We start from the raw sequence: 62,064 nt of genomic DNA, 5'->3' as shown, positions 1-62,064 counted from the left end.
AATCAACTACGGAGGTAATTACTTGCATTGCTTGTTTTGATCCAAATGACTCATTTTCTCAATTTGATATTGGTAAGATACTCTACCTTGTTGAACTTTATCCAGAGGATTTTTCGTTAAATGATCGTATAGTACTTGAGAATCAGCTTCAGACTTACATTGTACGAAATGAATTTTCTATGATTCAAGATTTGGTAAGTGTTTCTAAGAAGAAGGTTGAAACTGGAAAACATGGAGTTTTTACATTGGTATGTCGGTTGATTGAGTTAGCATTGGTTTTACTTGTGACAACTACTTCTGTTGAAAGGGTCTTTTCTACCGTAAAAATTATCAAGACTGATTTACGTAATAGAATGGGTGATGAGTGGATGAACGACAGTTTGATAGTATACACCAAGAAGGAGAATTTTGCCACAATTAAAAATGAACAAATTTCACAACATTTTTAACAAATGAACATCTAAATAACTCAATTGTCTCCATTTATTTATACGTTTAGTAGTAGTTGAATTGTAAAAAGATAAATATTTTATTAGTATCAGCATTATTTTGTATCTTTATTATTATCATTATTATTTATACTTTTATTTTTATTTTATTTTTAGGAAAAAATACTTTTATTTTTGATATAAGTGTTGCATAGTAAAAAGAAATTATACTTGATAAATTTTAAAGCACCCATTGAAATCTGACTCTAAATTCACCACTAACTCCACTTGATTATAAACAAGTTTCTCAAGATTCAAAGTGAATAAAAAGATGAACTAAATGCACTTGAATTGAAATAAACATGAGAAATAACTAAATTACCAAAAGACATGAAAGTTATTGGTTACAAATGGGTCTATATATGCAAACTTAATTCTGATAATACTTTAAACAAATGCAAAGCTCGTATAGATGCAAAAAGTTGTAATAAAAATGATGGTATCGATTTTCATCATTGTTTTGCACTAGTAGCTAAGAGTGCGACTATAAGATTCTTAATTATCTTAGCAGCCTCAAATAGACGGATCTTGAATCACGTTAACATAAATAATGTATATGCAATGAGTTAGTATATAATTAAAAAAAAATAATTTCGTTGACTCAAAATTAATTTAAAATTATAAATTATGAGTAAAGTATGAGTGTCTACAAACATTATATAGTCTATTTATACCATTTAAGATTTATTTTAAAATATTCGAAGTTTAATTAAATTGAAACACGACGAATACAACATCGTTCCCAATTTAATTGTCTATTTTAATCCCGAACAATTAACCTATATATAAATTTTATAATTTTGTTGGTTAAATTATTTTAAAATAAAAAATGTATAATAATAAAACCATTAAAATTGATAATTTCATCTAAAATTAAATAAATAATTATTATTATTATCAAATAAAATTTTCATTAGTGAAAATTGCATAATAGTTTCTAGAATGTTGGAATTGTAAACCTAAAACCCCTTGCAAACCCTTTCTTCACTATCCGCTCTCTAGCAATGGCCCTCTGCAAATCCTCTCTCTTCACTCATCTGAAAGCCTTCACAAGGCCTTGTCAATGCTTCCGCCGTCGATTCCCTCCTTCTTTTGTATCTCTCCGTTTACTTTCATTCGCCACACCAGAAGAAGCGGCCGCTGAGCGTCGTCGTCGTAAGCGCCGTCTGCGCATCGAGCCACCTCTGAGTCCCAATCGTCCCCAGCCTCAGCAACAACCTCGTGCTCCTCAACAAAACCCTAATGCCCCCAAGATTCCAGAAAACGTCTCTGTTCTCACAGGGAAACGCCTCGATCTTCACAACAAGATTCTAACCCTGATCCGTGAGAATGATCTTGAAGAGGCGGCACTGTATACTCGCCATTCTGTTTACTCCAATTGTCGGCCGACCATATTCACATGTAATGCAGTCATGGCTGCTCAGCTCCGACAATCTAAATATGCCGACTTGCTTTCGCTTCATCGGTTCATTACTCAGGCTGGAATTGCAGCCAATGTTGTTACCTACAATCTCTTGATGAGTGCTTATATGGATTGCCGCAAAACAGATACAGCCATGGAACATTACAAGCAGATGACCAATGATGCCCCTTTTAATCCTTCTCCGACCACTTACAGAATACTGATTAAGGGTCTTGTTGATAACAATAAAGTTGAAAGGGCAATGGATCTTAAAGACGAGATGTTAGCTAAGGGTTTGGATTCTGATCCCCTTGTTTACAGCTATTTGATGTCGGGTCAGGCTAAAAACTCGAATGTGGATGCAATCTTCTCCCTTTATGAAGAACTGAAGGAGAAACTAGGTGATTCCGTTACAGATGGAGTTGTTTACGGCAGCTTGATGAAAGGCTATTTCATGAAGAATATGGAAGACGAGGCTATGGAATGCTATTCAACCGCTGTTGGAGAAACCTCCAATGTCAAAATGAGCGCTGTTGCATTCAACAATGTGTTGGATGCGCTCTGCAAGAATGGTAAGTTCGACATTGCACTGAACGTGTTTGATAAAATGCTCAGGGAGCATGAACCACCAAAGAGGCTAACTGTGAATCTAGGTAGCTTCAATGTAATGGTGGATGGCTACTGCTCAGAAAGAAGATTTAAGGAAGCAATCGAGGTTTTCATTAACATGGGTGACAAACGATGCAGGCCTGACACTTTATCGTACAATAACTTGATCGAACATCTCTGTGGCAACAATATGTTGGTAGAGGCGGAGGAGCTGTACAAGGGTATGAGCGAAAAGGGGGTAAATCCAGACGAGGTTACTTTCGTTTTGCTGATGGATACCTGTTTTAAGGAGAATCGACCTGACGATGCTGCTGGGTATTTCAGAACTATGGTTGATTCTAAGCTGAGGCCGAATTTAGCAGTCTACAACAGGCTGATTGATGGGTTGGTTAAAGTTGGTAAAATAGATGAAGCCAAATCGTTCTACGATTTGATGGCTGGGAAGTTGAAAATGGATGACAGCAGTTATGAGTTCTTGATGAAGGCTATGTTTAATGCTGGGAAGTCGGATGAGGTTCTTGAGATGGTTGGAGGGATTCTGAGAGATGAAGGAGTTGATATAAGCGATGAACTGAGATCGTTTATTGAAGGAGAATTGAAGGAAGGTGGTAAAGATGAGCATGCTTTAGGGAAGATGATAGAGGAGGTTGAAAGAGAGAAGGCTGAAGCTGCAGCTATGGAGGTAGAAGCAGCTGAGAAAGCCAAGGCTAGTGCTAGAGCTGCGGTTGCTTCGTTATTACCTTCAAAATTATTCGGGAAAAAGGAAGGCGAGGAGGAGGAGAATATTGAGAAAACTAGTAGTGATGATGAGACAGAGACAACAAAGGAGGATATTGTTGGAGAAATTTCAGATTCCACTAAAGGTTAAACATGTTTTGTATGATATTATCTCTAATTAATGTGTCTTTAACTTGTTGAGAATTATTTGAAGACAGATTCTTATTTTCATTACTATAATGATTTTGATGTTATTTTGCTAATAATATGATTTTGATGTTCAAATGTGAGGTTGATTGATATATAGGTATTGGGGAAAAGCATGCAAAATAAAAAAAAAACATATTGAGATTGAGTTGTTTCCCATAATTCATTAAAGACAATAAACATTTTATTGTGTTTTGTGGTGTTCTTCAGGAATACAATAATATTGTTTTTGTAATAATCTCAAGTGTATTGCCTCAGGAAATGAGTTTTTGGGTTGTAGATGAATTACTGTTTGATGTGACGTTTACTGTATTTTGGGTTTGAAAATGAGTTTGTGGGTTGGAGATGGTCTCAGTAGATGAATGTTGTATCCCTCTTTTAGGAGGGTTTGAAGGATTAAGTGTGATATATTTGAACTTGTAAGATTTCATTTTCTTTTTTAATCTTTTATAAAACGAAAAAAAGAAAGAAAGATAATGCATGTATACTGAGTATTTTGTTCTTGAATATGTTTTTATTTGGCATAACACCGAAATCCAATGAAAATGTCACTTAAACTTTGAAATGGACACAATAATGCATCACAAATTCATATGATCAATTCAACTGCCAATGAAACTGGATTTTACATAAATAAATATTTTCAGGATTGATTAGTTAATTTTGTAACCTATGATTAATCTAATTATAAATAAAATATTAATAAGATATTTTATTTAAAATAAATAAATAAATATTAGAATTTCAATTATGTCTGGAGAAATATAATAATACATTTATTTGAACTTTAGGATAATTACAATTTCAATGCTCTAACAAACATAATAATTAAAATAAATTTCAATTCTCTTATGATTTTGGTTGTGTTTTCAAATTGGTTCAAACCTAAATTGCAATATCATAACCCAAGTTGATCAATGGGTTTGGTGTGTTTAAGCAAATATGGTTTTAGCCTTATAAAATTAAGGTTGGTTTATTTTGTAAATCATCGTTACCTCCTCTAAATGACCTTATTTGAAATTCGTTTTCCAAGTAATATACTCTTTTTCATTTATTTTAAAACTGACTTACTGTATTATTCAAATTTATTTAATTATTTATTTTAATTTTAACACTTATAACTTATTATTAAATATATTATAAATTTAATAATTTATATTATATATATATTTTAATTTAATTATTTATATTTTAATTATTATTTTTTATAAATTTGATTATATATTTTTTAATATTACTATTTAAATTATTATTTTTATAAATTTAAATATTTATATTATATATATATATTTACATTTAAATTAATTTTTTATATAATAATAAATATTCATTTTATCATCTTCATAAATAATTAATAAATACTAACAAATTTAAAATATTTTAATCATAACAATAATTTAATAATACATAAAAATAATAATAATAATAATAATAATTACAACTTGACTATGCCTTTTTAATAAAAAAAAAAAAAGTTAGACTTTACTATAATAATATTTTTTTTTTTTAAATAGAATTTTTATTTAGTAAGTATTTATGAAAATGATTAAGTAAATGTTTATTATTATATTACTATATGAACATTTTGACTTATGTTTTGATTTTTGTTTTTAATGATTAATTTCGTTAGTGTTTTTACTTTGTTTTTGTAAAGTTTTGATTTTAAAATGTTTTTGTTGTTATGTTTTAACGGTTCTGATTTATATTATATTGTTATTTCTCTTTTATATAAATGAATAAAAAATAATAATTTAAATGTGTATATATATATATATATAATTAAATTTATAAAAATAATAATTTAAATATATAATCAAATTTTATAATATAATAATAATAATTTAAATAAAAATATTAAATATATTAAAAATGTAAATAATCAAATTTATAAAAATAATAATTTAAATATATAAAATTTTAAATTTAAGATATATTTAATAATGAGTCAATAGGAGTTCATATAAAAAAAAATAAAAAATAATTTGTACAGTCAACTTTGAGAATAAATAAACAAAATATAATATTTTAGGAAAATAAATTTTAAATGTAGGTCATTTTGGAACTAACCCTCCTCCAACATCATGAAACTCTCTGACTACTTAAAGTGAATTTATGTAAAATAGTTTGTGAAATTACCATAGAGATATTATTTCTTTTTCAAGGGAGTTGGTCCTTTTAACACATTTTGCCCAGCTCTCTAAAACCAGGATCATAGCCTTTGAAAGTTATTTGTGAGATTTCTAAATGGGCATAAATTATCCAATCAATCAAGTCATTCAAATCATGATCTAAAACACCATTTAATTATAAAAATAAAACATCATAATATATATTTGTAGATTATTTCAAGCAAACTTCAACAAAAAATTCATTTTACCTTAATAACTTAATTTTCAATACCCACATCAATCAAGGTTATTTGAAAATAACCCCAACTCAACAGCAAACACGCATTTTCCGCAGCAAAATAACATTATCATTCTCAAATTAAGCTTACAACAACATTAAGTAAGGATATAATATGATAGGATTACGATGAAACAACAAACAAACAATCAAACATTTGTTGATCAAGTATAGAGATTAGGTATACAAACAACAGATGAAGCAGCAGCAGCATCGGAAGGATTATGGTGGTGGTGTTGTTCTTTCCATATCCGTCCTGTAACTCTAAGCTTGAGCTCTTTCCTATCCCCGCCAGAGAAGAAGAGTGCCATGTTTCGTTGTATGATGAGACCGTCATGGCTGTCTCTCACCTTCTTATGGCTGTCTCTTGTGCTCCTCGGGGTCCCTTCCCATACCAGTTTCCTGCCATTCCCACCAACCTCAAGGCTGTAACTATAGTTTCGAGCCTCTGACTCGTCTCCCATGAACCGCAGAAATGCCATGTATACTGGAGCCATGCCAAGCTGGAATGCTTCGAAATGTAGGCAGAAGTATTGACCAAAACAATTGAAAACCTATCAAAAACACCAGTTTACACAACCAAAGAGTCAAGCTTTTCATTAAGACATGTTTGATCAAGGGTTATTTAAATAAGCAAGTGGTTATTTACAAATAACCTTTCTTTGATGTGGAATTTATAAATTAGGTTAATTGGGTAAAAAGACATTAGCTAGGGCTAAGAAAAATATACAGGGTATATTGGTTGATGATGTAATTGATGAGAAAAGATCGTTGATTTGATAGTGGGTTATTTAAAATTAATACCAAATAACCTACATCAAACAAGGTTTAAAGGAAGATAAAATTCAAATAGAAGAAAGAAGGAAAGATATTGGAATGGAATGTGAACATACTACACACAAATGAATCATCTCATCAGAAGATATGACACTTGATGGATCCATATGCAAATCTTAGTGCATATGAAAACCGTTCTTCTACTAGAGTCTTATTCACATGATGAGGTGCGTTTCTTGATTGTTGGTTTTACTTTGTCATTTCCTTTTGTGACTGTTGCCAGGTGAAGGGTAGTGTCAATGTTTTTTTTTTCTTTGGCCTTGTTTGCTCTAGGCTTATTTGAATAACCAATTGGTTGATTCCAAATAACCTTGTTTTGATGAAAAGACAATAGATGTATAAATATATAATGAAAAATAATAGTATAACGTAATTTGTTGATGATTTGGATAATATTGTAGATTGGACAAAAACTGGCAAGGTATTCGAATCTAGAAAACACTTGAGATCAACATGATGTTATTGTAGGTTTACTGCAGGGTTCTTCAATGAATATTTCTTATGCCATACAAAATTAACATGACCCACAATAAAACAAGTGATAATCTTATCTCGATAGCAAAAAATAGGTTTGTAGCTACTTACAGTTAGCATCCAGGTGGCATTCTCGACTTGACGGGGGTTGGATTTAACATAACGATGATTGAATGTGCATCCAGTGTGCATATCCACCTTGTGATCATGGCTTAAATGTGTAACCAGATAAGGTATGTCTCCAGTAACAGAGCAATCAGAACCAGCATAAGGGCAATTATAAGGTCTGAAGTTGCAAACTGATTCGTGCTTGAGTTTAGTGTAGTAAGGAAATATTTCCGGGCATCCTAATGAACAGTACCTGCAAGGAAGCTCAAGTGCTTCCGCTACTTTCTCGAGAGCAAGACAACGAATATCACCTAGTTCTTGTCTACAAGTAGGGCATCGATTGTGTACTCTTGTTTTACAGGTTGAACAAAGCGTATGTCCATTATGACACTGCATACAAATCAAATTCAATCATGATCTATTCAAGCGTCCACGATCCATAAATACCAAGGAGATTGAAACTTGAAAGATGAATTTTGCTTCAATAAGCAGAGAGAGAGACAAGACCTGATGAATTGGAGGATACATAGAACTGGTGCAGACCGGACACTCGAGCAATTCGTGGACGCTAGTGGCAGGGGCGGCGACATTGTTGCGAGGCTTAGTAGAGAACTGACTAACGTGAAGGCTTGGTGGATGGTGAGAAGGAATCTCTTCATCTTCCATGGCGTACGATTCACACTCGATACTCTCCTCCACCTCCATTTTACTATCTATCTAGCCGTAATTCTTTACTTCCACCAAAAATTCCAGTTGTTTCCACCAAAATTCGTTTACTGATTCAGGAACTGGTGAATATGATTACGCTGAAAGATGAACAAACTGAAATGAAAATGAAACGAACAAACAAGGGTAGGAGGTACGGATGATGATGAATTGATGAATCAAAACGAAAGAGGAGGAGGAGGAGAAGAAGAAGAGAGAAACCCTTTATTTCCAAAAGTAAGGTTCTTTGCTTCCTTCTCTCACTGCTGCTCGATTCCCCCAATTGCATTTCTTTTTCTTCATCCCAATTTATTATTATTATTATTTTTTTGACAAGTATTATAATATCTTACAAATCTAAGCAAATTGTAACTATTTCTACTAAAATATATTTAGAAAATCTACACAATCTTTTAAGAATAATTGTCAGCAAAATATAATTGTGATTTTTTTTATGTAATTATACAAAAAAAAAAAATTAATAATAATTAATTCGAATAAAAACAAATAAGAAGACATTTTTTTTTATTATGTTTCATAGGATACTATGATTTTCCATATCTCGATGTACAAATTAACCTTAAAAGCATAATTTTGAAACTTGGCCCGACTTGTCGGTGAACCGGTCGTCAAACCGAGTTGGGTTGATGAAAAAATTGGAAATGCAATCAACCCATTTAAACTCGGTCAACCCGCAGGTTGGACCGGAAATTCGACAGTCCGGGTTAACCCAACGGATTTATCCTATTTTTTTTTTAAAAAAAACACTTATTTTATTTCTCACTATCACTCTCTTAGTTCTCCTCTCCCCGTTTTTTTAACTCCCATTAGGTTTACCTATTTCTAGTTTCATGTGGATAAATTACCGATTTCTAATTCTATACACTGAGAATGACACTCTTTCATTCACTTCAATTTGCATCTACTACATGAATCGGCTGATTCCACTTCTATCAGACTAAAAAATGATCTAAGGTGGCATTGTAAGTCATGACTTAATTTTTTTTCTTGTATTACTTATTAGTTTATCAATAGTATAAGTTACTAAAATTTCATTTTATAAATTTTTGTTGTAGATGCAAATTTTGAGATTGTAAACTTGGATGAACTAGATACCGGAGAAGAAGATGAAGGGAACAATATTGATGTTCCTATTGAAGGCAATGAAGTGACTGCTGATGTTGGTGATGATTTTGGTGTGACTGATTTTGGTGAATGATGTGAGCATTTTGCGAATAATTAGTAGTTAATATTTATTTTAATTATGTTAATCCATGACTTAATAGATTGTGTTTATTTTAATTGTGTTATCCGCAATATAGACAATGAACATATTATAATTGCGAAACAATATTTTAAATTTTGATCTCTATTTTGACTATTATTGTATTAACAATTTGATGGATTTTTTCTATTTTTGTATTATTTTATTATTATATGAAACTCACTAGTTGAACTAGTAACCTAGTTCCTTCACTGGGTTGATGACCAGGTCGGGCTTCAAAATTATGCTTAAAAGTGTATTCAATATGTTTTATTGGCTACTTTAATTTTAAAATATAATTAGAGTCTACTAAGGGTTTATTTGGGCTTTAATTCATCTCGAAAAAATAGACATTACCTTTAATTATATATTTTTAATTTAATTCACTATTTACATTTTTAGTTAAAAAAAAAATGGCAAAAATATTAAGTTGTTTCGAAGTAGAGATCGTTCTTTGAACGAGCGTGTGAGTCATAGCGCTAAGACTCTTTCCCACACATAACCAAACACCGAATCTAAAAGAATTTCTAAAAACATTTCTTTTATAATTTCTAATAAGAGTAAATTAGGTGGAGACTTTTTTGAGTCAAGATCATCTTTTGAGGATATAGTTCGAACAAACGAGACTTACCATTGAAATATCTAACTCCCAGCATGTGGGAATCGAGAAGAAGGTTAAGTATGGAGCTGAAACATGTCTCGAACGAATCACTCAGGATGAGACAAATTTTTAAAACGCGTTACAATGTTATAACGATGTTAATTTTTTTAAAGTTTTTATTTATTATAACCCTCAGAAAACCCTTGTTCTGAAAAAAAACACGAGATTCTAGAAATTTCAATCTCGATTTGCGTGTTATGAATCTTTTAAATAAAATATTATTTTAAAAGACTTATAAAACCAGTCTTAACAGTTTGCAATTAATTATAATAATAATTATGTTTTGATCAAATTTCAAATAATCTTTTAGATTTTAAATAATCATATAAAAATTTGATTAAAGAAATATTTATTTAAATTAATTAAAAATAACTAATTTAAAAGATTATTTATTTGATAAAGAGTCGACAATTGATTTTTAGTTTAAAATAAAAAAAAGCATACGTGTATAAACATATTTTTAACTAAGAGTTTCGTTTTGGTTCGTAATTTGGTGATACTCGGAAAAAGGCTTTCGCGCCACATCCTCTGTACATGTTTATAAAACGGTCTCTTCTTTGTAAAATCTTAGTTTTTGGAAAATTAGTTGTATAACGTTTTATTTTAACCAATTAGTCTTCTGATCTTAAACATGCACATGTTTTGTGTATTTATTATTGTAGCAACAATATTTAAATATTGACACATATAGTTGATGACGATGATTGAAGAGGGATGTACTTGAAGAATATCAATTTTAAAAGACATTAGGGTTTAAAAATAAATCCCCAAACATACCCTTATCAAAATATTTTTTATGAAACTATTTTAAAAATATTTTGAAATTATTTTCTATTTTTTTAGATTTTCAGAAAATTGTTTGGGTTTCAAAATTATAAAAATAATTTTGAAAATTAAAAAGTGGAACCAAACATACCTTAGGACCGATGCTTTAGATCTTAGGTGCGATTTTCATCGGTCGGGGCTAAAACCCTAGGTCCTAGGTTGGAACCCCTCAGTCGGGGTTTGGGATCCTCAGTCGATGTGCTAGATTCCTCAATCGGATGTGGATGTTCCTCGGTTAATTGACTTAGTTTGCTAATTGTGTTTATATCGGTTCGGGATATACATTATTTCGGTCAATTGATCGCATGGATCGACACTTGGTTAGTTTGACTATATCACTACACACCTCGTCTAACTTTGGATTGTACATGAATACACATCTTGACTTAGTTTGCTTATTGTGTTTATATCAGTTTGGGATATACATCGTTCAGGTCAATCGATCGCATGGATCGACACCTAGTTAGTTCCACTATATCACTACACACCTCGCCTAGCCTTTGGATTGTACGAAAGTACACATCTTGACTTAGTTTGCTGATTGCGTTTTATTTTTCTTATGGATATACATCGTTCTGGTCAATCGATCGCATGGATTGACACCTGATTATTTCGACTATATCACCACACCTCTCCTAGTCTTTGGATTGTACGTAAGTACACATCTTGACTTAGTTTGCTGAATGTGTTTTATTTCTCTTTGGGATATACATCGTTTCAGTCAAACGATCGCATGGATCGACACCTGGTTATTTTGACTATATCACTACACACATCGCCTAGTCTTTGGATTGTATGTGAGTACACATCTTGACTTAGTTTACTGATTGTGTTCTTATTACTCTTCTCATTGAGCAATAAAATTTAATAATCTTTTTAATCACAACCCTTCTTATTGATTATGTTTGTGTCGCTTCTCTCATGGAGCGACAAATCATTTAATGATTATTCTAATAACAAATCTTCTTAGTGATTACGATTTAAGAATCGCTCCTCAGTTTAGAGAAATACTTTAATATAAATTTAAGAACATCGCTCTTCTGTTTTGAGAAATGTTCAATTTAAGTATCGCTACTGAGTTTAGAGAAATATTTGATTATGATTTTTAAGAATATCACTCTTCTATTTAGAGAAATGTTCAATTTAAGTATCGCTTATTAGTTTAGCGAAATACTTGAATATGATTTTTAAGAACATCGCTCTTATGTTTAGCGAAATGTTCAATTTAAGTATCGCTCCTTAGTTTAGAGAAATACTTGATTATAATTTTTAAGAACATCGTTCTTCTATTTAGCGAAGTGTTCAATTTAAGTATCGCTCCTTAGTTTAGTGAAAAACTTGAATATGATTTTTAAGAACATCGCTATTTTGTTTAGCCAAAAATTTAATTTAACTATCGCTCATCAGTTTATAGAAATACTTGATTATAATTTTTAAGAACATCGTTATTCTGTAAGTGAAATGTTCAATTTAAGTATCGCTCCACATTTTAACGAAATACTTGAATATGATTTTTAAGAACATTGCTCTTCTGTTTAGCGAAATTTTCAATTTATGTATCGTTCCTCAATTTAGTGAAATACATTAATATAATTTTTAAGAACATCGTTCTTCTGTTAAGAGAAATGTTTAATTAAGTATCGCTCCATAGTTTAGAAAAATACTTGAATATAATTTTTAAGAACATCGCTCTTTTGTTTAGCAAAATGTTCATTTTAAGTATCACCCCTTAGTTTAGAAAAATACTTGAATATAACTTTTAAGAACATCACTCTTCTGTTTAGCGAGAAAATTAATTATTCTAATCACAACTCTAATTAGTGGTTATGTTTGTCTCGCTCCTCTCATTGAGAGAGAAATTATTTAATCACAACTCTGCTTAGTGATTATATTCGAAATCAGACTCCCTTAATTTTCAGGGTACTAACGTCTTCTTCATAGGTCTTGGAATACTTTCAAGAATCGGTTCCGTATTTTTTTCCTTGGAGTTAGTCGAGAAACCACATGTAACCAATGTTCTTCGAGTTTCATGATATCGTTTTAGGTACTTGTCTTTTACCGTGACGTTTCTCCCTAAGTTTCTTCGAGGAATTTATTCGCTCGAATGCTTAAACTTTCAACCTTGCATCATGAGGTTGAGTCTCGCTTCTAAAACTCAAAGGTCAGCGTGCTTCAAATTCTAAGGTCTTTGGGCTCTTTTTATACTCAATGTATATTTAATAGAATCGTACATTCTTGTTCTTGTATTGACAATTAGACAATAGTCTATATAAACAACGAATGATGATTTCAATATCTCAACCTCTATGAGTATTATTCTATTTTCTTCGGCCTCTTTTCTTGATGACCGGGGTGTATCTGATAGACTTAAACACTTTGTTCTTACTTGACAATTAGAGAAATTCTAAATGAACAACAATATTGTATTTCATATCTCAACCCACATAGTCTTAATTGACTTGATTCTTTTACTTGAGGTCTTAGATCTTTGCACTTGACCTCTACTTGAGACAAGACATCACCTCCGTTGATGACATGGTTCCGATTTTGGGGTTGAGGTAAATCCGTTTGTGAAGCGCCTCACTCGGATCCCACCAGTTACATCAGCTCGTCAAGAGACATCTATTGGAGAGAAACGTCTTTTTTTGCATCTCTACTTATTTCTTGTTCTCGCTCATCAGTTTGCTTGAAACTAGTAAGGTTCAAGGGTCTAACTCGTTTTTATCTTCCAAAAATGCCCCTAGTATTGATATAGGAGTTTGATTGTTTTTGGATAGATTTATGATCACAAGTTCTTGTTGGCTTGAACTTTACGGGGATGTATTTTGTCCCAGCTCAAGAGTTGGCTTACTAGGAATTTTATTTTATTTGGACCAAACTCATGACAAACTGCCTACGTATTCTCATAAAAAGAAAAATTAGGTCCGAACGTAGTTTCAAAATTGTATCACAGATATATCATGATTTCATATTTTGTTAAGGATGGTTTCTTAAGTTTTTGTTGGAATGACAATTGACCTAAGTTGTGAAAATTTCTTAAGTGTCTATTGGAGTGGAAATTGACTAAAGTTGTGAAAGGTTCTTAAGTGTCTACTGGAGTGGCAATTGACTTAATATGGGGAAATTTCTAAGTGTCTGTTGGAGTGGAAATTGACTTAAGGTTGGGAATGTTTCTTAAGTGGCTGCTAGAGTGACAATTGACTTTAGCTGGGGAAATTTCTTAAATGTCTGCTGGAATGACAATTGACTTAAAGTTGGGGATGTGATGATTTATTTTCATCTTTTCAAAAATACCCCTAGTGTTGACATAAAGGTTTGATTATTTTTTATTTATTAAGAATAAACTCTTAACAAACTGTATACGTATTCTCATAAAAGGAGAAATCAGGGCCAAACGTAGTTCTGAAATTGTATCACGGATAGATCGTGATTCCACATTTCGTTTGGGATCAGCAAATGTGCTTGCTGGGGAATTAATTATCAGGCGTTCAGTCTCTTATGTGAACCATTAGGGATTGTTTTTATCACTTAGGTATGCTGAGGATTTGTTTTTATTTTTATTTTTTACGGACCAAACCCATGATAGACTACCTAAGTATTCTCATAAAAGGAGAAATTAGGCCAAACGTAGTTCAGTTCTTGTGAAGTTAAGAACTGCTTGGGGGATGAGAATTTTTTTTAATTATTTTTATTTTAATAAAAATGCCCCTAGTATTGACATAGGGTTTTTATGTTTTTTAATTAGTGGGACCACACCCATGACATGCTACATATGCACTCTCATAATAAAGAGAGATCAGGTCCGAACGTAGTTTGTAACTTGTGAGTTATGAACTTTAGGATTTAGTGAATGGATTTCATCACTCATACTTTAGACGAAGTATCTTTTGAGCATGTTGACGTTGAAGGGTGTTGAGAGTTCTTCTCCATCCAAGATGGTCAATCGCATGGTGCCACCTGAAAATACCTTCTTGACGAGGTAGAGTCCTTCCCATGGTGTTTGGAATTTCCCTCTAAGGTCTAGTATATGTATGTTCTTCCTTTAGAACTAGATCGCCTTCTTGAATGTTCCTAGGTTTCACCTCTTATTGAAAGCTTTGGTCATTCGTCTCTAATATGCTTGCGTGTGATAAAATGCGTCTAACCTCTTGTCTTCCATAAGGGCTAGTTGATTATACTATGACTTACACCAATCTTCTTCCACTGTTTGTGTTTCGAGTAGAACTCTTAGAGTAGGGACTTCGATTTCGATAGGTTGCACTACAGTCCCGGAGGGCGTATGACAGATTCTCGTGCCAATCCTTGTACGTCTGAGTTATCTTCTTGATGATGGTGATGATGTTCTTGTTGGTTGCTTTTACTACACCATTCTTTTAAGGACGCTAAGGTGAGGACTTGTGGTGTTCAATCTTGTATCCATCTAGTACTTTGAGTACTTCTCCTAGGAAGTGTCCACCATTTTCTAAGATCAAGGCTTAAGGAACCCCGTAGCGTACAATGATGTTGTTGCGTATGAACTTGGAAACATGTGAGGACTTGAGCACCTAATATGATTGAGCTTCGACCCACTTTGTGAAATAGTCGATAACTATAAGGATGAACTCGTTTCTATTTGAAGCATGAGGATAGATCTTCTCGATGATATCTAATCCCCATGTTAAGAATGACCATGGTGAGGTCATGTTGTACACTAAAGATGCTGGAGTGTGCTTCAAGTTCGCATTAAATTTTGACTTAGTCTTTTTTTTATAATCTTCTAATGTTGAACTTAATCTCTTCGACTTTTCACATTTTTGTATAATTCCAAGTGGATAACATGAGCGCCTAAGAATCTATATGCAAGAATACGTAAAATATAAACACATAAGTTTGAAGCTTTGTGACGTGAATTTGTTGCTCGACAAGACGAGACGAGGAAACAGCTTGGAAAAATTGGCTTTTTGAATTTTTATCTAAAGTTGACGTGTCTTAAGAGAAGAGCTTGTCCGTCAACAAGGAAAGTCCTTAGACCGTCGATGCAAGTGGGGCTCCTCAATTTGGACGTTTCCCATCACTACTATTTCAAAATCCCTCATTTTTAAGAGTAGGAGATATTTGAAAAGAAGAGAGGGTCAATCCAAGGTTTTTCTTAACTCACAAAAATCGCACAAAAGCCTTTTTGACTTGGGTTGAGGGTGTCATCCACATTAACTACCCTTAGCACATAAAATATAGATGTGTGAGCTTCATCCAACAATGTATATATAATCACACACCTCCACATTGGAGCTCTAAGTGTCATGCAAATAGTCAAACAATGTTATCATGGAGTATGAATTAAAGCGTAAGAAAATTTAAATACTTGGCCGAAATTACTTTTTGAGCTAAACGTAGAATGTCCCCAGTAGAGTCGCTAGAAAACTGTGATCGATTTTTAAAATCTTTTTAAATCGACGCGTTTCAAAAATCTGGGACGCTTCTTTAAAAGTTAATTTTGAAAATGTAAGTGAGGGTAATTAATTTTAAGGTTAATAAAAATTTAAAGTTAAAAACCGAGGCTTTATATACGACTTCATAACTTACTTTCCCGTAGAATTTGAGAGAGATTGAGAGTTTTAAATGGGAAGTCGTCATAGACCTTATTTAGATTTTTCAATATTAATTAACCTCACGACTAAAGAGTCGCTACCTAATTTTAAAAATTAGGAAATTAAGAGAGTGAGTTCGGCGTTTGGTTACGTGTGGGAAAGAATTTTTTAGACGCTATGTCCCACAATGCCCCTAAGGTCTCTACTAGTTAATTTTAGTCGTTTTCCAAATTTCTTATGCTTTACGATTTAAAATTTTTCATTTTTAACATTAAAAGTTTTTTATGAGATAAAAAACAATGAATGAAATAGACAAAGACAAAACTTAAAAAAGAGCCTAGACAAATAATCCACAAATAAGGTTTTCCTAAAATAAATCAAGACTAAGCACAGATCCACATTTAATTGGCTTAAGTCTAATTTTTTTTAAGAATCTTTGTTAAAATGAACAATAAATATTGTGAAGGCTCTATTTATATTTCTTTTGGGTTTTATAAAAAACAAATTGAGTTCAAAATAACTCATAAAAAAATTCCTAAGTCTATGTTAGGGCTAGTTTCAATTTTTAGTTAAGTGTTTGATTTAAAAAAAAAAATCATTCTCACATAGGATGAAACATGCCACAAACTTATCTTAAAAAAACAAAGTGTCAACAAAACAAACTTAAGTCTAAATATCAGAAAATAAAAAATAATAATAAAAATGGACCGCGACTAAGCCTCCACGGTCGAAGAATTAGCCCTCTGTCAAGAATCGGACCCAGCTCGGTCGGATACAGCCTGTGTTGGTCCTCGGTCAGCAGAAGCAGTCCACGGTCACCAGGTGCAGCCAGCGTCGGTCCTGGACTCGTTCTTCCGCTCGTATGCACCGCTACAGCAGCAGGTCTGCTGCTCCTAATTTTCGACTTAGATAAAAACTTGACAGCAATGTTAATAATATATAAATAAACAAATGTATAAATTAAAACCGTAGATCTAACATCTAAAAAGATAAAATAAAATCATATAAAAAAATCAGATTGTATATTTTTTTTTTATTTTTAGTGTTAGATTTTAGGTTGATTCTTCAAATGACCAGTTAAGGGCCAATTTTTTTTATTGTTCAATTATATTACATACATGCATATCTAAAAGATCACACACAAAGTAAAAAAAATCAAATAATACATAATTTAAAGCATGCAATATTTTTTTATACTTTGTTTTTTTGTACTTTCTATTTTTTTTTTTAAAATTTAAATATGTTACACTATGTACAAAAAAAAAAAAAAAATCTTAAACGTTATATCAAAACATAAAAAAGGAATCATGCATGGAAGTGAATGTAAAAAGAAAAATTCAAATTAAAATTCAAAAATAATGTGCAAAGGATCTTAAATTGGGGCTGCTCCTTTTCTTTTCCTAGAGGAATTTGTAAAGTCAATAATTTGGCAGCCTGCCTAGGGGAACTTAGAGGTGAAAAAAATCTGACCTCTTCTTGCAATGTGTTCAGGGTGGTATTTAGAGCAAATGAGATCCTTTGTTACCAAAATTACCTGATCCCTCTCAGGGAATGGGTAAAACAGTAAAAAAAAACTTTTCTTTTTTTTAAAACAATTACTGTTTTACCCTTGTCCATGTGACAAGACCCATTTTAACACACTTGACGGTTAAAATGAATTTTCATTTTAAATTATGTCAAAGTATTTTAAATAGAGCACTCTCCACGACATGTCATTAAATTAAATGATGTAATACTTGATCATTTTAATTTTTAATTCAAAAATGACCAAGTCTTCATGCTCCATCTTCAACTCACTAAGGCTAGATCACTTCCCTTTGCCTACAAAATTTTATTAAAAATAAAATGATTGAAAGAAAAACAAATGATTATTATTTTTTTAAAAGGAAATAATCATATTTATTCCTAATTAAAATTAAAACAAAATTTTATTGGAGAGACTAAGTTTAAAAGCGATATACTTAATTTTATACCCAAAAAAGATTTTATTTTATTTAATTAACCTAATCTAATTAAGAAATTCAACAAAATAAATTGAAAGAATTCTTAATATAAAAATATAAACATTTTTATGTTAAAACTTTATTAATTTTGTTTTATCCTATGTTTAAGGTGATTTAATTAATTAAAACCCTTTTACATAAAAACTTATTTAATCAAAACTCAATTAAACAAATCATTTAAACAAAAATGTCCAAAATAGTTAAACATAAAAAAAACCGTCTTTCATTTTTTTTAAAAAATATTTTATTATTTAAGGTGATATTAAATGTTTAAACACCTTAAATATATTAAGTATGACAATATATTATGTTTCATAACTTAAGTCAATTATCAGCATCTTTTCAGCATATTATAAATCATTTTGAGAAATGTTCCTTGTGCGGCGCGATATGCCGACAATATTGTCGCGGTCGTAATCGTCATTGAAAAAACCCTCGGTCGCAGTCGCAAAGAAATCACACACCGTTTGTTGTCGTGCGAATTGTACCATATGTGCGATCCGTGTGCCGTGTGCATCGCGATTTCATCTCTCGGTCGGAAGGGTAGTCTTTTCGTAGAAATTTATTAAATCTCCTTATCGATCTCTCTCGATTAACAATTGATACCATTCTCGGTCAAGACTAGAGTACATCAGAAAATCAATTTCCTTTAAATTTCTACAAATTTCAAACCTATGTGTACTGTAATGTTGTTAAAAGCTTTGCTGACACGAATCCGTCCGTGTCGGCCACTTTTAATATGACTTTTGCAAACATCGTAGCTTCAACAATATGGGCAATTCCCTCTTTGTCAATAGTTGGTACAAGCCCGACCAACTCTCTTAATCGGGCAATGGATGAATCCAACGCTTGCTTTCCTGATCCTAAGACAAAAAATTCGAATGCAACTAACCTCCACAAAGGCTTAGGAGAGAATCCCACGAATATCTTCCTTGAAAATCATGGATCTCCAAAGCCAAGAGGAAAGGGAGGAGATCAGACTGACGTGAATAATAATTTTGTAGTCAACACGCCAGTTATGTTTTCTACCAATCTCAATAACACTCATGAGATGAATGCAAATGATAATAGAACAGTTAGTGGAATACATGCTGATAGCATAAATTGTGATAGTCTAGGACATGCTCTAAGAAAAGATAGAGTAGTTCTATAAATAATATAGGAAATAAAATGTACAGGTTATTAAATCGGATTCCAATGGGAATCAAATTCAACTTGAGACTATTGAGATACCTAACTCAAACGAAGAAGCGCGGAAAGTAATATATAAAGAATTAAAAAGAGAAAGAATTAATACAGAAAATCTGGGTGAAATAGAAAAAATACAGAGAACGACAACGAAAGCTTTGGGTAAAGAAACAAACCCAAACCCGAGGAAATGGAGGGCCGGTTTTAATGAAAGGACAACCTGAAAGGGCTTAGAAATTAGATAACGAAATTATTGATACTGGGCAAGAAAGGAAAAATCATTTTAAGTAAAGAAAAAAGACAACAGTACACAAAGCATCTCAACCTGCATTACCTGCAAGATTGAAATCTACTAAAAAATAGGAGTACAATACTATTGTAAGTTAGTCTGTTGAAACTTTGAGAGAGCTTTCTAAATGCCCCCAAAACTAGAGTCTAGTTCATCAAGAAGAATTCTAATTGGAATGTAGACCAGGTCTGGAAGAAAGCTGAAGAACAGAGCAAAACTCAAGGGAAGAATCAGAAAACAGAGCATAAGTATAGTAAAGGTCTTAAAAATATGGCAAAACCAGAGTAATGAGCAGAATGAACAACATAAACAGAATGCATGGCAGAAGAACAAAGGAGAAACAAAAGCTGACAACCCAGTTCAAGAAAGGGGAAATATTTTCCTTGGAACATTTAAGCCAAATGTTGAAATTACCGGTTCCCCATTTGAATTAAAACTACCCCAAGAAATAGAGGAAAACTGTGTAAAGTCATGGAAGAATGTCATAGTGGGCAACTTCATCGGAAGAAACAAGGTGTCGTTTCTGGTAACAAAAATAACCTAATGGAACAATGGGGGGAAATGGTCTAGAAAAGGTAACATCAAACATTTATGACTTGTACTTTCTCAAATTCAAAGAAGGATCAGATCTCGTAAGTATTCTAATCAACGGGCACACATTTGTTGGGAAAAACTGCATGAAACTTGAAAAATGGGCAGAAAGTATGAACCTCTTCAGCAAGCCCAAAGAAACTGCGCAAATCTGGTTCCAATTGCGCAACATCCCTCCCCACATGTATAACCCTGAAGCATTAAGTGACTTTACGAGCCTATTGGGGAGTCCACTCTACATGGACTAAACTATAGAAAAATGTGAGCATATGACTTATGCTAGGATGTGCATTGAGATACACCCAAGATCAAATCTTTCATACCAGATGACGGTAATAGATAAAAAAAGGCGAACCCATAATTATGAGAATCTCATATGAGTTGAGGCCGAGTAGATGCTTTGACTATAACACATTCGAACATGTCTGTTACAAGTGCCTGAAAATGATTGAAGAAGAAAGAAAGAAGAAGATCGAGCAAGAGACAAAAAAGAAACAGAAAGAATAATAGGAAAGGTTAGAAAAGGAAAAGGCTGAGAATGAAATGTAGAAAGAGGTTACTAAAAAATCAGCATTGAGTAAGTAGAAGGATCAAGGTAAGGAAGATAATTCAGAATAGGGTTTTAAAGAACAGGGGAAGAAAGATAGAGTGGTAAGAGATTTAGAATCAAAGGCTGAGAATGAAGAGGTAACAAAGAAACTTGACCTGGAAGCAAAAAATCAATACCGAAGAGGCTGTGCAAAGGGAAAACATGGGAGAAAGATAGAAAGGGAGGTGAGTGAAGGAAATAAGAAAGATAAAGCAGAGGCAACTGAATCAGGTGAAACTGTGCAATCTCCAATTTAGAAGAAGGTTGACTAGAGAAACACGAAAATCCCAAAAAAGCAAGGTAAGCAAATTAAGGAAAATAAAATTCCTTATAGCCCTATATGGGAAAAATAGAAAGGAAGAAAATATAAAGGAAGGGGAAGTAAAGCTGGAAAATCTTCTTTTCATTAATGAACTTAATGACATAGAAGGTTAGAGGGTTAAATGACCCTATAAAGAGAAGAGAGGTTAGAAGAATAACATAAAGGAATGAAATCACAGTGTTTGGAATTATTGAAACAAAAGTCAGACAAAGTCAAATAGAGAACGTTGCCCAGAGTTTCTTCAAAGAAGAATGAGAATTTATTCATAACTCTGATGGGGTTAAAAGCAGAATCTGGGTAGGATGGGATAAAAGAAAGGTTGAAGTCAAGATTTTTTTTGAAAGTAAACAAGTTATTTTGACAAAGGTTATCAATCTGGTGATAAGGATAAAAATCTTCTTTGCGGTAGTCTATGCAAGCAACTCTGGGACAGAGAGCAAGACACTTTAGAATTATTTGAGAAGAAGCATTACGGACGATGAACCATGGGTTATTATGAAAGATTTTAACGTCACAAGATTCAAGAATGATAGAGAGTTCGAGATAGACATAACGCAAGACATGCATGATTTTAATGAATGCATTCGAGACATAAGCTACATTGAACCGTCTTCCTCAGGTAATCTATTTTCATGGTCAACTTTAAGAGGAGCGGACAATATGAGAAAAAGTAGAATTGATAGAGGCCTAGTGAATGAAAAATAGGTGAAGTTTTACTCAATAAGACAAATCCAGGTTTTGCAATCAGGTATCTCTACCACTGCCATTTGAAATTCTTTTGGGAGAGGGAGAAAAAACAGAAAAGACCCTTTAAGTTCTTCAACTTCTGGATGAAAGATGAAGAATTTAATAAAATCCTTAATGAATTGGAACATTAGAATTAATGGAACAAAGATGTTCAGAGTTTGTGAAAAACTAAGATTACTGAAAGGAAAGCTGAATAAGCTAGACCATAACGAAATTGAAGGAAATACAAAGCAAGGCACTGAGAGCTTCAAATCTACCTTATAACAAGGAAGAAGGAAAGGAGTCTCTTACGCGATTCAGAGACCTCTATTGTAAAGAGGAAAAAAAATTCAGCAAAAATCTAGAGAAAATTGGCTTTCATTAGGAGATAAGAATACTTCTTTCTTCTATAAAAATTATTAATCAAAGAATTTCAGAAATTAGGTCCTAAGGCTCACAAACTAAAATGGAGATGTTTTACAGGGACAAAAGGTAGTTCATGAGGAAGTAATAAATTTCTATAAAGATATGATTAGAACTGAAACAAGCACAATAATAGAGGACATCCGAAGACTGCTTCAACAGATTGTGCAAAGGAAAATTCGTGAAGAAAGTGGTAACGAATTAATTACAAGAGTTAGTATGGAAGAAGTTAGAAAAGTAGTTTTTTCGATGAAAGGGGATAAAAGTCCAGGACCAGATGGTTTCAACGCGAACTTCTTCAAAGAAAATTGAGAAATAGTGGGTAAATATGTAAGCGAAGTTGTTTTGGAATTCTTCCAAAACAAGAAAATATTGAAGCAATGGAACATCACAGTGTTGAATTTGATTCATAAGAATTCAATTCCGGAAAAAATTTAGGATTTTTTTCTTATTTCATGCTGCAATATTATTTACAAAATTATTTTAAAAATTCCTTCGCAACGTTTGAAAACAGTTATTGATAAACTTATAAGATTAATGTAATCAACATTTATTCCTAAACACTCTATTTCTCATAACATCCTACTCATGCATAGTTTATTAAATGGATATGGCAAGAAAAACATATCGCCACGTGTCATTTTCAAAATTGACATTAGAAAAACTTTTGTCTCGATCATATGAGGATCAATCCACGAAGTCCTCTTTGCTGCAGGTTTTCCAATCATTTTCATTGATTGAATTATGCAATGTTTTTCCACTCCTCACTTTGTTGTGAGCGTGAATGGTATTCATGGAGACTTTTTCAAGGGTGAAAGGGGAGTAAGGCAATGAGACCCTATATCTCCTTACCTATTCGTCTTAATAATGGAAATTATTGACGACATTTTTAAAACGCTTCTAAGAAGTCATCATTTAAAATTTCACCCGTACTACAAAGAAGAAGCAATAACCCATATATGTTTTGCAGATGATCTATTTTTTGTGGAAGCTCAGAAATAAAACTTTGACTCAGTTATCATGTTAGAATATAGAAGAATATTGTATTAGAATGATATATTTAGTTACATAGGTTATGTCTATTATATAACACTAGCATGTATTCCATGCATTTGCACAAGTATTAATAAAAAAAACCGTGAAAAAAATATTACGGAAAAAATGTGATAGTATTTTTAATTTTATTTTTAACCGTTTTAAGTTTATGGGCGGGTCAACCCACAATCCGACTCAAGTATCTATTTACTCACATTTTTATCTAAATTAACCACAACTCTCGACCCGACAATCTAGACACTTTAAAAATTAAGCATCATTATATATATATATATATATAAATTAGTTAGTTAAAAAGTTGAACTTATATTGTTAAAATGTCTCGCGTTCATCAAAATTGGTGTTGAATTTTAAATATAAAGTGTTATTAGCCTAGTTGATTAAAGGGTTGTACTTATTTTGTTAGGTTTCAAGTTTCAAACATACATATAGCATTTTTTATTTTATTTTTAACCGTTTTAAGTTATGGGCGGGTCAACCCACAATTCGACTCAAGTATCCATTTACTCTCACATATATATCCAAATTAACCACAACTCTCGACCCGACAATCCGGACACTTTAAAAATTAAGCATCATTACATATATAGATTACATCGAGTTTATAAGAAAACTAATATAATTATATAATATATATCACAATTTATAATATTGTGATAATATCTTACATATATATTATCTTATATTTTAATACACGCAATCGTAAAAATCAGTCACGCGACCAAGGCTCTTCCTCCGCACGACCGATAAAATATGCAACATCGTACCTGACCGTGAATTTAACATAGAGACTCGCAGCCACAATCTTGCACGCGACCGAGGCTGGCATCTCCTTCATCCATGGCCCATTCCTTGACCGATGACCTTGTCCACGACCAAACACATGTGCCTTCCTAACCTGGTTTTCGACCGAGAATAGTTTTCTCCTACCGTCAGCCTACCCCGCGTTCTCAATGCGCAAGACCCAAAACCCGGACTGATGGCCTTCTAAGCCCGGTTTGTTTAATTTGTTTTATTTTTTTTTATTATTTCTCATTTTAAAGTCTTATTTTTTTTCCCCAAAAATCCAAAACAAAATATAAAACAAAAAAAAATAAATTCACTTAGGCCTATTTGGTTTATTTAACATTTCATCGTTTTATTTGTAATTATAACTTTAATTTTGTTACTTTACAAAATATGAAGTTGATTTCTTTATAATGTTTTTATAAAAAATAAAAAATTTCTTTTTAAATTTCTTTTCAATTTTTCTAAATTAATCTTTTATTCCAAAAATGACATTTATATTGTTTTATTTCTAAATTTATTTTTAGACTATACGCAAGGATTTATTCTTAGTTTTAGGATAAGAATTAATCTTTTTTTTTTTTAAAAAAAAAATTCATTAAAAATTTCCAAAAAGAGAAAAATAAACCAAATGAGTTTTTGTATTTTCCTAGACAAGCCTAGAAAAATTTAGTTCGTAACCGTCTGAAACAGATAAATTACACAACACACAAATAATTGAAAACTTTTATCTAACTAAAAAATTTTCCGTTCTCGTGACTTTATTTGAATGTGATTTTCTAGTTTCAACTTAGTTTCCAATTTTGCTTAGTAATGGGTACTCATCTCAGCGTTTGTAGATTTGTGCTACTGTCGAATACTACGTCTTCTCATGTCTCCTCTACACTTTTTCTTATTCTCGAGTGAACCCTTGCATTCCTTTTCTCGCCATATGTGGTAGACGATTGTACTGAAACCGCTTTTGAAAACTCTTGACTTAAAAACTTTTTCTTTTACTTTGTGTTTGGCTTCCTTTTTGATATCTTTCCATTTAGTCATGGATTAATCTTTATTTTTAGGATAAGGATTAAGTTAGAACTTTAGACACAAATATAAAATTGAAAAAGTTATGAATGAAAATGTAATTTGTTTTTTTAAATGGTTAAATTATTTGTAGGACCACCCATTTGGGGCAGGCACGTTAGAGTTGAGACATAGCGCCGATGCCTTTCTCACGCGTAACTTGAAGTTGAAAAAACAATTTATTTTGAAAACAGCGATTGAATACGCTAAATTTACTCTTTTCCTATTTTTTATAAAGAAAAATAGATGGCCTCTCTTTATGTGCCAAAACGATTTTTTTTTTCAAAATGTCAATTTAAACTAAAATTTTAACGGTACAGATACAAATGTCTACATATTTTAACCTGTCGTATCTTTGACATGTCATTTTTTATAAAACGATATTCCCAATGTCACTTCTTACATGAACATCAACATAAAATGTGGACATATCGTATCTTTGACATGTCACTTTTAATAAAACGGTATTCCTTCTTACATGAATATCAACGCAACGATCGTTCCAAATTCCGCTGAATTGCCTCCTATGTATAGTATAGTATAAAATTAATTTCACACTCTTTATGCTGAGTCTATGTCTACTAAGCATGTATAAATACTTAGTCTGAGTCTATAGAATATGATGTCAAAATCTCATTAACATAACAGGTCAGTCAAGTCTATTGAAGATAATGTCAAAATGAGAGAAGATAATGTCAAAATCTCATTAGCACAACATGCTTCTGAATATTCAACTCTCCAGAATATTAGGAGGAATGAACCTAACGTGGTGTCATGTGACAAATTGATGAACTCAGATGATTACTTTGAAGATCTTCTAGAATAGTTTAGAACAAGGTAATCTCTCCATTTTTAGTTAATGTGGGCTTTTATGGGATGCCATGATTCATTGGCACTCAAGTTTTATGATGCATTATTTTTTTTTTCTATTGTTGTACTAACGGAAAATTGATCTCCTTAGATGATTGCTTGCAGAACTTTTTTCTTGAACAAAATATAAGTTTGTAATGACAAATTGTGTTGATGTCCTTATATGATTGCATTGCAAATCTCTATAACATTGAGTAATTATTGAGGATGTTATGAAGTATCATGGCTCATTGGAGTCTCAATTTTGCTGTTCTCTCGATGATGGTTATTTTCATTTTCTTTTTACTCTGGTTTTCTTAAGACGAACTCTATTGTGATAATTAGTTTGTTCTCGTTACAAATTACAAGTGTATTATTGACTTGAAAATTTATTTTTATGTTAAATCTAGGTCAACTATGTATTTAAGATTAAAAATAATTAAAATAAGAAGTAAGACAGGGAGCATGATCCCAACTCCCTTGCACACACTGTTATTGAACAATAATCCCCTCTTCAACTCTTATATATCCCTCTCATCAAACATGACAAGAAAGAGACTAAACATATTCTTCTTGTGGTAGTTTTATATTTTGATGAAGAACCAATAATCATTACATATGTAGGATATAAGAAATATAAGAAGATAAGAAAATGTGTCAATCAACAAACCACATTAATAATATCTAATACCAATATTATAAAAAGCATTGGTGTTCCTACACTAGTAGTGGCCATAACTTCATGTTCTTGAGTAGGATTGTCATCATGAGGTTGACATGTTACATAAATAATGTACATTTTTCATCACTTTTACTTTTGTTGATATTAATTAATTGTTTCCCGCTTTCCTTCATAGTCAACATGATCGATCTGCAAGCTCGGACTGGTCATAATGTATGGCAGAAATAGAAGAAAGGTATTGATATAGCAGGTCTTCCAAATATTTCTTTAAATTTGTAAGAGGAAACTTGGGATCTTTCAAAAAAAAATTCTAATGTATGAAGAAACTAGATACTAATGTATTCACATAATCATAATACTTGCTTCAGGTTCATCTCTTTCTCATCCCTTGGTCTAATCAAACCCTAGGATTTTCTCTATAAGGAGATTACATTTTGTTTCCAACCATTATAACAACAGGCTGATATTGTATAAATGCTTTTTAAGCACCCGTCAATTATGTGATCCATAAAGAATCATGGACCCTTTCCTTATTAGTTCTGGAATCACTTATCTAAAATTAAATATCAACAAAGTGGAAATCAAAAGGCAGTTTTATTTCATAACTTAGAAAGGAAAAAATATTTATCTACATGCTTATGCCTTATTGTGTATTTGTACAGGACAAGTTGCATAAATTAGGAACAGAACAAACCTAGGGCAGATTTTACAGTGCCGCCATGGATGGTTCCTCTTCCATTTCTGGATCAGCATCCGCTCCCCCCACATTTCTCTGCATCACCACAAATTGTGTAAGCATCTTATTTTAAATGAAACTAGATCAAGAAGAAGAAGAAGAATTTGAGATACACCTCTAAATATTTCTGTTTCTCATAAGAAAGATAACGATCCAATGCACCTTTTCCATTGAGGATTTTCGCCCCACACCCTTCTCCATGTAATTCAACACTTTCTTCGTCAACTACAACACCATCTATTATATCATCACCTGTCCTTTTATCCGGAATCTGACAAAGATAAGATTATGCAAAACTGGTCACAGATAAAAAACATTGGTCCTCATATTGTCAACAGAATTTTAACTCTTTTAGGTGTTAAGAATTTACATCAAAATACTTAGGATATTGGGTCATCTTATCCAAAATATAAAAATCGGGATTTTTTTGAAGATAACCTAAAGATTATCCCAATAACCCAAGATCAAACAAGGCTCTTGGATATCAGCACTCCATTGATTAATTCTTTGATTCTCCAAAATTGGAAACACCAATAATATAGTTTCTTCTTCTTATTAATAGACAGACTAGTATAATCTTCTAACATTGTATTTATTTTGATTCATTCAGGAAATAACAAATATACAAGAATCATTCATCTTCTCTAATTTAATACTTTTATCTTTGCATAAGAGCATCTAGTGAATGTTCTCTCTTTTTTTTACATCAATGGAGAATCCAGTCTTAGTCCAAGCTGTGCTAGCAACCCTCTTGTCTTAAACATTTACAACATCTAATCACACTAGATAACAAAAACTATGTATTGAATAAATCTCAAATCAGACACTCCTAAAGCGTCATGGTCTGTACCGTTAATGCATCCTCCATTGAACTAGCTGCAGTTTTAGCAAAAACAAAAGAGGATGATGAAGATACTAACCTCGCAAATCCTGCCTTTGCAACATGGAAAACCTAAACCAATGACTTTCTCCCCTTCACCAAAGCCAATTATGATCTCAAACACAGGCCACTTGCCTAGCATGTGACTTTGCATTACTATATCTGAAGTTCACTCAATCAAAATCTACACTTCACTCAGATTAGACTACTTCATACCTTCTAGTTTATGATATTTTCTTCCCAATTTCCCATGATGCTCTATTGGACACATCATTGCGATTAATACTCATCGCAAGACTTTCCCACAGAAAGACCAGGGTCTGAAATCAGGTCACTCACACTCTAAATGGACTCTTCTTAGATCAATTAAGGATCTAGTCACTCGGGAGGCCAATCCCCTCCATAATCATGTGTTATAGCTCCTCCCTCCCAATTATGATGGGGATATTCTTCCTTATCCTCTCAATTATCAGTATATTACCCTCATGTGTCAACCCAGTATTTGAGTATAGGTTAAGAAGGGGTATCTTAAATTAATTTGTAATTCGAAGACAATTCTAAATTAGTAGGTCACAAATTCTATAAATACCTCAAAGGAATTACATTGTAATCATCAAGTGCAAGTAATATAATTCTCTACATATTTCCTCTCTTAAATTCTATATGGTATCAGAGCAAATTTTGATTGCTTGTACTTAATGATTACAATGTAATACCTTTGAGATTTTTATAATACTTATGAGGTACTAATTTAGGAATTGCCTTCCAATTACAAATTAATTTAAAATATCCCTTCTTAAATTAGAATATTTCTTCCTTAATTAGAATATATCTTCCTTAACTAGAATATTTCTTTGGTTGGGCCTTCTTAGGCGATTGGGCCTCCCCTTGAGCTAGAAAGATTGAAAGATAATTCTACACTCCCCTCAAGTTGGGTAAAGGATATTGAGAGTACCCAACTTGCACATAGTCTTCAAAATTCCACTTGGGAAGAGTTCTTGGCTCTTGCAACTTTTAAAGTGAAAAATGATAATTTTTGGATAGATGAAATGTTGGAAGAAATCTGTCGAGACACGAAGACGATACTCGATCCAGATTGGATTGAAGTGCAGTTTCGAAACGACAAAACTGCCAAAAAAAGAGAAAAAAACATACTGGGATTTGTGATAAATAATTTTTGAAAGAATGAGATTATAGAATCATTTGAGTTCTACTCCAATAGCTATTTACACCATTGGAGGAGGCAGCGGAAAATTGTGAATCGGTTTCTTCAAGATAGAAAACCCACTCTGATACCATGTAGAATATTGAGAGAAAAAATATGTAGAGAATTGTATTGCTTGTACTTAATGATTACAATGTTACACCTTTGAGGTATTTATAGGACTTATGACGTACTAATTTAGGAATTGCCTTCCAATTAAAAATTAATTTAAGATATTCCTTCTTAACCTAGAATATTTCTTCCTTAACTAGAATATCCCTTCCTTAATTAGAATATCTTTTCATTAACTAAAATATTCTTTGGGTTGGGCCTACTTAAGAGATTGGGCCTCCCCTTGGGATAGGAAGATTGAGAGATAATTTTACACAATTAAATAATTGGAAGGGAATTATTTGAGGTTTTTATGCAAGTCTATATCTCTCTTGATTTAATGCTGAATAGCATATACATCTATATCTTCCGTTTTAAATTCTATTATGATACTAAAATCTAGTTCAGTTTGAGTTTTCACCACTAAAATTTTCAGTACTCAATACTCATTTTTATTATCAAGAAAAGCTAGATCATTAAATTTAAAATCCCAAGAATCTGTTGACATTGTCTTCATTCCATATTTCAGCTCAGAATATACAGAAAACCGAACTTATAATCAGCCACTCTAAATCATATACATTTATTTTATAATCAAATTTAATTTGAAAATTAGATCAAAATCATCCACGAGAGTGGATAAAACCATACCTCGTACATGGAATCCATTAGAATGTTCTCCAATATGGATCTCAATCCTCGAGCTCCTGTGTTCTTATTTACTGCTTTTCTAGCAATTGCTCTTAAGGAACCCTCTGTGAAATGCAGCTTTACCTAAAGCATTGAATCGTAGATACTCTTAGTCTAGGAAAAACATACATGAAATCAACCAGATGAAGTTCTCCATATTGTGATTCAAACATCTAAACATTTTTTGCCAAATTGGAAGAACTGCAAAAAAAATGATGTGGAAGAAGAAAGTGTGTAGAAAATCTCACTCCATTCATTTCGAACATCTTCTTATACTGCTTGCCAAGAGAATTTTTTGGCTCCATCAAGACCTGCCAGTAAGAAATGACTACATATTAATCTTGATAGTGGAGTAGTCCATAGGGAGGGTACTGGGTTGGATCAACCAACTCCCAAATGAAGCCTATAAAACAACTGCTGACATAACTTTAATCACTTCTATAACTGCCATAGAGCGTAAGAATGTTGGTTGGTTAGGGGTGTGCTTCCATAACATGTACTTTTTTATCTGAACCCGACTTAATACATTTTACTCATGTAAATGCCATATATGTTAGGGAAGAATGACAATGGTTCACATGACTTTCATAACAAAGCGAAAGGAATAGGAAAAGACAGATTACCATCATTATGGTCCAATTTATCAATGAGCCCATGATATAACAAGGTATGATGGAACTAGTTACATTTGTATTAACTTTAATTTGAACTTGACAAACAGTTATTGTAGGTAAGGTTTTAATTTGAATTTTGAGAAAAAGGGAACACTAAGTCCTTGGTTGATATGGGTTAGTTGAATAACTACCTTTTCAAATAGCATATAAAAAACAGGTTATTTGGGATCATTTGAGTAAAATAATTTAGGGTATAAATATACAATGAATAAATATATATTTTTAACAAAGGAGGATATTGGTATTTTGAAAGATGTGATGGAAGATTAGATCTTAGGTTATTTGGGAATAATCCCAGATAACCCACATCAAACAAGGTCTATGTTGTGTTTCCAAATGGGCCTAATAGAAGAAGATCTTTGTGTATGGATACTGATTCTTCCACAAGCCAAAGTGTTACCTGAACAAGTTGATCTTCAGTGAGAGCTAACAAACTCACAAGAACGGGAAATCGCCCAACAAATTCAGGTATAAGACCATAAGCTATAAGATCACTACTTTCAACCTGTGAAACAAAGAATTGCATTAAATGAGAAACTACATCCAATATGGTTGAAAATATAGTGCATTGGAAGAAGACTCGATCATACATCTCATAAGGAATATGATATGGATAATTTTGCATTTAACCTAGACTTGAATTAATTCGTAACAACCAGAAGTAGATGAGAATGTAGGAAAAAAAACTTCCAACTTTATTCAATCTTTAAAAATACTAATCTTCTACTATTTATACTAATATTATCTAACTATCTTCTTGACTTTCTTTGACTAGGCCCATAACCAGTCCAATTACAATTTTCACCCCACAGAAATATTAAAAATATGCTAACATTGTATCAGAATATTAGAGAGAGCAACCGAGACAAAGCAGATATGCAAGAGTTTAACTGAGCTTACAGTTTCTAACAATGATGATGTTATAGAAGAATTTGTGACATTAACACTCCTCATGTTTGCACGAACTGGTGCACCAAAGCCAATGGATGAATCTTGGCGCCTTAAATAGGAAAGCAGATTTATTTGTGCTGTTAATATCTAGCCTATTCAGAGCACTCAACTTGGAAAAACACAATGGAACAATAATAACCTTTCAGATATGGTTTTCTCCAAATCGATAAAAGCACCCCCACATATGAAAAGGATATTTTTTGTGTCTATCTGTAGGAAGAAAACCAGAAACAGTTACTGTAATAAATTTTACATTCTCTCACTTGAAAAGATCAACAATATATGGCTCTAACTAGTATAAATAACCATAGCAAGATTTATTTCAAAACCCTCTGATCCTTCTTGTTCAGCCTACATAAAGAACTCTTTTCTTTCAAAGCAAGGCTCATTATCAATTTAGCATGATGTTTTTTGAGAAGTTTATTCCATAAAAAGATGCCAAGGAGGCTACAAGAGAACAAGGGAAACACAAAGCAAAGCAAAATGAAACAAGCGAAAAATCAAAACATGACAACCAACAAAAAAAAACTCCATGATGGAAAACAAAAAGGACCCTTTATTAAGGAACTGGAAAAAGAGCAGTTAGTGAAGAAGAGCAGGAAGTCTCATGAAAAGTTAGCAAGTTAAAAATCTTACCTGAATGTTGTCTCCCCTAGGATGCTTCCGAGCTCCTTTCTCTGGGACATTTACCACCTATGACAATAATAAATTCATCACAATGTCAAAGATCTTTAAAAGATTTACATCTGAAACATCCAATTGGCCGTTGAACTTGAATAAAATTAGAGTTTTGGAATATCTCATATAAGTTCAAGGGCTAATTTAGGTTAACATTCCATGAAAAATTAACAACCAAAGAGTGATAACTTTTTCTTCATTCACTTCTTTTGATGAGTGTACAAATGGAAAGAAAATGATAGATCGTAAATGTTAATGTACTTACCATCCCTTCCAGCATCTTTAGTAATGCCTGTTGAACGCCTTCACCAGACACATCTCTGCTTATATTGATGCTCTCAGCCTATATAGGAAAGAAATGATTTAAGAAAGATGGAACATAAGACCCATGAAAAGAAAGTATTAGTCATTCCCAAATAAAAAACCTTTTTGGTTATCTTATCAACTTCATCAATATACACAATGCCATGTTGTGCAGCTACTACATTGTAGTCTGCAGCCTGCAGAGCAAGCATATCATCAAAATCAGTAAACAAAAAAAAATCGGAACATACATATTCATATTTTCAGTGAAGAATTTTACAATATATGATAATCAAGAGAGAATCAAGTTACTTACATTTTCCATTTTTTTTTATTTATCAGAATGAAATTTGTTTATCCAATGCCAAAAAAAGTTGCTCAGAAGATTTACTTAAACATAGGGAATAAAATAAATGGTCTTCTACACAAAAAGGACAAACCATAGAACTGTTTAATACAACTTCAATCTGGAAAATCAATTAACAATGATAAAAACAAGGTCCATGTGACCTTACAGTAAGGAGCTTGTGCAATATGGACTCTACATCTTCTCCAACATATCCTGCCTGCGAATAGAAGCATATTATTCCCATTTGGAAACAATTTATAAGAATGTAACATGCAAATGGTAAGTGCTTTAATTTGAATTTGAGACTGGTTAGATTACATGATATTGACATATGTGAGAGTTTCATTTGAAATTTGAAAAATATAATGTGTCCCCAAATAGGCTATAGTCCCCATAAAACTGTAACAGAAGTTTTCATCAATCATATACACAAGCCCTATTGTACGATGTATAGATTCTCCTATGGACATGTAGATGCAAACTATAAAACAAGCCATTGAGCTGTCATCTGTTCATGAAAGTAGCTAATGTTGGTTTCAGCAAGTACTTTGCTTTAGGTCTAGTACGCATGGTTAGACTGAGAGCGCTAATTGTATGAACCATAACGACTATTGATGCCAAAATATATAGTGGCTTTGTAACCTAACCATTAATCATAAAGCCACTAGAATCCTGCATAACAATATCTTTAATAAGAGTGTCTCGTAATTCAAAGCTAGAACGACTTTTACTTATTTCCTAATACAACAAAAATAAGATATCTTGCAATGAATAAGAGAAATGGGGATGATGCTGGATACAAATCAAAGGGTAGGTAGGGGTGACCAACTTACCTGAGTTAGTGTGGTGGCATCAGCAATAACAAAAGGGACATTTGCCAATTTTGCTAATGTTTTGGCAAGCAATGTCTTCCCTGTCCAAGACATGACATCAATGAATATCTTAATGACATACAAGAGTTATTATATCACAAGCAATATATATACATATATATGTATGTATATATTTTAAAATAGTTATTTTCTAATTTCCCTCTCCTTCTCAGTTCTCACACGACCTACTTTCTCTAATCAATCACTCAATATTGTTATCCACACAAACACAATACACTTTCTCTCAGATATAATTATCCAACTTAATTGTGAGTTACATGGACTTAAATTTGGTGGAGAAACCAAAATTCCACTCATTTTACCTAAGGCTGTGTTTGTATGAGGGGAATTGAAATTAAAATTGGAGTTAGATTTCTAGTTCCAATTCTATAAGAACTTCCATTCAACTACAATTCAATTCATGTGTTTGGGAAAATTGTAATTCTCAAAAGGTTTGTTTGATTTTCTTCTTTTTCTTACTTAATTTAAGTGGAATTCAAACTAAAAAATATACTTGTTTCCATAAGAATTCAAATTCGAAATCCAATTCCTTATTTTAAGTACTTAAAAAACAATATATTGGAAATGCCCCCTCCAAATTCAATGCCAATTTCACCTCTACACAAACACACCCTAAAACTATGTTTGGATGTGTATAATTGAAATTAAAATCACAAATACAATTACAATTAAAGTTCCAATGTTATATGAATTAGAATTGAATTACAATACAATATTAAAATTTTTATATTTGGAGAAATCGTGGAATTGCAATTGCGAAGTAGAAATTATGGAATGAAGCATAAAAAGACATATACATTAAATTTCATTAGAATTATACTTACAATTCCTTATTTTAAGTCATAAGACAAACATAGGATTTGGAATTAGACTCCCAATTCAAATTCAGGCCGAACCAAACATAGCCTAATTGAATAGATAACAGTCAACATTGTCAGGCATGCTTGGTTTATGTTTTTGTTACTACCAAGATAAAATTGTAGGTTCACTGAGGGTTTTAGCACACACTACCTGATCCTGTGGGCCCCATCAGAAGAATGTTGCTCTTCTCAAGTTCCACAAATTCAGGATCTGCTTCTGCATCTGCTTTGTCATTATTAGTTGAGTCTGCAAGCCTAACTTTGCAAGTGATAATATGAAAAGTTAGAAATGGATATCATGAGGAACTACTAATAGTACACAACCACTTGAAAGAAAGAACTAGAGATCCCTTTGTAACTTGCTTGGATTTATAGGTTAAGTAACTTTGTTTTATTTTGCGATAACTAGTTCGTTGGGTATCTTTTATTTTTCACTATCTTTTTTCTACACACTGGATTTTCATTTATTAAATTAAGGTTTTCTACATGTACCCCAAAAGATATTAATAATAATAAGTTGACAGGAACTCTTCTATAGTTAGTCTGCAAGAGCACAAAAAGATGTACAAGACATTAAAGGTTTTAACAAAATTAGTACCGAGAGGAATGAATAGCTTTTAAATCAGGTCAGAAAAAAGGCTTTGCACTAACCACTTCTGTGTTTCATTAAAAATCCTCTTGTAGTGGTTGTAAACAGCCACAGAAAGCACCTGTAAAAAAAAGTATAATGTTAGGAAGCCTCTCAAAGTTTCCTCTCTAACATGAGAATGACAACCTAGTTTCCAAAGGAAACAATTAAGTTATCATATATGAAGAGCTTAAGTTGTTTATTAGAAACCCATAATCAGACAAAGTAATATTAAGTAAATGTTATCTCTGAGCTTCAATCTCAATTGCACATGGAGCAGAAACAGGTTCAACAGAATATAGTACAAGTACAACCTGGAACAAAGAGCTTGTTTGATTTAGGGTTTTTTATTTTATTTTCTAAAATAAACTGATCTTTTGGAAAAATAATATACATTGTTTGATGAAAAAGTGGATTCTTTGGGTTAAATGACTAAACAACCCTTTGTATTTAATATTTGAATTGTTATAAAAATAACTTAGGGTACTTTGGTTGATGAAGTGATTCATACAGATTTCATCCACAAATACCACATTCTAACACATGAAGTTACTCAGACGAAGTCTGGATATGCTTTCCTTGTCTTCTTTGATTATCTTATAGCCAGACTGCTTTATATTCTTTTGCAGGTACTCAATCTGCTGGGTATCTTTTCTTTTTCACTTTTTTGCAGATCAATGGATAAAACTACAACAGTCTCAAGTTAATAGTAGTAACACAAAATCATATTCATCACAAAACAATGAAGGAATCCAACATTCAACAAACTGATAAAAGAGAAAAAGGAAAGCAAAAACTAAAGTATGTACCTTCTTTGCCCTCTCTTGCCCAATCACAAATTTATCAAGCCCTCTACAAATCTCTTTGGGAGTCGGAAATTCATTGCACCATTTAGTTCCTCCCCAAGTCCCATCTTTCGAATTCAAATCGGAACCAAACCCACCTCCAATTCTAGTTCCTTCACTATGTTCATCACCTATGCCGTTCAAATTCATGTCAGTAGGCTTGTCTGCAATTCCATCTCCTGGAGACTCCACATGAGAGCTCGTGATAATATTATTACTGCCAGCGAAACCCAATTTCTTAATACCCTTCACAAACCTTGGAAAAATTCTTCTACTATAATCAAAGCAGTTTCCTCTGTCAACGAAATCACCTCGAAGAGAGACGGGTTTGAATGAAGTGAAATGGTAAGGGGTGTCAAAGAAGAAATTATCGGACTGGGATTTATTATACATATAGGAACTGGCGACTCGACCACTGTGCATGTGGTTGAATATGAGGTACCTGGAGCGGGAGAACGTGAGCTTTGATCTCAGTACAGCAGAAGCAACAGCAGCCATGGTTCTGGGTCTGAAGGAATTACCCGGATTGAAAGAAAAACAATTGAAGAGAAATTTGGGATTCGTAAGAAGACAAAATAAACAATATAATTTTGAGATCGTAAAAATCCTAGTTTTCTAAGAAGATGAATCAAACGAACTATACATGAACTTTCTATGAATGATGAATCACTACATTAAACGGGCTTCTAGCGTGGACAGATAATCGATTCCAGTTATGAATCGGGAAGTAGAAATCGATGTGAATTTTTGTGGGTCTTCTTCAGTTTTCTTTGTTCGGTTTGTATGAATCGGGGGAAGGAGAAATCTAGTAGCAAGGAAGAATTTATTTTATTTTCTTTTGTATTCATTATTAATCCATTATAAACTAGGAAATAATTCAAGTATCCATTTACTCTCACATATATTCAACTTAACTACGGCTTTCGATCCGGCAATCCGGACACTTTAAAAATTGCATACTCATATGGTTAAAATGTCACACGTTTATCAAATTTTGAGTTGAATTTAAAATATAAATTATTATTAGCCTAGTTGGTTAAAATGTTATATTTGTTTTGTTAGGTTGCAAGTTCGAACCATATCTATAACATTTTTAATTTTATTTTTAACCGTTTTAAGTTTATGGGCGAGTCAACCCACAATCCGACCCAAGTATCCATTTACTCTCACATATATCCAAATTAATCACAGCTCTCGACCCGGCAATCCGGACACTTTAAAAGTTAAGCATCATTATATATATATATAGATTTTTCACCAACAGTTTTGAACTGATTTCAATATAATAAACACAAGGTTTGAGGTAATTTTTATTAAATTATAAAATATAAGAATAAAAACAAAATAAATTAAAAAATATATAATAATATTTATTCAATGTTTAAAATTATTAAAATAAAAAATATAACGCTCTAATTCTACATTTTATTTATTTCGATAAAATAACTTATTTTCTCACATATTTTCTCACATATTTTTTCGAATAAATCTCTTATCTCGTGACTTTACACAATGACAACTCTCACTATCAGCTATAAGGCATTAGAAAAAAAAACAAGTGACAGTTTGATCATGTAAAATGTTAGAAAAATATAAAAAAATTAGAAAGAGAAGCAAAAAGCATTATATTTCGAACATGGTCACCTCGTCCTGAACATTACCATGTTTAGGAGTATTATGTCCTAAACATGGTTTTCCTAATTTTCTCTATTTAATTTTACATGATCAAATTTTTTTTCCACGTTGACTTATTTTTTCAATGTGATTGTACTCTCACTTATTGTTACTCTTTTTTATTTATTTTATAAAAAAAATGTATTATTTTAAAATCATAACTTTTATTTTATTTTCTTAAGCATAAACTTTTGTCCCTTACTATTCAAAGTATGTTAAATTGCTTTCAATGTTTAAATTCTATTATTTTATAATTAAAATATTTTTATTTAAATAATAAAAGAATTTATATAATTTTAATGAAAAAGTTAAAAATATTTTGTTCTTATTCTTAAAAACAAAATATACACTATAAATTTAATCATAAATATATCAAAATAGTCTCAACAAAATTATTACTAACATGTAATTTTTTTATAACATTAGACTTTGTACAAAGTAAATATATTGAACTCTGTTTTCACACTCTATATTATGAAACATTACATTTAAATAGATTTATTTTAGGCATATCATTATCTCATTTTTTATTTTATAAAAATGTCTATATTATTTTGTTTCATATCTCAAAGATCATTGTTCTAAATGACATGTATAAATCTTTGAGTAATGAGTATTATTTTTGTCATTTATCTTTTATCTGACATAATTTTATAGGTGAAGGTAATCTTTTAAAATTCAAAATTTTCCATATATTTATTAAATTTGATTCAGACAACATAAATATATAGATATGTTTAAACCCTAAATTAGGGATGTCAATGATAACAATAAGTTTGATACATGTGGTCTTGAGTATCCACCCCACAGATTATTTATTAAACTTGGTTTGGTCTTAATGGAAAAAAGATAGGCACTCCGAAGAGGTTTAAATTTATTTAATTTTAATGTGTTTATTTGTTTTTAAAATTATGTTTGAATTGTATTAGTTTTATAATTAACATTACAACTATATTATTTTTTAGATATTTTATAACTAAACTATTAATAGGTGAAAATTAGGGAGATTAAAAATGAGACATGCATTGAGCAGTTCTATGTAATTGAAATGTTTTGGATAAGAGATGGACGAACAAACAAATTAGAATTATGTAGTTTAAATATAATTTAAGAAAAAATATTTAAAAAGGATTTAACTTAATATAAGAAAACAAATATTTTGATATATACATAAGAGTAAATGAATACTTGGTTCGGATTGTGAGACCCGTTCATAAACTTAAAACGGTTAAAATAAAATTAAAAATATTATTTCATTTTTACCGTAATTTTTTTCCATGGGTTTTTATATCATTATCCATGCAAATGCATGGACTACATACTAGTTTAGATTTTAAAGAATGCATTCTTGACTATAAATATATTTTATTTTATATATTTTTCTTTTCTAATTATTTTCTCTCTCATTAATTATATATATATCCAAGTGATTTATCTGTTAAAGTGTTCACATTTTATGCTTAAAACTAGAGTTTGAATCTTATAACATGCAAATTTAGATATTAAAAAAGCATTCTTAATTATAAATATATTTTATCTTATATTTTTTTTTTATAATTATTTTTTCTTTAATTAATTAATTATATATATTCTTACTAATCATATAAAATATATATTTTTATCAATAATTTATATATATATATTAAATATAGTTACCTTATATATATATTATATTATTTTTCATCATTAATTTTATATAAATACATTCTTGTCTTTCATTATACATTTGTTCTCTAATTATATATATATATATATATATATATATATATATATAATATTTTTTTTATTAGTATAAATAATTTTTTGATTAATATAAAAATTAACTAATGGTAATAAATATTAAATACAAAATATATATACATACACAAAATAATAAAATTATTTCAACAATCTCAAGTGGTCTAGCAGTTAAAGTGTTCACATTTTATGCTTAAGATCAATGTTCGAATCCCAAAACATTCAAATTTAGATTTTCAAGTGGTGCAAGTTTTAAACAAAGGATACGAGGCGTCTGAAAATGTGAAGTCGAAATTAGTGGTTAGTTTGGCCAGTCGAAATTAGTGGTTAGTTTGGCGAGCATTTAAAAGTGTAAGGTCACGAGATGAAGGTTGAGTGATGGGTAGTTTGTCGAGTGTGATGTCGGAATTAGTGTTGGTTTGACGAACATTTGAAAGTATAAGGTCACAAGATGGAGGTCGGGTGTTGGGTGGTATGTCGAGTGTGAGGTCGGAGTTAGTGGTTGATTTAGCGAGCATTTGAAAATGTGAGGTCAAGATGGAGGTCGGGTGGTAGGTGGTTTATCGAGTGTGAGGTCAGAATTAGTGATTGGTTTGACGAGCATTTGAAAGTGTGAGTTCACGCGATGAAGGTCGGGTGGTGGTTAATGGTTGATTTGACATTGGATAAAAGGTATGTGATCAATTAGGATTGGTTGTTGATTTGATGAAGTGAGAGTAAAAGAGATGTCGACTAAGATTGGTGAGTGGTTTGTCGAAAGATAAAAAAGTATATGAAAAAGTGTGAGTCACAAAATTAGGGTTAGTGAGTGGTTTGTCGAGGAAACAAAGAGACATATGAAAAAGTGTGAGTCACAAGATGAGGGTTAATGGGGGGTTAGTGTTTGAGTTTGACGAGAGATAAGAGATGTGTCATCAATTGAGGTCGACTAAGATTGGGTGGTTTGTCGAGTGTAAGGTCGGAATTAGTGGTTGGTTTAGCGAGCATTTAAAAATGTGAGGTCAAGATGGAGGTCGGGTGGTAGGTGGTTTATCGAGTGTGAGGTCGGAATTAGTGGTTGATTTGACGAACATTTGAAAGTGTGAGGTCACGAGATGAAGGTCGGGTGGTGGTTAATGGTTGATTTAACATTGGATAAGAGATATGTGATCAATTGGGATTGGTTATTGATTTAATGAAGTGAGAGTAAAAGAGAGGTCGACTAAGATTGGTGAGTGATTTGTCGAAGGATAAAGAGGCATATGAAAAAGTGTGAGTCACAAGATTAGGGTTAGTGAGTGGTTTTTCGGGGAAATAAAGAGGTATATAAAAAAGTGTGAGTCACAAGATGAGGGTCAATGGGGGTTAGTGTTTGAGTTTTTGACGAAAGATATATAAGAAATGTGTTATCAATTGAGGTCGACTAAGATTGGTGGGTGGTTTGCCAGGATAAAAAAAACATATAAAAAAGTGTGAGTCAGAAGATAATGGTCACTTGAGGGGTTAAGTGGGGTGCCGAAAAGATAAAATACAGAAAAAAGTTAATTTAGACGTATGTACTTGTACAACTAACTCAATTAGACGTATGAAGTAATAAAAATTAATTTAAACGTAAATATTATTAAAAATTGGCTTATCTAGCCTCTGTTTACTAATATTGTTAAATATTTTTTAAAATTTAATATTTATTAATTAAATATTTATTTTTTTTATCAATTAATTATTTAATTTATCTATTTTTATTTATTTTTTCTTTCTCTATTCTTATATCTTATATTAGTATTTTAGTTTTTATTTTTATTTTATTTTTTTTTTCTAAAAGTTTGCATTCTTTTTATATCATTATTCTAAAATTATTTATCGGACTAATACTTAAATATTAAAATGTATAAAATAGTTTAATATTTAGTGTAATCTTATTTTATTAAAAATTTTAAATTCTAAATCAAAGATTAAACTAAAATACAATTAATTTTTAATTCATTTTTGTTTATATTAAAAAAAATATCCTTCACAAAAATATTATAGTAGAACAAAATTTACAAATAAATTGTAATGTGAATTTAATTGTAAATTTTGTTTATATTTGTTTGTAAATTTTGTTATACTGTAACGTTTTTGTGGAGTTTTTTTTATATTTTCTTTAATATAAATAAAAATGAAATTAATAGTCTTATAGTTTAATATTTAATATTTAATTTAGAATTTAAATGTTTTTGTAAAAATAAATATTATAATAAATATTAAATTACTTTATACATTATAATATTCAAGTATTAATATTTAAAAGAAAAACAATTTTAAAATAAGATAAGAACAGAGAAAGAAGAAATAAATAAAAGAAGATAAATTGATTAATTAATTTATAAAAAAAGAATATTTAATTAATAAATTAAAAAAAATATTTAACAATATTAGTAAATATAGGCTAGATGATCCAATTTTTAATAGTACGTTTAAATAAATTTTATTAGTAAATACGTTTAACTGAGGTAGTTGTATAAATACATCCGTTAGTTCTAACTGAGTGTTTTTCTTAAAATATATGTGAAAATTAAGTTTAATATTAAACTTATTATAAACTAAAACCAATTTTAAATTAATTAAATTTGAAATATTAATTTTATTTAAAATATTTTTAGATAAATAATATTTTATACATATTCATGTTAGTTTATTTTAAAATTATTAAATTATTAATTTATTATAAATTTTTAAATAATTGAATAAACAAAGGTTTAGTATAATATAATTAGATTTTATTGGCTGGTCTTAAACTTAATACAGTGATTATATGGTAAATAAATGTGTGGAAACTTCTTTTTCAAATATTTTTAATTTTATACCTAAAAATATTATTATTTTGCTAACTAGGAGAAGGGATATATAACTATAATAATCTAAATGCACAATTGGAATTTCAACTAAATATACCACGAAATTAAAAAGCTTAAATAACACAAAATACCATTAATAATATTTATAATTGCTATGACCTAATTAATGTCTTACATTGTCAAGATAGACTATGAACTTTTAACTTGCAAAAGAACAGTTACTTCAAACGTTGTTTCAATATATAGATGTCTCTTTATACTGTAAGTTTGTTAAAATGTAAAAATTACTGAATATATATATATATATATATATATATATATATATATATATATATATATATATATATATATAATTTTTTAATAATTAAGACTTACAGTAATACCCCACAACCATAACTTCTTTCAGAGCTTCTAATATAGAAAATATAAATTATAAAATATATTTTAAAAAGTTATAAATAGTACATCATTTTTAGTTTCAAGTATAAATATAATATATATTATAATTTTGTGGTTATGTTAGGTCACATATTTGTTTCAATTATTATTTATTATTATATATTTTTTAAATATTAAAAATTTACACTTTAATTTATAAAAATTAAAATATTTATTTTGATTTATTTTTGTATAAATAAAGTCAAGATAATTAACCACATAACAAAAAAAACAATTAAAAAAAATTAATTTGACTAATTATTATGATAATTAAAGCCTAATTAATTAAGAAAAATAGTCAAAATAATAAAATAAAATTATTTCAAATAAATGTTGTATCCATTTGTCTAAAAATAATCTTTGAAAAAATTAAAAGACAAAAATAAATAATTTAGAGTGAATTTTGTATCCAATTCACCTAAGAGAATTATTTATTTAAATCTTAAAAATACAAAAAAAAAATATATAAAATTGGTAAAATATTTGTCATGTTTATTTTAATATTTTGTGTATTTAAAAAGATTAAAATTAAAGACAAAAGGGTGAAAGAAAATTAATTTCAAACAAATCCTTAAGGTTTTAAAATAAAAATAAATGTGTAATCGGGTATAGCCGAAATTACAAGAAAAAACTACAATCGCAGCCAGAACCCTCGAATCGGCATTGGATTGTCATCCAACGCCCTAGACGCCTCCACACAACCCGTTATAATGGAAGGAAGCGCACGCCGAGGAGCACTAGATCAACTAACGGGACATCAACCCCGTTAGCAAAAAACGCCAGTGCCTGACGAAAACACGGATGGAACACTAAGACACCAGTGAAACGACGTCATTTTGGCCCTGTTCTTCGTCTTTATCTCGATTGCCGAGCCAATAAGCATGAAGAACACAAGTTGATCTTGGCTTTTTGGAACTCCGTTGTTGGTGAACGATTTTGACTCATTCAAAAGCCAAAATGATCATGTTGAAATCGTGATCATTTCCCCTACGAGTATAGGCCCTGTCACGGCCTATTCTAGAGACTTCTAGCCAAAAGAATCAAAAGCCATTAATGGATTTTGGTTGATTTAGGCCACTAGGCTTCGTGAACCGACTTAGGATTAGTATAAATACCTTCCCCAAGTGATTTCGAAGCTAACCAACCAATACAGCCCTCTAAAACCAAAGAAATTTGAAATCCTCCATTAAAGTTTGAAGCTTTTTGATTTTTCGAAATCTTTGTTTAAGGCTTAGAAACTCAGATCTGTACATTCAGAATACTTCCATAAGGATTAATGAGTGTTCTCAAATCCTTGGTAAGATTCTAATCATTCTCTAATTCATATTTATAGTTTGAATTTAAAAATTTTATATTTCAAATTAGAAAAGCTTGTAGGCTTGATATTTATGTGATTTGATGATTTAAAATTCATCCCTAGATGATTTATAAAATATGTCGATAGGTTAGAATCAATGAATCAATCTAATAAAAAAACTCAAATTTGAATTTTCAAAATAAAAGCGGGCTTGCTGATCTTGGGTTAATTCGATCGAATCATAGTCCAAAAAGCTTCCCAACATGATTGTAATGATGTTGGACAACTATTTGGATCATGTTTGATCCATCCCAATCATGTTTGATCAAAATCAATTTTTTCTAAAAAAAATGAAAATTTGATTTCTTGAATTGGTTCAAACAAGGATCTAGTGTTATTGTTTTGGTATCAATCAAGCATATGTGATATAAAGAAACTATTGACTAGCTCCTATCACTTCAAAATAAATTTAAAATCAAAAACCCAAATTTTGATCAAAAATTGTTTTCAACAAATTGATCATGATTCACATCTTGAGATGATGATCAACATGTTCCTAGGAGCTTTGTGAAGCTACCCAAACTTTTGGATCAAAGAATTAGAGCTAAAAAATAAATTTTAAAAATGAATATTTTATGTTCATTAGAACCGGTGTTCTTGATTTAGGACCAAAGGAATATGACCGAGGATCCTCAATCTGGATCGAGAAACCAAAATGAAATTTTTAGCCTAGGACCATGGAGTCCGACCAAAAAATTTCATTAGGACCAAAGAGTCTGACCGATGTTCTTGAGCTAGAACTAAGAGGTTAGACTATGGATTTCTAACCTTGATCGAGGGACTTAACCTAGAACCGATTTTTCTAACCTAGAACCGAGTACCCATTTAACCTAGGACCGATGTTTCGAACCTAGGATCGAGAGTCTTTTTAGCCTAGGACCAATGTTTCTAGCCTAGAACCAAGGATCTCCTTAGCCTAAGACCGATGGCTTTATACACCCAGATCGGTAAATCTAACCTAGGACCGAGAGCTCCCTTAACCTAGGACCGATGATATTAGTCCTAGACTAGTAAACCTAGGAACAATGGGTCTATGCACCTAGACCGGTAAACCTAGCCTTAAACCAAGTCCAAAATAATAGTTTTACACCTAGACCAGTTAGATTAGCCAAGGACCAAGAGTCGTTAGCACCTCAACCGAGGGACCCCGACACCTAGACCGAGGATTCCAAACCCAGATCGAGAATCTTTTGTCCTCGACCAATGAAAAACAAACCTAAGGACACTGGTCCTAAGTCCTATTTGATTTCACTTTTCAAAACTCAAAATTATTTTTATAATTTTGGAGCCAAAAACTATTTTCTAAAAAACCCAAAAAATTAGAAAATACATTTTAAATATTTTTGGGATGTTTCCACAAAAATATTTCAATAGAGGCTCGTTTGGTGTTTATTTCTAAACCCTAATGTCATTTAAAAATGACTAACATTCTTTAGGTATTTCCACCCTAGCTATCAAACGCAACATGTACCAGCATTTAAATATTATTATTTCAATATTTTAAATAATGCTAAACCTAGAAGCATGACTAGGACCGGAAAAATAAATGGTTAAAAACCTAAAATGTTATACAACCGATTTTCAAAAGTCAATTTTATAAAGTAAAGACCATCTTCGGACGGGTACGGAGGACATAGCATGAAAACCCTTTTCCAGGTATCACCAAACTTCGAACCAAAACGAAACTCTGGTATAAAATATGTTTGTACACATACACCTTTTATTGATTTTTCTAAAATCAATTGGCGACTCTATCTTCAAATAAATAATCTTTCTTAAATTAATTATGTTTAATTAATTTAAACTGAATTTCATAAAAATCAAATTATAATTTAATTATAACAAATCCCCATATTATTAAAATTTAAATAAAATTAATTATTTTTAATTAATTTTAAAAGGCCGAGTATAATCAAAATCTTTTCAAAATATTGTGTTATTTTAAAAATGTTTGACTTACAAAACAAGGTTAAAATCATTGAACCTCGAGCAACTCCGAGACCCACTCTCGTATTGTTACGTGTCCCAGACACGTGCTAAGCTATGAGGTCAACGGGAATTCCCGGGGTTACAGATTCTGACAACTCTGTTGGAATTAAATGTTTAATATTAAAATTATAATGGTAAAAAAAATCTTAAAACTTAACAAGATATTATAAATGATCAAAATCATTATAACCACATGTTTATGAAAATTATTGATATAGATAACATATTATTAATTTAATTAAATATTTTAATATAAAATATGTTAATTTCTTTTGATGTTTAAAATTTTTTTATTAGGCATTTTTTAATTAATTTCATTTTTTTAAATAATTATTTAGATTTTTTAATTATTTGAATAATTTTAATAACACTTTATGTAACCCCGGGAATCCCATGGTCCCGTAGCTTAGCACGTGTTTAATGAACACGTGACAATATAGGGTGGGCCCAGAGTTATTTGAAGTTCGATGATTTCAACATTGATTTGCGTGCCCGACATCTTTTAAAATAAAACATTATTTTTAAAAAATTTTGATAATTTTACTCAAATATTTAATATTATAGGGATTTTTGTAATCAAATAATAATTTATTTTTTATAAACTCCGATTCTAAACTAATTAAACATAATTAATTTAAGAAAATATTATTTATTTGAAGACAAATTCGCCAATTGATTTTAGAAAAATCAATAAAAGGATGTACGTGTACAAAGATATTTTTCACTAGAATTTCATTTTGGTTCGAAATCTAGTGATACTCAATAAAGGGCTTTCGCGCTATGTCCTCTATACCCATCCAAAAACGGTTTTTGTTTATACTATCTTGGCTTTTGAAAATCGGTTGTATAATGTTTTGAGTCCGTTTATTCTTCCGGTCCTAATAATTCTTTTATGTTTATCGTTATTTAAAATATTGAAATATCAATATTTAAATGTTGGTACATGTTGCGTTTGATAGCTAGAGTTGAAATACCTGAAGAATGTGAGTCATTTTTAAAGGCATTGAAGTTTAGAAATAAACACCAAATGAGCCTTTGGCAAAATATTTGTGTGGAAAACATTCTAAAATATTTTGAAAGCATTTTCTATTTTTGTAGCATTTTTAGAAAATGATTGAGTGGTCAAAAATTATAACAATAATTTTGGGTTTTGAAAAGTGGAAACAAACGAGCCTTAGGATCGAGGTCTTAGACCTTGGGTTCGTTTTTTTATTGGTCGATGTCAAAAGACTCTCAATTCGAGTTTAGGATCCTCGGTCTAAGTGTTAGGGTCCCTTGGTCGAGGTTCTAAGGATTCTCGGTCCTTGATTAATCTTACCAGTCTGTGTAAAAATCTATTAGTTTGGGTTTGGTAGGAAGCTAGGTTTATCGATTTAGGTGCGTAGACCCATCGGTCCTAGGTTAGCTCGGGGCTAAGGTCACCGGTCATAGATCAAAGGAGCTCTTAGTCCTAGGTTAAATTTATCGGTCTGTGTGTATAAACCCATCGGTCCTAGACTAAAGAGGTCACCGCTCCTAGGTTAAGTCTATTAGTCCTAGGTAGGAGTGAGCATATCTTGGGTTGACCCAAACCCCAACCCTAACCCAAACCCAAAATATTAATTTGGGTAAGTTAATTTGGGTTGGGTTGGGTTAGGTTGAGTATGGGTTATGTTTAATTTGGGTTGGGTTAGAGTTACCCAAATTACCCAAATTAAATAAATTTAATTTAGTTATCTCTTATCAATTCAATATAAACTAACCATCTCCAACTCCAATATATTCTCTTTATTTTTACTACATTGATCTCCATTACAGTCCAATAGAAAATAATTGAAAATTTTAAAACTCATTAATAATTTATTTATTAATTATAGTACAAAATTAACATATCACTATTATTCTAAAACTCTTTAATGAATTAATTTATTTCTGAAAATTAATAGAGTTACCTTATTCAAGACTTTATTTAGTATGAATGATTTAAATATTATATACCAAAATGTGTTAAACGTGCCAAAAATGCGTTAAACTTGTTAAAAATGTGTTAAATATGCCAAAACGTGTTAAACGTACCAAAAACATGTTAAAAACATGTTAAACGTGTTAAATAAATCAAAAACGTGTTAAACATGCCAAAAATATGTTCAACATGTAAAAAACGTGTTAAACGTGGCAAAAACGTGTTAAACGTGTCAAAACGTGTTAAGCATACAAAAACATTTAAAATGTATTAAAACGAGTTACATACTTGTTAAAACTAAAAATGTATTAAACGAGTCAAAATAGGTCAAATAGATCAAATATTAGTTAAATGAGTTAAAACGTGTTAAATAAGTAAAAAAACATATTAAATTAGGTAAAATAAATCAAATAATTGTTAAACAGATCAAAATAAGTTAACCGGAATAAAAACATGTTAAATATTAAACGAGTAAAAAACGTAATAAATGTGTTACAAACTAAAATTTAGTTTGGGTTACCCAACCCATATTATTCATTAATATGAGTTGGATAATGGGTTGACAAAATATAATTTAGGTTGAATATGGGTTGGGTTTACCCATTTGTACACCCCTAGTCCTAGGCTAGAAAGATCGGTCATAGGTTCGAAACATCGATCCTAGGTGAAAAGGGTACTTGATCCTATGTTAGAAACATCAGTCCTAGGTTAAGTCCCTCAGTTTAGGCAAGAAATCTTCGGTTGGACCTATCGGTCCTAGTTCAAGAACACCGGTCATATGCTATGGTCCTAGCTCAAGAACATCGGTCAGACTCCTCAGTCCTAATAAAAAATTTCAGTCGGCTCCACGGTCCTAGACTAAAATTTTCATTTTGATTTCTCGGTCCGGATCTCATAGTCCTAGGCTAAAAGGCTCGGTCCTTAAGAACACCAAAAATTAATTTTTAAAATAAGTTTTTTTAGCTCTAATTCTTTGATCCAATAGTTTGGGTAGCTTCACAAAGCTTCTAGGAACATGCTGATTTTCATCTCAAAGCATGGATGAACCTAGATGATGATCAATTTGTTTAAAATAGTTTATGATCAAAATTTGGGTTTTTAATTTTAAAGTTGTTTTGAAGTGAAAGGAGTTAGCCAATAGCTTATTTATATCATATACACTTGATTGATACAAAAACAAGAACATTGGATCATAGTTTAACCCAATTCAAGAAATCATAATTTCAATTTTTTTTGGAAAAATTTGATATTGATCAAACATGATCCAAATAATTTCCTAACATCATTACAATCATGTTGGGAAGTTTTCTGGGTTGTGATTCGATCGAATAACCCAAGAACACCAAACCCATTTTTTATTTTTGAAATTCAAATTTGGTTTTTTGTTATTTAGATTGATTGATCGGTTATATCCTATCTAGATAGCTCATAAATCATCTAGAGATGAATTTCAATCATAAAATCACATAACAGCAAGCCCACAAGCTTTTCTAATTTTAAATATAAAAATTTCAAATTCATATTGTGAATATGAATTAGAGGTTTATTGGAGCCTAACCATGGATTGGAGAACACTCATTGATCCTAAGGGAAGCTTTCTGGATGCACAGAGCCAAGCTTAAGGGTTTTGAAAGGAAATTCAAAAAATCCGAAGTGTTGAAGCTTTAATGGTGGATTTTGATTTTCTTTGATTTAAGACTTTTGTGTTGGTAGGTTATGTCTAGAATGAGTTGAGGGGAGAATTTATACTCATCTTAGACCGGTTGGGGAAGCATAGTGGCTTGAATTAGCCAAAAGTCATTAATGACTTTTGACTGTTCTTGGTAAGTGGTTGCCAAAATAAGGTGATTCATCCCTAGTTTCGTATGGGAGAATGATCACCATCGTAGGGTGATCATTTTGACTTTTAAATTAGTCAAAACCATAAAAAAATGGCTGAGTTCCAAAAAGTCAAAATCGATTGGTGTTCTCCATATTTATCTAATCGGCAATCGCGATGAAGATGAAGAACATGGCCAAAACGACGTCGTTTGGATGCGCGTCTGGCGTTCTGTTGGCGTTCTGTTAGCACTTGAGCGGTCTGTTAGCGTTTAGCTAGCGGCCGTTTGGTGCTCCTCTACTCCGCGTGTGCGCTTCTACTTGGCTACAACCGGCTCTATGGAAGCGCTTAGAGCGTTGGATGAGGATCTAAGGTTGATCCAACGTGTGAGGATGTTGTTATAACTTATTCTCCTGGTTTTGGCCACGCTCGATTATGAATTTATTTTGTATTTAAAACCTTAAGGGTTTGTTTGAAATTGATTTTTATTTCACCCTTTTGGATTTAATTTTGATCTTTTCAAATACACAAAATATTAAAATAAATATGGAAAATATTTTACCAATTTATTTTATTTATTTTGTATATTTTTAGGATTTAAATAAATAATTCTTATAGGTGAATTGGATACAAAATTCACTCAAAATTATTTATTTTTGTCCCTTAATTTTTCTAAAATTATTTTTAGATAAATGGATACATCATTTATCTGAAAAAATTTTATTTTTATAATTTTGACCATTTTTCTTAATTAATTAGACTTTAATTATCACAATAATTAATCAAATTAATTAATTTGATGTATTTTTGGTCATGGGGTTAATTATTTTGACTTTATTTATTCAAAAATAAGTCAAAATAAATATTTTAATATAATAAATTGGAGTATAGATTTTTAGTGCTTACAGAGTGCCCCTCTCGAATCGAGTTTGAATATAACAAACTTGGTTTTTGAAAACGCTAATTCGAGTATGACATTAAATGCTAGTTTATCTTGTCCAATTTATAATGAGGAGATTTATAAAGATTGAATCTATAGCTTGTTACGTTTAGAGTGAAATGTTGATGCAATACATAGCATTTGTCGATGTTCTTTCGAGCGTTGCTTTAGGGAATTCTTTCCTTGGTGTCTTTTCCTAACAATGATCATTCTTAAAAATCATGTTCTACAAAACTTAACAGAATACCCGTAAAATCCAAGGGATAAAGGTGATTATAGATATTGAGACATCAATTCCTATTATCATAAATATCAATAGATTATTCATGTCTTAGTCATGTATAAATGACTAAGGTTCTGACGAAAGTTGACAAACTTTCCGTGGAATTCACACATAGGTGAGGTGGGGGAATGATCATGTATAAATAATCATGGTGCTATCAACATATATGTTTTCGTGTCGAGAACTAGGAGCAGAACATCATTGGAGTACCTATTATAAGATATGATTTTGAACGGAACTAGAACAGAACAGTATCATAGAACGGGATCGGAATAGGACGGTAACAAAGAACATGCACTTCATTAGAGTACATATCGTGAGATAGGATTTGAAACATGATCATATACAAATAATCATTGTGCTTGTCAACAAACAAGGCTTAAATACCTATCGAGGGATAGGGTTTGGAGCATACTTATTCAAATGATAGGATTTGAAAGACTTGGTTTAGTGAGATTACCCATCGGAAGATAGGGTTTTGAACAAGATTATATACAAATAATCGCTTTGCTTGTGAATAGACAAGGCATGAGTGATATCGAGAGACAGGCTTTTGAGGTACTTGTTAGTGTAACAGGGTTTTATGATAATTGAGTTTGGGCAGGATCATGTATAAATGATCGTCGTGTGCTTGTTGACAAACAAGGCTTAACTTTTATGATTTGGAAAATTACCTTTTGAGAAATAGGGTTTTGATTGGATATCTATCAAGAGATAGGGTTTGCTTGATTACTTATGTGAGCGATAGGGTTTGTGATACATATGCGAGCGATAAGGTTTTATTCGAGGACCTATCGAGTGATAGGGTTTTCTCGGGATTATGTACAAATAATCGTCGTGTGCTTGTTGAAAAACAAGGGTGAAGGATTTATTGAAAGATGGAGTTTGGAAGACCTATGCGAGCGATAGGGTTTTGTGTGAGGACCTATCGAGTGATAGGGTTTTTGTTTGAGTACATATGTAATTGATAGGGCTTTGGGGTACCTATTCAAGCGATATGGTTTTATTTACCTATTCGAATGATTGGATTTCGTGTGATTGGATCATGTATAAATGATCTCTGGGGAAGGTTCATTAACAGACAAGGCTTGGAGAATCTATCAATAGATAGAGTTTGATTGCATTGATGTTGTGAGAGAGGATACCTATCGAGAGATAGGGTTTCAACGAAATCGTGTATAAACAATGTCTCGACCTATTGATAAAAAGGGTTTTTGAGGAATACATATCAAGAGATAGGGTTTGCTTGAGTACCTATACAAGTGATGGGGTTTGAGATACCTATTCGAGAGATATGATTCCATGTGAAGACCTATCATGGAATAGGGCTTTGTCTTTGAGATACTTAGCCGTAGTAATGTTGCGAGAGAGGTTACCTATCGAGAGATAGAGTTTTAGCAGAATCATGTATAAACGATATCTCGACCTATCAACAAATAGGGTTTTTAACAGAATCATGTACAAATGATGTCTCGACCTATTAATAAATAGGGTTTACAAACGGGATCGCGTACGAATGATCTCACGTACCTATCGATATATATGATTTAGATACCTAACTACGATTAGGGTTTTCTTTGGACCATGTGTGTATGATCTCAAGTCATCGTCGATAGACAAGATTGTTAATGAACCATCTTACTAATGATCTCTCTTCTTGTGAATAGACAAGGCTTAGAACGGAATCATTTACTAACGATTTCTCGTACCTATCGATATATAGGGTTTATAGACGGGATCGTGTACGAACGATCTCACGTACCTATCAATAGATAGAGTTTTAGATACTTAATTACAACTAGGGTTTTTAGTAGAATCGTATAAAAATGATCTATTGCATCTATCAACAGATAGGGTTTAGACACTTAAATACAATTAGGGTTTAAAGACGGGATCGGATACGAACGATCTCACGTACCTATCAACAAATATGGTTTAGTCATGGAGTTGTGTACAAACAATGTCTCGGCCTATTGACATATATAGTTTACATACGAGATTAGGTACAAATGATCTCACGTACCTATCAACAGATAGGGTTTAAATACTTAATAACAACTAGGGTTTTTAGTGGAGTCGTATAAACGATCTATTGCACCTATCTACAGATAGAGTTTTGGATACCTAATTACAATTAAGGTTTGAACGAGATTGTGTACGAACAATTTCACGTACCTATCGACATATAGGGTTTTGGATACCTAATTACAATCAAGGTTTGAACGGGATTGTATACGAACAATCTCACGTACCTATCGACATATAGAGTTTTGGATACCTTATTACAATTAGGGTTTGAACAGAATTGTGTACGAACAATCTCATGTACCTATTAATAGATAGGGTTTAGGAGAATCGATTTTTCTTATTTTGCTTTTGCAATATTGGTCGCGGCTCGATGCCTTTTAAGGGAATATTTCGACAGAATCCTTGTTTCCCTTTTATTTTTAAAATGTTCTTCATAGTTAGTTGAAATCCGTCGGTCGACAGTTTTGAGCTTTATTGGTGGATAAATGACTCATGTTTTTGAATAAAGAAACATTTTTTTTGTTTCCCTAGTACTTATCCTTGTTTATCTCTTTTTTTCGAGATTGGAACGGATCTTGATCATTTGGAATGAATCATGACGTTTTCGGATTTGAAACGTATTCAGGGTTAGGCTTTGAATATTCTTTTGTCATTTGTGATGATTTTTCTTTCATTATGGAATCAGATTTCTTTTTCCCCAACTTTCGAGATATCGGCTATAAATTCGATCTCATGTACAAACGATTATCGATGATTATAACCCTCGAGGAAGGCGGTCAATATTTTGACCTTTTGATAAAAGAGTGCAACTTATTTTTGGTTTCTCGGCCCTGAATCGCATTTCTTGAAAGTTTGACTCGTCGCAAAAACATTTGGGAGAGGCTTTTGACTCTCTGCTTTGGGTTTTTATATACAAATTTTCTCTTTTTTCATTGTTTTGTGGCAGATATATCTGGTAGAATCGATACATCCTTGCCTTTTCCATATGCAATCAAGATTCAAATCTTGGGTAGGCACATGATGATGATTTCAATACCTCAATCACTTGAGCCGTTTTCTTTTTCATTCCCGAGGTGTATCTAGTAGAATCAATATATTCTGCTAGTGTCGTAGCAATCAAGATTGAGATATTGGGTGAGCACAAATGGTGATTTCAATACCTCAACCAACACATGCACATTCTTTATCTTTTTTGATTTTTTCCAAAACATAAGTCTTAAACCTCTCCACTTTTACAAAAGTAGCGATGAGGTGTCCTTTCTCAATTTGGGGCTTTAAACCTCGCTTTTATGGGGTTTATTCAGGTTTTTTTTTGCAAAAATCTTCGATGGGGGGTTTCTCTCAAGATAATCGTCTACAAACGAAAATGAGCTTATGACCGATATCTTTTGAATCAGGTTTATTGTGAAATCCTTGTTTTAGTTTTGAGAATATCACTAGATAGGAAGCGATGCTCTTGGCTTTGCCCCTACTTGTTTCCAAAAATTTGAAACATCGGTTCTAGAATGAGATTGAGGTTTTCTTCCTTTCTCAAAATATTTTCTTTTCTTTTGAGGGAGGGACTGGGGGTTTTATTAATTTACTTGAGACTAGGTCCGCAAACATGTAGGTTGCCTACGTATCTTTCTTTTTTTTCACTAAGAAGAATCAAGTCTCCATAGTTTGGACTTTGAGTCATTTTTCCATGTTGCAAGTTATACAAAACTTAGGAGTGAATTCTTAAGCGCATGCTTGATATTATACAAAATATTTCTTAAGCGCATCGAGATTGCTTGGCACAATGAACTTTTCATCTTTTATGTTAGATAGGCAGAGAACTCTTCCAAAGATGATTTTCTTAAGTAGGAAGGGTCCTTCCCATTGGGGTTGAAACTTGCCCCTAGAGTCTAAGAGTTCCCGGGTTCGTTTGAGAACTAGATCACCTTTTTTAAGGTTTATAGGTTTTACTCTCTAGTTGAAGGTGTCTGGCATTCGTTTTTGTTAGACCTGGGTTTTGCATAAAGCGTTTAACCTTTTATTCTCCATTAACGTTAGTTGGTCATATCGAGATTTGAGTTAGTCTTTTTTTACGACGAAGCTTTCTAAAAGTACTCTTAGAGTTGGAATGTTGTACGGTGTCCATGTCGTAAACTAGAGAGTAGGGAGTTTTCTCCGTCGAAGTTCGACCGGTTGTACGATATCCCCATAAGACATATGGGAGGTTCTAATGTTAGTCCTTGTACGCGCTGGTCATCTTCTTGATGATCCTAATCATGTTTTTGTTTGCCTCTTCGACTGCACCATTAGTTTAGGGTCTATAAGGTGATTATTTGTGATACTCGATCTTGAACTCGTTGAGTAATTGCAACACTTTTCATTGAAAGTGTCGATCATTATCTGAAATCATGGCGTGAGGAACTCCATACCTAACAATGATGCTAGTTCGGATAAACTTTTCCATTTGAGATAATTTCAAGACTTTGTAGGAGGCTGCTTCAATCCATTTGGTGAAGTAGTCTATAGAGACGAGTATGAACTTTTGACGCGTGGGGATAGATTTTCTCGATTATGTCGATGTCCCATGTAGAGAAGGGCCAAGGGGAAGTCATGTTGTAGAGAAACGAGGACAATGTATGATTTATGTTAACATAGATTTGGCATTGTTGACAACTTATTACATAACTCACACATTCTAGTTCAGGGTTTTACTAATAATATCTTAGACAATACTTTCTTGGCTAAATCCATTCCATTCATGTGGGGGCAATATGTACTTGCATGTACTTCTTCCATGAACCTCTTGGACTCAAGATTATCTTTGTAGAACATGTTTTGACTATCGAAGATCGATGGTACAATCGGTTGGCAATCCAAACATAGTTTGTGGAATACTGGCGTAAAGCCCGTCGTTCCTTATCTCGGAAATGTGAAGGCTATTCTCCATACTCAATTTACTTCTTAAGAGTATCGTACCAAGGTTTAATAGCATTCTCACAGGAAGTGACTGCTCGTGATTCAAAAGAAGGTCGTTGCTTTTGTCGGATTTTTAGTGGTTTGACTTTGATTCCATCATGAATTTGAGTCATGACTGTTAAAGGAGACATGGCATCCACAAAGTGATTTGGCTTCTTAGAGCGTGAACAAACAATACTTGATCAAATTTTTTCATGAGTTTGGTTAGGTGGTCATGGTAGGGTTTCAAATTTTCTCCTTTCACTTGCCACGTGCCATTAGCCTATGATATAACCAGATTAGAGTTGTCAATGAAATCTAGTTTGGTTTCCTCTTTTTCAAAGGCCAACTGTAGACCTGAGAGGCATGCCTCGTATTTGGCCTCACTATTGGTGATGGGAATATTCGAGTTTTGTGGATATTGTGGTGTACGTCCCTTTCAGGTCAACTAACAATATCCCAATTATGTAACCCTATTTTCCGGAAGCCCCATCAAACATCAATTTCCATGTCTAATGTTATGCTCATAATTTCCTCATCGGGGAATTCGAGTTCATTTTCGGACTCAACAATGATGGGTTGGTCAGCAAGGAAGTCTTCAACAACGCTTTCTTTAATAGACTTATGTACTGTGTAGGCTATATCTTATTCGGATAACATCATCATCTATTTGTCTAGCCTTGGTGACAGAAGAGTTTGTTGGAACAAGAAATGAATCGGGTCTAGTCTTGATACCAACTTAATAGGGTAGACTTGCATGTAGTGTCTCAACCTTTTGGCGACCCATGTTAATTCCCAACATATTTTCTCAACTGGAGTGTAATTAAGTTCACAATTAGTCATCCTTTTATTGATGTAGTACACAACCGTTTCAGTTTATCCTCGTTTTCTTGAGCCAACAAGCTTCTCATGGTTGTGTTTGTAACAATATGATATAGGATAAGAGGAATGTCAGCTCTAAGCGGCATAAATATGGGAGGGGATTTTAGATAATCCTTGATTCTTTCAAAGGCTAGTTGACAATCTTTATCCCATATGAATTATTGATCTTTCTTTAGTAGCTTAAATATTGGATCGCATGTCATAGTAAGCTTACTAATGAATCGGCTAATGTATTGGATTTTACCCAAAAATCCTCGGACCTCTCTTTCGTTTCGAGGGACCGACATTGCCGAGATTACTTCAATCTTAGAGGGGTCGACTTCGATGCCACTTTGTGTGATTAAGAAGCCTAGTATTTTACCATTTATAACTCCGAAAGTGCATTTCTTCGGGTTGAGTCATAACTGGTATTTCCTAATTCGCTGTAGGAATTTTTCGAGGTTTAAGACATGCCCTTCTCGATCCTTCGATTTAAAAATCATGTCATCGATATATACTTCCACTTCCTTGTGGATCATGTCATGACGAATCATGATGGATTCCCTTTGATAGGTGGCTCCCGCGTTTTTAAGACCGAAAGACATCCTCCTATAACAAAATGTTCCAACTTCTGTTATGAGTGTGGTCTTTTCCTTATCTTGCGGGGCCATCAGGATTTGGTTGTATCATAAGAATTCGTCCGTGAATGATAACAGTTCAGAGTTGGCGGCTTGATCGACTAGTATGTCGATGTGCGGTATCGGGAAATGGTCTTTAGGGATGGCCTTATTCAAATCCCAATAGTCTACACACACGCGTAGTCTCCCATGTTTTGTTAGGATAGGAACCACGTTGGTTGTCCAAGTAGGATATTCCACTACCTCGAGAAATCCAGCATCGAGTTGCTTTCACACTTCCTTTCAGATTTTACTCACGACTTCCTCTTCATCCTTTTGAGCTTTTGCTTCATAGACATAGTTTCAGGATATAGAGGAATGTATAGTATTTAACATCTCTCTACATAGGAAAGGAGAAGGAGTTCTACATTCATCGATCACAACATCGATGGATGAAAGAGGGTCGATTTCTTGATAACCGAGATAGCTAGATTCATGAGCTAGAGTTGTCGTGGGAATCCGAGCCAAGTTTTGGAGGGCATCACACCACTAATCATTCAAATAGAGGAGTTAGGATTATCAGGACAATCTGAAAAGATTTCGAGAACTTCATAAATTTGGATTGGTAAATGGTTCGGGGAAGTCAAAGCATAGGGTGCTTTATCCTTCGCGGATGAACTGTCCATTCAAGGTTGATGGAACATCTATGTGTCGTTTGGATATCCTTTCCTTGCGGATTTTTTTGGTAAAACACCATAACGCTATTTTATTAAGAACCCAAAAGTGGGAGAAAATGTCAATTATCAAATATAGACAAACCCTAACCTTGATTAAAAGAATCAAACGACACTAAAGTGTATGATTAGAAGCAAACAAAAACAAAGATTATAGACAACTAAAGCAAACCAATCATACTACTTAACATTCTTGTCCAATGTAGCCAATATCATTTCCGCTACTTTTGGATCCAATCTGCTGCTCTCACAACCCACCTACTTTGCTTAATCACCTGTTTAGCTCTAGGATTCTTTATTGATGATTGAACTATTTCATTTGATGATGACTTTTTGTGAGCATTGACCTCATTTCCTTGCAGATTTCTTCGAATCTTGTAGGGATGTATCCTAGTCTGTGTCGATCCATATTACAACATAGTTGTGGGAATTATGTCATGTCGATGGCATTTAGGCCTAAGCCCATGCCTGAGAAATATCCCATTTGGCGTATCATTCTGAAAGAGGGGAAGTTGTATACACTGAAGTCAGGGTGTTTGAATAAGTCTATACCTTCTGAGGATTGGACATATCTCGAACCCGCTTAGTTCAACTTTAGGAGCATTGATGTGGGTAGACCCAATCACTATTGTGATGTCAGTTGTGTCGTTGACTATAACAACTTGGTTGTTGGCGATGGACCTTAACTTTTGATTTAGGGTAGAGACTAGAGCCTTGGCTTGATGAAGCCATGGACTTCTTAAGATCAAGTTATTGGAAGACTACATGTTGATGACACAAAAGTCAATCTGAAAGGGGATTCCGACAACTTGGATAGTGCACTTGAAACAACCCATTATCTTGCGATGAGAACTGTTGAAACCTCTAAAATACAGGTCATATGGTATGATCTTGTCTCGGGGTACATCTATCCTCTCAAGTGTCCTCCAAGGACATATATTGAGGGCAGATTCATTGTCTATCAAGACCATTAGCTCAATTTTCCCTCTATTTTCATAGAAATGTAGTGGGCTTTGTCATTATTTGGTTCGGCTGACGGAAGATCATTGTCTTCGAAGCCTATCATGTTGTTACAAACTAGCGGATATGATCCCTACTAGTTCTTTAGGGGTGGTATTGGCAGGGACGTTAGTCTGGCTTAACTCGTTGATGACTACTTTCTTGTGCTCGATAGAGTATATTAGGATTTCCCATATGGAAATGTTAGAATTTTTCCTTTTCAGTTATTTGAGGAGATTTTCTCATGGATTGAGAGCTTTGGGCTCATTTTCCCTTTTAGTTCCTACAGGAAGTTGGGAGGGTGATGACACGTTTTCCGGTGTGGTTTTCATGAAACTGGGTTGAAAATTTGTCCCACCACGTATTGTCGTGATGTATATCGAGGCATAGATGTGGGCGGTGATTTTCAATGTCCACTATTCAGAAGTCTCATCGGAGTAGGCTTTAGACTTCTCCTTGGGCTAGGGATCGATCATGTTGATTTACGGTTTGGTGTTATAGATTAGGTCTAATAACACCTTAGGGTCAAGGGATGCTTCGTCAGTGGTGAGCATGTTGACTTTATGATCCGGTAGGGGATTCTTTTCTATTTCCGACTTGGCGATCACGTTTTGATCGATCAAGTCCCGGAACAGGTCTTTGAGGGCACTAGAAATTGTTAGTAGCGTGGCCCTTTGCTTAGTGTAAGCATGAAAATTTGACTTACCCTATTTGCAAAATAATATTATTATGTTTAATAATATTAAAATAGCATTTTGGATTTTTATATTCAAAATAACTTGAAAAAGGAATTAAAACATAATTAAGGATTAATTATTGTGATAATTAAACCTTAATTAAAGAAACTTTCCAAAATTATAAAAATAATTTGAGGATAAAATATTTGTATATATTTTACCCAAATTAGACCAAGGAAGGGGTTAAAAATATTTAATTAGGATTTATTCATGATTTATGTTTAATTCATGACTTAAACCAATTAAATAAAATACCCTAAAATTCCCAAAAATTCCGAGAAAAATAAAATATGATCATAATTATTATTATGATTCAAGAAATATTTTTTGTGAATTTTTTGGCGAAAAATAGATTTAAAAGGAATTAAATTTGAATTTTAATAACCTTTTAAATAAAAATATAACTGCATAATCCTATATAGCTGATTTTATGTCTAAAACTTTGCAGCAGGATCCTGGACCATCAGATGAGCGCCCAGATCTCATCCGACAGCCCAGAGCGCACCAGACACCCAACTGTAGCGGAACTACGCGCGCACGCCCGCACTGGATCAACTAACAGGATAGACTAACCCCGTTAGTCAAGACCGCTGACCGCTGACGGAACCAGATGGAACTCAGCGTTCCGTTACTCAAAACGACGGAGAACAATTGGTTCTCCAAGTCGCACAGGGGTCATTGCGGAAGCGTACATTTTGAAAAAGACAAACGAATTGTTTTTTCCTATGTACTTGGTTAGAGCTGGAAGCTTGACACCTATCGGAATAACTGCTTGCTCGATAGCTTTCATAACGTCTTCAAATCATAATGTTCTTCAGTGCATTTGCCTTTAACTAACTTGTTTAGTTGGGCTTGCATCTCTGCCTGCATGGCTTGAACCTGAGTCATCTAGCGTTCATATTCCGTTAGTAGTTGATCATCCGCTGGAATTTGTCTTTTCTGTGAATCCATGGGGTCAAATACTTCCTCACGTCGTGCCCGTGTAATTGGTTCATTATCCTCTTCAAAGTACTCATAGAGAGACTTCTTCTTGAGCTTTTTTACCAATAGGACGGGGTGAACGAGATTGAACATAACGGATTGCCTAGTTAGGAAAACAAGGAGAATGAGGTATGTTCTGGGATATAGACGAAATTTGCTGATTAGCTAAAGAAGTTGTGATCAACGCAATTTGCTCTGTTACATGTTGTAGAGTTTCCTTCATTTCTCTGAATTCGGTCGTAGAGATCAATTCATGGACGGAGGGTTTGTCGGCCATCTGATGACGTATAAACCTCCGGTTTTGGGATCTCTCTTTCTAGGGGTCGTGTTGGTTTATCATAGTCGTACATTGTTGCGAAGAGAAAAAGGTGAGGGTTTGTAGATGTAGCAAAGTATATATGCAAATGCATTTGCATAAAAAGTGTATCCTAGAGAGTGAGCATCTTTTTTTATTCGATTTTAAACAAACATAGAGTTGTTTATAAACATACTTGCAAAGTTTGTTACAAACATGACTCTCTTGTTGATATTTTACAAAGAGTC

The 62,064-nt window shown here is 32.2% G+C and overlaps 3 protein-coding genes across 5 annotated transcripts; 1 reads left to right on the top strand and 2 right to left on the bottom strand.

Moving 5' to 3' along the window:
* Window positions 1–1,451: 1,451 nt before the first annotated feature.
* On the top strand, window positions 1,452–3,451 carry LOC124944766 (pentatricopeptide repeat-containing protein At3g49240, mitochondrial). The gene has a single exon (XM_047485103.1). It carries the CDS (start codon window positions 1,493–1,495, stop codon window positions 3,365–3,367), a length of 1,875 nt encoding a protein of 624 aa, XP_047341059.1. The 5' UTR covers window positions 1,452–1,492; the 3' UTR covers window positions 3,368–3,451.
* A 2,358-nt stretch (window positions 3,452–5,809) lies between these two features.
* Window positions 5,810–8,242, bottom strand: LOC124910317 (E3 ubiquitin-protein ligase SINAT5-like). Of its 2 annotated transcripts, XM_047450947.1 has the most exons (4): window positions 8,176–8,233; window positions 7,756–8,054; window positions 7,252–7,638; window positions 5,810–6,383 (listed from the first exon to the last, which is right to left on the bottom strand). In XM_047450947.1, exons 2-4 carry the CDS (start codon window positions 7,951–7,953, stop codon window positions 5,994–5,996), a joined length of 975 nt encoding a protein of 324 aa, XP_047306903.1. In that variant the 5' UTR covers window positions 7,954–8,054; window positions 8,176–8,233; the 3' UTR covers window positions 5,810–5,993. The 2 variants fall into 2 exon arrangements, with proteins under 2 accessions (XP_047306903.1, XP_047306902.1); XM_047450946.1 differs by having other exon boundaries at window positions 7,756–8,242.
* A 19,169-nt stretch (window positions 8,243–27,411) lies between these two features.
* On the bottom strand, window positions 27,412–37,439 carry LOC124945843 (CLP protease regulatory subunit CLPX1, mitochondrial). 2 transcript variants are annotated; one of them, XM_047486352.1, is made up of 15 exons: window positions 36,603–37,439; window positions 35,817–35,875; window positions 35,317–35,420; window positions 34,246–34,325; window positions 33,579–33,629; window positions 33,186–33,260; window positions 33,026–33,103; window positions 32,719–32,775; window positions 32,222–32,292; window positions 32,032–32,131; window positions 31,532–31,636; window positions 30,706–30,768; window positions 30,419–30,541; window positions 27,688–27,843; window positions 27,412–27,608 (listed from the first exon to the last, which is right to left on the bottom strand). In XM_047486352.1, exons 1-15 carry the CDS (start codon window positions 37,134–37,136, stop codon window positions 27,543–27,545), a joined length of 1,722 nt encoding a protein of 573 aa, XP_047342308.1. In that variant the 5' UTR covers window positions 37,137–37,439; the 3' UTR covers window positions 27,412–27,542. The 2 variants fall into 2 exon arrangements, with proteins under 2 accessions (XP_047342308.1, XP_047342309.1); XM_047486353.1 differs by having other exon boundaries at window positions 35,317–35,424; window positions 36,603–36,740.
* Between the last annotated feature and the right edge of the window lie 24,625 nt (window positions 37,440–62,064).

Source organism: Impatiens glandulifera, chromosome 7 (genome assembly GCF_907164915.1).
Source record: "Impatiens glandulifera chromosome 7, dImpGla2.1, whole genome shotgun sequence".
Classification (NCBI taxonomy): Eukaryota; Viridiplantae; Streptophyta; class Magnoliopsida; order Ericales; family Balsaminaceae; genus Impatiens; species Impatiens glandulifera.
Note: the sequence above shows the minus strand (reverse complement) of the source record. Positions and strands in the feature narration are given on the sequence as shown.

Excerpts from the sequence above, each read along its gene's own strand:
- LOC124910317 (XM_047450946.1), bottom strand. The coding sequence starts at position 7,953 with ATGGAGGTGGAGGAGAGTATCGAGTGTGAATCGTACGCCATGGAAGAT. Across the intron at positions 7,639-7,755 it reads TGTATCCTCCAATTCATCAG|TGTCATAATGGACATACGCT; the intron begins GTCTTGTCTCTC and ends ATTTGTATGCAG. Across the intron at positions 6,384-7,251 it reads ATGCCACCTGGATGCTAACT|GTTTTCAATTGTTTTGGTCA; the intron begins GTAAGTAGCTAC and ends TGTTTTTGATAG.
- LOC124945843 (XM_047486352.1), bottom strand. The coding sequence starts at position 37,136 with ATGGCTGCTGTTGCTTCTGCTGTACTGAGATCAAAGCTCACGTTCTCC. Across the intron at positions 34,326-35,316 it reads GATGGGGCCCACAGGATCAG|GGAAGACATTGCTTGCCAAA; the intron begins GTAGTGTGTGCT and ends TGTCTTGGACAG. Across the intron at positions 31,637-32,031 it reads CATCATCATTGTTAGAAACT|GTTGAAAGTAGTGATCTTAT; the intron begins GTAAGCTCAGTT and ends TTTGTTTCACAG.
- LOC124944766 (XM_047485103.1), top strand. The coding sequence starts at position 1,493 with ATGGCCCTCTGCAAATCCTCTCTCTTCACTCATCTGAAAGCCTTCACA.